Source organism: Hippoglossus hippoglossus, chromosome 16 (genome assembly GCF_009819705.1).
Source record: "Hippoglossus hippoglossus isolate fHipHip1 chromosome 16, fHipHip1.pri, whole genome shotgun sequence".
NCBI classification, from domain to species: Eukaryota; Metazoa; Chordata; class Actinopteri; order Pleuronectiformes; family Pleuronectidae; genus Hippoglossus; species Hippoglossus hippoglossus.
Window position 1 is genome coordinate 18,163 of NC_047166.1, and position 65,000 is coordinate 83,162.

Consider the following 65,000-nt stretch of genomic DNA (forward strand, 5'->3'; position numbering starts at 1 on the left):
AGGGAATAGGGGGAGGCAGAGTATACAGCCCGAACAGGCGGGGGAGAGCTTAGCCCGGACAGGCTTCTCTCCCTGACTCTGCTTTCCTCACGGTATAAATTATATCACCACCAAAAAACAAGAAATGGAACATCTCCAAAACTCATCAGTTAAAGGAGCCGGAGTCCCCTTCAAAACAATTTAAGAGAATATTCTAATAAACACTGTAGATCAACACCTACTATAACAAAATGCTTTAATAATAGATGTAGAAAAATCACTTTCCTCACCTCTCTTCCCTCATAAAAATGAGGGAGTAGGGGGAGGCAGAGTATACAGCCCGAACAGGCGGGGGAGAGCTTAGCCCGGACAGGCTTCTCTCCCTGACTCTGCTTTCCTTACTATAAACTATATCACCACCAAAAAAATCTTTTGTTCAAAAAATAAATGACAAAAATGGAACAACTTCAAATCTCAGCAGTTCAAGGAACCGAAGTCCCCTTCAAAACAATTTAAGAGAATATTCTAATAAACACTGTAGATCAACACCTACTAAAACAAAACGCTTTAATAAAAGATGTAGAAAAATCACTTTCCTCACCTCTCTTCCCTCATAAAAATGAGGGAGTAGGGGGAGGCAGAGTATACAGCCCGAACAGGCGGGGGAGAGCTTAGCCCGGACAGGCTTCTCTCCCTGACTCTGCTTTCCTTACTATAAATTATATCACCACCAAAAAAAACTTTTTGTTCAAAAAATAAATGACAAAAATGGAACAACATTCAAATCTCAGCAGTTCAAGGAACTGGAGTCCCCTTCAAAACAATTTAAGAGAATATTCTAATAAACACTGTAGATCAACACCTACTAAAACAAAACGCTTTAATAATAGATGTAGAAAAATCACTTTCCTCACCTCTCTTCCCTCATAAAAATGAGGGAGTAGGGGGAGGCAGAGTATACAGCCCGAACAGGCGGGGGAGAGCTTAGCCCGGACAGGCTTCTCTCCCTGACTCTGCTTTCCTTACTATAAATTATATCACCACAAAAAAAACTTTTTGTTCAAAAAATAAATGACAAAAATGGAACAACATTCAAATCTCAGCAGTTCAAGGAACTGGAGTCCCCTTCAAAACAATTTAAGAGAATATTCTAATAAACACTGTAGATCAACACCTACTAAAACAAAACGCTTTAATAATAGATGTAGAAAAATCACTTTCCTCACCTCTCTTCCCTCATAAAAATGAGGGAGTAGGGGGAGGCAGAGTATACAGCCCGAACAGGCGGGGGAGAGCTTAGCCCGGACAGGCTTCTCTCCCTGACTCTGCTTTCCTTACTATAAATTATATCACCACCAAAAAAATTTTTTTGTTCAAAAAATAAATGACAAAAATGGAACAACTTCAAATCTCAGCAGTTCAAGGAACTGGAGTCCCCTTCAAAACAATTTAAGAGAATATTCTAATAAACACTGTAGATCAACACCTACTAAAACAAAATGCTTTAATAATAGATGTAGAAAAATCACTTTCCTCACCTCTCTTCCCTCATAAAAATGAGGGAGTAGGGGGAGGCAGAGTATACAGCCCGAACAGGCGGGGGAGAGCTTAGCCCGGACAGGCTTCTCTCCCTGACTCTGCTTTCCTTACTATAAATTATATCACCAAAAAAAGATTTTTTTAATGAATGACAAAAACAACAAAAATGGAACAAATTAAAATAGTTCAAGGACCCGGAGTCCCTTTAAAACAATTTAAGAGATTATTCTAAATAACAAACATGGTAGATCAACACCTACTAAAACAGAAATAAACAATTTAACAATAGATATAGAAAAATCACTTTCCTCACCTCACCAGTAGGGGGAGACAGAATATTAGACAGAGATTAATTTCCCTCTGATAAACCACTCAAAACTGTAAAAACAGTTACACTCACATATAAGGAAGCATCCGGAAACCAATTCCCACCAGAAAAGAAAATAGATTTGTTTTAAAAAAGTGATTTTAAAGAAACACCACAATAAACCTTGACCTTCCCCTGAAAAACATTGGAAAACTAAAAACCTGCTAATAAATTGCATGTAACACAATCGATTGAAATACATTTGTAGAATGATATATTAATCAACCCAAAAGGTTTTAAATAAAGTAAAACAATTAGAAACATGATTTTGAATTTAACAAAGTACTTTAATAAAAACAAATACAATTTAATAAAACATTAAATAGATAGTAGCAAGTCCTTAATCAAATTTCCAACGGAATTAAACTCATTCACATAATACAAAAACATTATCACAAGGGAGAAGTTACAAAACATTTAGATTAAAGAATAAAACTAAAAACCACCATAATGACAAAAAAATACATATATATATATATATATATTCTTTAACAATCAAATAACCTTTTACACAGACATATTACAAGCTACTTGGACTTAATACTTATTTCAGATTAAGAAAGAACTTTGACTATTATCACAAAAGAAATAATTATAAAACACTTAAGGGATAAACAGGAAACTAACCATTTAAGTGGAAACATAGACAAATAAGGCACTAATAAACCAAATAACAACACCAACAGACTCTAATTAAACCTCTACAAAGGTTTAAATTCACCTTAAGTGATTAGAAACATGTTTTTAAACAAACTTATAAGCTTTAACAACTAAAAAAGTAAATCAAACCTCATTCTTTGATGTACCACCTGCAAAGGATTATGGGGGTTCCGCCCACAAATACGTTTCTCCACTAAATAACTATTTAAAAACTTTAAATACATTTTACTCAAGTGGATAGGGACAGTTTAGACATCTTTGCACCCAAATATGTACACAAAAGACTTTGAATTAGTAAATAAATATAAAATTAAAAATCCAACACCACGACGAACAGTGGTGCTGGGAACACAGACCACCCACCCCAAAAGCATGAAAAATCAAGACTGTCTACAAGGCCATTTTCAATGGTGGGTGTCTGCAACCAATAGTTTACTATTGTCTGTTTTGTAGAGAGGCATTCCTGGGGTTGTGCGGTGTATGGAACACAGGAATGTCTCAGAAATTTCTGGAGCTGAGCGTTGTATGGAGCACAGAAATTTCACATAGGATCCATTCATAGATGTTTGGTGAAACCAAGTAGGCAGAGCTCTGGCGCAAAACCTTGGTCTTTCCAGCCTCCAGAATGACTAGGAAGGCCATGCTGTGCATGGCTTATTCTAGTTATCTCTGGAGGTGACATCTTAATGGAAGCTATGGAGAGTCAAGGAGGCGGAGCTCTGGCGAAAAAATCCTTGTTTCCTCCAAACCCTCACAATGACTAGGAAGGCCATGCTTGTCATGGCTTATTCTAGTTATTTTTGTGGGAGCTTCTCAAATGTCTCCCATGCTGTTAAAATGTAAAAACCTTAAAAACTAACCAAACCTCTTTCTAGAAAAAATAACCAAACCATTTCCAGCAAAACAAGCCCGATTCTCAACCCTGACTGGCCAGACTAGGGATACCTTGCGGTGTTAACGAATAGTCTGTGCTGAGCAGGGGGTAAGTATGCGGCCCCCCCGGGTCCGACTCTAGGACAGCACGCGGGGTGTGGTGGTCCAGGGCATCAGGACCTTAAACGTTGCCCAGTCTTCTATGAGGTATAGCCTCACCCATACAACGATCCATTCCTGCACTACACACGCCTAACCAGAATCTACCCCAAAAAAAACTAAAAATTGGACTCCTTCAAATTGTCACTCTCCCCAAAATTTCCATCCCCTGGTCCAGCTTAGGGACCAGGCCGTGGATGCACCGGGACCTAAGAGCTCCTCTCACCACCTCTGGATCCACTGAAGACTTAGTTTTTTATTTTTTTATTTTCTTTAAAATTTTAACTTAATTCTCAACTTTGAATTTTAACTTTTACTTTATTTTTTAATTTTAAATTTAATTCTTAAACTTTGAACTTTAATTAACTTTATTTTTAAATTTAATTCTCAACTTTGAACTTTGACTCTATTTTTTAATTTTAAATTTAATTCTCAACTTTGAACTTTAACTTTAAACTTTATTTTTTAATTTTAAATTTAATTCTCAACTTTGACTCCATTTTTTAATTCTAAAATTTAATTCTTAAACTTTGAACTTTAACTTTAAACTTTATTCTTTATTTTTAAATTTAATTCTCAACTTTGAACTTTGACTCTATTTTTTAATTTTAAATTTAATTCTCAACTTTGAACTTTAACTTTAAACTTTATTTTTTAATTTTAAATTTAATTCTCAACTTTGACTCCATTTTTTAATTTTAAAATTTAATTCTTAAACTTTGAACTTTAACTTTAAACTTTATTCTTTATTTTTAAATTTAATTCTCAACTTTGAACTTTGACTCTATTTTTTAATTTTAAATTTAATTCTCAACTTTGAACTTTAACTTTAAACTTTAATTTTCAAATTTAATTCTCAACTTGGAACTTTAACTTTAAACTTTATTCTTTAATTTTAAATTTAATTCTCAACTTTGACTATTTTTTTAATTTTAAATTTAATTCTCAACTTTGAACTTTAACTTTAAAACTTTTTTTAAATTTTAAATTTAATTCTCAACTTTGAACTTTGACTCTATTTTTTAATTTTAAATTTAATTCTCAACTTTGACTATTTTTTTAATTTTAAATTTAATTCTCAACTTTGAACTTTAACTTTAAACTTTATTCTTTAATTTTAAATTTAATTCTCAACTTTGACTATTTTTTTAATTTTAAATTTAATTCTCAACTTTGAACTTTAACTTTAAAACTTTTTTTAAATTTTAAATTTAATTCTCAACTTTGAACTTTGACTCTATTTTTTAATTTTAAATTTAATTCTCAACTTTGAACTTTAACTCTATTTTTTAATTTTAAGTTTAATTGTCAGCTTTAAAAACTTTAACTTTATTGTTTAAATAATTCTCAACTTTGAACTTTAACTTTAACTTTAAATGTAATTCTCAACTTTTCACTGGAAAAGATATTGAAAGACAACTTACCTTCTGACTCCGAAAAGAACAAACGAGACAGACTTTTTTAGAAACCTGCATTTTATTCCCAACAAAGTAGCTATTTTTACTTACCTTGGACACTTACCGTGTACTCACCTTAAACTCTGTTTGATTAGGTCCTAAAACCTAACAAATCCCACCTCAAACAAGTTCCACTCTATGCCTAATCCTAACCACTACTAGTCAATACTAAACCTAAACCTAACCTGTTTATTAAACCACGACATTTCATCCTAAAACTAATTAACCAAACCTAACCCTAAACAATCTATCCTAATCCTAACCCTGAACCCTGAATCCTAACCCTAACCAGTTTGAATCCAATAAACCTAAACCAATATCCTAAAAACCTAACCCTAACCAATGGACCCTAAACCTAACCAATCGACCCAAAACCTAAACCTAACCCATTAAGACTCAAAACATAACTTGAAACCATGAATCCTAACCCTAACCAATTAAAATCTGAATACCTTAAAATACCTCTAAACCTAACCAATTGACCCTAAACCTAACCAATCGACCCAAACCTAAACCTAACCCATTTAGACTCAAAACATAACCCGAAACCATGCATCCTAACCCTAAACCAATTTAAATCTGAATATCTTAAAATACCTTTAAACCTAAACCTAACCAATCGACCCTAAACCTAACCAATAGACCTTAAATCTAAAACTAACCCATGGAACATCAAAACATAAAATCCTAAATACCTGAACCTTTTAAATAAACAAACCATATCCTAAACCTAACCAATCTTTTAAAAGAATTAAACGTTCACTTCAAGCTCTAAAACCTGAAATAGGAGATCTTAACAAAAAAGGAAAAACCTTGAATCTGTTCTTAAAAAGAATCCTAGAATTACATTATATAAATTACTGTGACACACCCTGGGGCTTGATCAACCCTGGCGGGGCCTTCCTTGGGAGAGGGTGTCTAGTGATGATGGCCGAAACACTCGATGATCCCGAGGTCCACTACTGATGATGTGTCACCTAAAATAGATATAGAATAAAATTAGACTTCAATAAATAGTCCAAACAAACTTTACAAAAAAAACAAATCCAAACAACAATAAAAAACAAAACTACCATTAGACTTCAATATAGGATAGACCAAAATAGAAAACCAAGGCATGCCAAAAATCCTTAGATACTTTGAAAAAACAAAACAATACAATATTACCAAAAGATACCAAAAACCAAACTAACTTTTTTTAAAAAGAATAATAAATAAACTAAATATACAAAAACAAGACTAATAAACAAAGCATCTCAAACCAGTAACTTACCACAAACCAAATGAAAATCGAACAAATCAATTAAAATTAAACCAGAATGAAACAAATGTTATTAAAAAGTATAAAGGATAAACCCGTTCTTAAAACCGATTTACACATACCCCTATCAAAACGATAGGCTCTTCTGTTCTTCTAAACAGGAAGGAAACATACCAAAAACCAAACTAAACCCCTTTTTTTAAAAAATAATAATAATAAATAAACTAAATATACAAAACAAAACTAATAACCAAAGCATCTCAAACCAGTAACTCACCACAAACCAAATGAAAATCGAACAAATCAATTAAAACTAAACCAGAATGAAACAAATGCTATTAAAAAGTATAAAGGATAAACCCGTTCTTAAATCAAAAAACCCAAACCACAGTTAAAAGCCAATCCGGCAAAGGGGATATGTAAGAATGGAGAGTAGTCGATGACGTGCGTGGGCCAGTGCATTGCCTTTGGCTCCCTAGTTCAAACTGCCCAGTCGTCGGACGAAGCAGGGGGAGTCATCGAGATATTTTTTCTAACCCTAACCCTTTTGGAAGAGGACCCAACCCCATTCATTGTCTATGTGGAGCGCCTAACCCTAACCCTAACCCTAACCCTAACCCCCTAACCCCTAACCCCTAACCCTAACCCCTAACCCTAACCCTAACCCCCTAACCCCTAACCCCCTAACCCCCTAACCCTAACCCTAACCCCCTAACCCTAATAAGACTGGCCGTGGCCTATTGCCCTAACACTAACCATTTTTAAACCCATGCCTAAACCTAAGTCTCCTCTACTATTGCCTAAATCTAACTAACCTAACTAGACTAAATAAGACTGGCCGTGGCTTATTGCCCTAACCCTAACCATTTTTAAACCCATGCCTAAACCTAAGTCTCTTCTACTTATGCCCAAAACTAACCCACGTTCTCTCTGCCTAAAACCTAACATATTCTCCAAAGTACATTCATCAAAAATCAGTTTATCTATATACGAAATTCGCTTACAATCAAAAGTCACATTTTTTTATTTTTATTTGTTTAAGAATATTAATAAATAAATAAATACATAAATATATCATTAAGTCCAATAACATATAAGATTCATAGATACACTGGATCAGGAAGGATAAAAGAAATACATTTACTTTTGATTCACAGTGGAATCGACAAGGGGGAGGAGTCTGTGAGAGGCAGCCTATAAATACAGGAGCCCTCAGTCTCCTCACTCACTCTTGCTCTGAACACTGTAGCGGAAGCACCTCACAACTCAGACCTGTAGCCTCAACCTTTACAAAGATTTTACGTGCCCACATGACCTGAAGAAGACCCAAGAGGGTCGAAACGTAGTCAAGAGGCACGCAACACGGTGACAAGGTCACGTGTTTTCTGTTTTTGATTTTATTTTCAGTTTGTTTTTTTAGTTTTCGTGTTTTTGATTTTATTTCATAAATTTGACCTTTTTTATATACAAATATTTCACTCTTTATTATATATATCTAGCTAATAAATACAAAAAATAGTATTATTACATATTTATTACAAATTATATTTCATTGTAGACAAATAAGAAAGGAGACTGTATAAATAATTATAAATCATCTATAAATAAATAAATAAATACTTAAAAAACAATCAGAGATAATGGATTACTCTGACCAAAACAATGGGTGGTGGACTAAAGTTACATATGGGAGGCGACAAGGTCGTCCCCGTCAGCGTAACTGGGACCAGGTAGCCCCCTGGGGGAAGGACCGTGCACCTTCCGCCACCTTTAATAGGAGGCGGGCTCAGTTCCCCTACCCTAACCCTTACAACAATCAATGTACAGAAAGCACATATTGTACATCTTTCTTCTTTTATTTTGTAAATCTTTGAAGCTTTTGGCTATAATCTTGCATGGAGCTATTGGATAGGATAAACAGCACCATCTGGTGCGGAGAACATATACCTGCAGTGAGAAGTGAGATGGGTTACATGAGCCAAATTCCACTATACGATCACTACATCACCATGTCTATTTACTTTCATTCCATTATTATTGAACTCAGAGATATGGAGGAGTGCCATGAGTGAGCATACCACTGCCTGTAATATGATCCTCCTGCTCTTGTTTTTCATAAAAAAATACTTGAACTGCTGAGACTTCTGAAATAAAGAGATTTGACAATAACAGTCTTTTAAGTATACTTTATTCATTGCAAGGAAGGTCAGACAATCATATAGCATGCAAAGAGCATAGAGCATTCAGGGAAGGGCAACTAAACTGTTGCAGGTGTGTGCTTTTTATGCAGATGCAGTGAAGAGATGTGTGTGTGTGTGAAGAGTTGAACTGTGTGTGTGTGTGTGTGTGTGTGTGTGAACAATGTGTGTGAACTGAGTGAATAGTAAAATCCCAGGAGATAAGACACAGGGTGAAGGGCTCTTTGAGGTCTTGATGGGGGAGACGAGCACAGTCTCCGATTGGTGGCCCTGATGTCATCTTGGCAGTTTACTCAAGCTGAAATAGTATGCATAAGCAGAGATAATATATAGTATGGTATAATGGTAAAATGTTCCATTACACTATACACAGCCAATAAACACCTGTTGCCCACAACACTGACCAGTCTCCAGGAAATCTTTGTGGGAGAACACCGGCCACAGAGGTCAAACTGGCTGCTTATTGAAATGTTTCATGTCAATTACTTTTTTTACTGTTGAATAAAACCACTTGAATCCTAATGGTGGAGTGTTATTTCTTCTTTGGAGCATTATTCACTGCATCCCAGCTGTTGGTGTACTTTCAACGCAGCACCATCCACACCGCCTTCATCCCACTTTGCTACGGCAACTGCACACACCAACGAACACCAATCACTGCAGAGGGTGGGGGAAAATGGACCAAGACATCACCAAGAGCACACTCCCAGCAGCCTCCCAGCCACAACCAAGAGGGCTGCCACCAGCTTCTTCCCCTCAGCTGTCAGACTGCTGGCTGACAAACAACTCTGTGCTGTCTCACACTGACTAGCCCACACTGTCACAATTCATTCCTGTTATCATGAAAAAGCAGGTCATAACTTTTCTTATAGTTATTGCCTGTACATATGGACAGTGTGTGTATATACACCTCTATGTGTCCTTTTCCACACCCTAACCCTGCTGCGCTCCACTTCAAGTTTATATTTAAACACTGACTCTGACAACTAAAACACTTTAACATTAATTTATTAATGCCTGTGTGTGTATATGTGTATATATTTCATAGTTTATTTGATTTTAGATGTCTTATAGCTAGAGGCCTGAAATCTCGCAAGCTGCTCCCGCGGTGTCCCCCGATGACCCACGCGTGTTTTGAAAGCTCTGCGAGGTACGGGTCCTGAGATATAGACAATTCTGTTTTTGGGCCTTCTGGTTCCACACTGCACCTCCCTCAGTTCAGGCCCCTAAGCACACAGGGGCCCCACATTTACAGCAGAGGCTCACCTGGGGGTGGCCCTACCTATTTCACATAACGTTTTACACCTCTAAGGGTGTAAAAAAACTTCTCCAAGTAAAATTACATGCACCACCACTATGGACTGTCACTTTAACATTCTCAACTGTGTAATATTCACTATATTCATTTGTAAAAAATTCTGTGCAATTTAAAGTTATGTGCAATCCATTCACTGTACATATTACGACACATAATATATTTATTTACACTGTATATACCGATTTAATAACATTTATATTTATTCTATATATTGTTGTATATTTCTATTTCTTTATATTCCTTCACCCAAGTACTGCATGCTACTTATGTGTTGCCTTCTGCTGCTGTAACATTGCAAATTTCCCCATTGCAGGACTAATAAAGGACTAACCCTAACCCTAATAAATGGTTATCTCATCTTAAAACACAGTCTGAGGCACTTTAAAATTAAACCCTAATTTATTGCTACATCGTCTGCAGACAAGGCTTGAATATGTTTATCTGCAATATATGGAGCAGCTCATTCTATTAATGCGTTAAAAAGATTAACGCTTTAATTCCACAAAGTAATCATCCCGCTGTTGGGCCATGGTTTTGTGTGAAACCACACTTCGGCCTACATGTGCCATCAAAGCCTGAAGCAGCATGTCCCTCCAGGACTCCGTCTCCCAGGGGCCATTAAAAACCAGAGCAAGGAACTCAATGTCCCAGAGGGCATCAACTTCACACAGAGGGGTGGAAACCCCCCCCAGGGACACAGGTTTCAACTCCCATTGGTCACTCTGGACCCAATGACCTGTGAGGTCACCGGGCCAATATAAGCTAGGTTCTCCAGCTTCTTCTGTCTCTTTCTACAGTCCCTCCAAGGAGAGAAGGCTGTCGAGCCTCGTCCTGCCTCTTCCTACAATCCTTCTACAGGAGGGAAGGCTGTCGAGCCTCTTCTCCAGCTCACATCTTCTCTTCCCATCCAACTCTTCGAGAGGAGCACAAAGGTGCAGCTTCCAGCTCATCTCACCAAGGAAACCTCCTCGCCCTCCAAGCTCTACCAACGTCCTAGCAGCGACTCGATGTCCTGCTTGCAAACTTCAGCCAGCAACTGAACTGAACTCAACAGAAACCAGCAAGACGACACAAAACTGAGAACTGCACAGCAACTTCCTTTTTCCCCTTTCCACGGACTGGTAACACAACTGGGCTTAATAATTATACTAGGCTAAGCAAGACTGTTTATTCGATTCTGTGTGAGGTTTATAAGTTTGATTTGTGGTGTTGTGATATTTTGGGGTACAAGTTATTGAGAAAGTAATGTTAGTCTGTTATGCTCTGCACAGTCTTTCGTTGCATCCAATCTAGTAACTTCCTCTAATTTGGCACACACACAGACACACGCATAACTCTTCACCTCATTAGCTCTACAGGTCGTAAACATTCCAATAGGTGGGGAAAGGGTGTTATCTCTTTGGCCAGCGACCATCTTGAAAGCACGCTGACTCACACAGACACACACACATGTATACACACATACCTATCTTTGTTTAACAATTAGACCGTTAGTAATTTGTGTTTTTATACTTTATTATATTCATAATAAATGTTTTTCTTTCACAAATGTTTTTTCATTAATGTTGCATAAGTGAATTTCGCCAACCTCTACACTGTCAAGAACCCCATATCTTTCAACTTAGCTAACTATCTATATGGTAATTTTGGTTATAGTTATTAATTTAATTGTTAATCAGAGTTCCAAATTTGTAGTTAGAACCTTTATGAGACTTAATCAATAAATTGGCTATCTTGTCCCTTCCTTTGAAGGGTGGTGCCCCGAGGTAACTTTAATCAATTAAAGTTATTATTTAATATTAATAATAAAATATTAATATTTAATATTTTTATCTTGATAACCAAATTTATTGAATGCCGAAAGGCACACCATTTTATGGTATCACGTTTGATGCATTATGGCACAACACCGCGTTAACGCGTTTATTTTGACAGCCCTAATATATATATATATTAGGGCTGTCAAAATAAACGCTCATATATATATGTTCATGAAATTCCAACTTCACTGTTTTTATACGTTTGTGTTTTAATTAAGGTTTGAAGCCATGAAACGTCAACAAAAGTAAATGAATCAAAAAACAAACTTTTACCTTCATTTCAAACAATAACAAAATATTATTCACATTATGAAAAATCTACGGCATCGCTGCTCGTCCGAACGACATGAAAATAAAATAATTTTGCATCAAGTAACAAGACAAAACATCAAGATAAAATCGATCGTGAAAACAATCTGACAATGCTGAATTTCTTTTTAAACCTGAGATTTTGAAATCGTCTGAGTCGTGGATCTTTTACTTCTGTCTTCCGTCTGCTGTTAAACTTTATGTCTCCACCACCTCTGGCTCAGAACCAGCGTCTGCACAGTGATACTTTTTGCCGTCGGCTTTCCTCTGGCGCCACAGGTGAACACCCCCGAGTGCCAGGATGAAGATGCAGATCACGAGCAGCAGTGAAACGACCACCAGCTCACTGTAGTAACTTGTCTCTGGGACGTTGACTGTCTCCTTCGAGGACTGGCTGTCCTTCCTGAAGGTCAAGGTGAAGTTCAAACCATCATCCTGAAAGTTGGACGTGACATCGTCTTTAAGGTTGGTTGTGAATTCATCGCCTTTATCCTCTGCGTCTCCTGATGGTCGTATCGTCTGTTGTTCCTCAGGAACAATCACCTCATACGAATCGTCTTCGCTGTCGGACCCGGGGTCCTTTGGATCATTTGGGATGATAGAGCGTGGAGAAACCATTGGTTGGACAGTATAGCTCACGACTACTTCCTTGTACCCGCCCTCCTCTGCCTCACAGCGGTACGTCCCAAAGGTGGCGTCGGCAGCATGGAAGATGAGGCTGCCATCAGCTGATTGGATGAAGAGTTTCTCTGACAGGTTTTTGAACTCAGGGGACGTCCAGGTCAGAGCGGCCATGTTGGATGGTTTGACACACTGGAGTCTGACCACTTCATTCAGACCAACAATGACCTCTGCTGGACAGAAATCATAACGAGTAAAATACATGAGAGAGAAAGAGATTACTGAACGTCTTTATATACAGTCACTTATCTTTATATACAGTTGCTGATCGTCTTTATAAATAGCTAAAACATTTACCTACGTCCTCACTGTTCCTGATTTGTTGTAAACATTCTTTTTCTACGTTTCCGTTTTCCACGTCCTGAACACTGAGGAGGAAGATGACAGCCTGTCAGTCACTGCACAAGGCAAAATATTCTTAAATAAACTGAAACCTGTTGTAGATCTCTGGACATGTTTATGATAATTCTATCGATTCTATATAACAGTTTTGTTCAAGCTGTTTTCATTTGTCAGACGATGATGAATCCTTCACCAACATGTGATCACGATCGTTGTTTAGACTCGTGCACTCCCTCCTGGTCGGACTCCACCCACACAAGGGATCTCTGGCCAGAACACACTGACCGCAGCTTCTGTAAACAGAGCAGTTCGCCACAGGGACTGAGGTGACACCCTCAGATGTTCCCACGTATACCGCCCCCTACAAGAGAGGAAAATACTGTGACATGTATTCTGTAGTCTGAGTGAATGTTCCATTTTCAGGTGTCAGGTTTACCTTGGTGGACGAGAGTACGATGCTTTTCACCAGCTGCGGCTGTGCGAAGACCTGAATCTCCTCAATGAACCGGGCACCCCGATCTAGATAAACCATCTTGTGCAGGAATCCAGACTCTGTACGTAAGAGGAATAATGACTTTTTAATTCAGAACAAAATGTTCTCATCATCGGGTTCGTTCATGCTGTTTAATGTCCTCACCTGTGAGCAGGAAGAGGATGGTGTACTGCTTGCCATTAGCTGCCGTCGTCCTCATCGCCGCCACACGACTGTACTGATGCTCCGAGGAAACAACCACTGGGCCGTCTGTCACAGGTTTGACTCCACCGCTGGTCAGAAAACACCTCTTCACCTCGTCTAGCTCAGAATCGGTGGCTTTGTCCAGTCCGCACTGTCGGGCAGCATCATAACATGACGGCAGCATTTTAAACCGAACAATCTCAGAGTGAAAATGAGTGCAAACAAAGCCGGGCCCACAATCGAACCCTGAGGTACTCCGTTCCTGATAAGTTGTTAAAGAAGAGGCTGTGGTCATGTACATGTTTGTGAGGAAAGGACATGTGTCACCTCCGTGTTAGCGAACATGGAACTGTTCTATTAAAGATATTTATATTTATGTGGTTTAGATGTAAAACCTCCTGAAGCTGGCTGTGTCCACCAAAGGGCAGTAACACTGCAATCAATCAGTTTTTAAAGATAGCTTGAACTTGATTCAAAGGTTCGCTGTGTAGAATTTAGTGACATCTAGTGGTGAAGTGTCATGTTGCAGCTGAACACCCCTCACCTCACCCTCCGCTTCCAAACATAAAAGAGAACCTGTGGTAGCTTCAGTTGTCATAAAAACTCAAAAGGTTTAGTTTGTCCAGTCTGAGCTACTGTAAAAAACATGGCTGCCTCCGTAGAGAGGACCCGCTCCTGATGTAAATATAAAGTATTTCAATATAAAGGGCCTATCATAGGGTAAAGAAAACAACAATTCGTACAATTTAGATGAAAAACACTAGAGAAAACATTACTAGGATTATTTAATATTCAATTACTGCCAGTAGATCCCTTCTATACACACTTGACCTTTAACCTAATTTAATTTGATTTAAACCTGACTTAACTTGACGTTACTGTGGTGGTGCGACTCTTGGGATATCTTTGGTGATTTGTCCTCACCTGTCCCAGGTACGAGTGTTTTCCCAGCAGTAAACTCCACTGGTGCGTCTCCATGTCGAAGGTCCTGTAGCTCCCAGCGAACACCATCCTGACGTCCTGCAGCTTAAAGACACAGACAGCAGACTGAGGACCTGAGGACCTGAAGGAGACCAGAGGACAAACTGTGTTATTATCAGAGTGATATTAATATTCATTACATTCTTCACAGAGTTCACAGGAATGTTTTCCTCTTCTGATCAAACCTTGGTCAAGTCAGAAGAAGTAGAGACTTCCTGTCAACATTTGGACAAAGCTGTTGGAACAAACTGAACTTCATTAACTCTCGACTCGTTTGGTTTATAAAAACTTGGATGAAGAGTTTAGATTGGTTCTGAAAACCAGATGCAGCTGCCCTGATTGGCTGCTGACACTCTTCAGAGATGAAGGATTGTCTTCAGATGCTCATAAACGGCATGTTTTCATGTTTTCTTACCACTGAGAGGTGAAGACGCCGTAGAACAGGGTGTCAGAGGCATTGCCGCCCTCTGGTGGCTGCAGGGTGAACATGTCCTGGAGAATGTTGAAGGGAAGCTGTTTGTGAGATTGACAGAGAAGAGAAGCTTTGGCGAAGGACGTCCACTTCTTCTGCAGTGTCCTCTGTCCACCGCTGTCATCCTGGAAACCATCAGAAAAGACACGACTTCAGAGAAGCTGCATCTGAGCAAAGTTAATAAATATGTATATATAATACATATAATAATATATATAAAGTTGACCAGTGACTGTATATAAAGATGTTTAGTTCCTGTATATAAAGATGTTTAGTGATTGTATATAAAGACCATCAGTGACTGTATATAAAGATGTTTAGTGACTGTATATAAAGATGTTTAGTGACTGTATATAAAGATGATCAGCGACTGTATATAAAGATGTTTAGTGACTGTATATAAAGATGATCAGTGACTGTATATAAAGATGATCAGCGACTGTATATAAAGATGATCAGTGACTGTATATAAAGATGTTTAGTGACTGTATATAAAGATGATCAGTGACTGTATATAAAGACGATCAGCGACTGTATATAAAGATGATCAGCGACTGTATATAAAGATGATCAGCGACTGTATATAAAGATGTTTAGTGACTGTATATAAAGATTCATGGTCACATGATGTTCTCTCGGTGTTTACCCTACAGACTTGTGCAACTCGTGGAATCTGCAGCTTGTCAACGAAGCTGAACTCTTTCCCGACTTCACTGAAAAAGAAGTAGAGCTTCCTCTCCGCCGGGTCCGACGACGAGCCGACGAACGTTGGCTCTAAAATACAGGAAGTGATGACAGAGGTGGAAGGTCATGGTGATGAGCACAGAAAGAGAAACATTCAAATCTGATCGGTTCTTAGGTTTTAAAAATGTCCACCAGACATTTGTGCCGTAATGGAAATCAAAGTTCTGAGTGAAGATATGTTCATGTGGCAATTACACGTGTAAAAAACATGTATGTATGTATGTATGACCTTTGGCAGGAGATAAAGAGAAAATGAGTTAGTGAGGAAATTCAGTTTGTAGCGTTTTGAAACATCACTGCAGTGTGAGGTGAAACAACAATATATGATAATCATGTTTTTATGAGTTTTAAAAAACAGCGTTATCTCTCCTGTCTCTTTAAGACCCCCCTTTCGATAAAGCCCAGCGAGCTCTGATTGGTTAGCTGGCTCGCTGTGTTTTTGATTGATCAACCACTTCCAGCGCTTGTGGGAAAGGTTAACCCTAACCCGGCCTATGCTTTTCCTTTACCTGGCTTTGGTTCAGGGGTGAAAACATAACCTCCATCGTAAAAAAGTTTTTATAAAATGTAACTTTTTGCCCCCTTTGAAAATAAAGAGGGTTAGGGTTAGACTAGCCAATGGGCACGCCTAGTGGCTAATCTGACACAGTGTAAGTATCGTGCGAACACTTAGGCGAGCCTTGCACAATACACGCTGAGCGGCTCGTCTACACAACTGTTCATGGTCTCATCACATCGTCATGTGACATCATGTCAACATTATTTATTCGGGAACTGAACATTATAACCTCCGTGGAGACAAGATGTGGTTCCACTCACCGTCCAGTAAACTGACGGATGTGTCCTGGCTGACGTTAGGACGACTGTCTTTGCTGAAGTGTCGAGAAATCTGCGGTTCGACTCCTCTGAAGTCGCTGGTTGTAGCGGTGAACAGCTCGCCGTCTGCACACGGACAAACATAACAGCTGAGGAAACACGTGACTGTGGGTTCAGTAAAACAACAAGACTCAAAAAGCAGTTTATTACAAGCACTTATAGACCTGTTTCTTGTACAGTCAGTCAATCACAAGAGCAGATTCAGATTCAGAGACCTTCTACTAAAAAATTCAAAGCATCCAGTAGAGTCGCCCTCTGCTGGTCATTACACAGAATAAAGGTTCTAGACACTTCTGCAATGGCTTCACTTTCTGAGTCCACACATTTATAAACAGGCATCTTAAGGCCAGTATCCAACCTCCAATTCATTAGAAAGACACTTGAAAAACTTGTGTTGGTGCAAATAAACTTCCTAAAAGAGAACAACATCCTGGAGGAGTTTCAGGCTTTAGAGCTCGTCACTGAAACGGGACTGAAATAATCACATCAGACTAAGGTCTGATGAAAACAAGGTACGTTAAAAACGTACGTTAAAGGGAGGAAGTTCTAAGTCAGCGTTGGAGAACACGTGTCTGACAAACAGCTGTTTTGAGGTTCCACAGGGCAGCTGCCTTGGACCTTTGTTATTCTCACTGAACATGCTGCCACTGGGTGACATCAGCAGAGCGCACATTGTTTCTGTAGTTACGCAGATGAAACACAACTGTTCATCGCTACTGAGCCAAATGATGTCAAATCTCTGTGCTCCATCACTAAAGGTCTTTCAGAAATAAATACACGGAGGAGAAATAATTTCCTGAAGCTCAATGTGCATAAAACAGAAATCCTTTAGTTGGCCCAAAATCAAAAAGAGAAACACTGTAAAATAATCAGGGTTAGGGTTAGCTGGGTTCTAGCTGCGCTGCACTGGTTGTTCCACACAGGATTGACTTTAAGGTTCTCCTCCTCACATACAAGGTTATGAAGTTACCCAGTTACTCGGCTGCCTCTCTAGTGAAATATGTTCCCTCTAGAACACTGAGAACATCTTAGAGGTTGTAGCCCAAAGAAAATCTGAGACAGGCTGCCGCTAGATATTACATTACATTACATTTCATTTAGCTGATGCTTTTATCCAAAGCGACTTACAATCAGTGCATCAACCATGAGGGAACAAACCCAGAACAACAACAATCAAGAAAGTACTATTTCTTCAAGAAATTCAAGATATTAGAGAAGCTAGTTCAGTGAACATCTTTAAAAGATTTCATTTTACTTCAGCCTTTAACTAGATCTTATCCCTAACGCTAACCCTGTTTGAAAGTATTTATGGAATTTATGGAATTATTTCACCTGTTTCATTATAAATCCTTAGAATAAGATGAGAGGACTGGGCTTGGTGAGCTTGTTGGGCTAGTAGCTGGCTGACCTTATCACCTGAATCGTAAACATTGATTCAAGCTTTTGAAAGCAAGTATGCAGCTTTGTCAGTTGAGAGCAAATTGTATTCTGTCTGTAGCTGTAGTCTTTCTTTAAAGAGTGTTGGAGAAGGTACAGATGAGTAGAGAGTATCAATCTCTGCAATAGATCGTGAGATGTCATTAAGTTTGGATTCTCTTGCCTTTTTTGCCCCGGAGGAGTACTCTATTATTTTCCCACGAAGATAAGCCATAAAGGTCTCCCATAGGGTAGAGTGGGAAATTTCTGGTGAGGCATTGGTTTCAAGAAAGAAATTAATTTGAGAAGAAGCGTGGTCTACACATTTTTTGTCAGCTAGGAGGAGGGGCCTAAGTCTCCAATTGCATGAGGGTCTATGGCAGTTGGGTAATGCTACATGTAACTAATTGGCACTATGATGATATTGTGATGTTGTGATAAGAGCAAGAGCTAACATTTCCCAGTAATCTCTTATCTAAAAGAAGATAATCAATGCGTGTGTATGAATGATTTGTATTGGAGAAGAAAGAAAAGGCTTTTTTATTACTAAATTTAAATCTCCAAATATCAGAAACACCATTCTGAGCCATGACATCATTGACAACTTTGGCAGATTTGGTGAGAGATCGGTCCTTGTTTGATGATCTGTCTAAAACAGTGTTGAGAACACAGTTAAAGTCGCCTCCTATTATCAAATTGTAATTGTTATCATTGGGTATGATAGAGAATAGCTCGGTAAAGAAATTCCTTTTCTTTTAAATATGATTTTAACATGTTCTTATGTTTCTTAAAAATCTGTTCTCTTATTTCTATCTATATTATATATAGTGCACATTAGGCTGCATTTCTTGTATGAAAGATGCTATACAAATAAAGTTTATTATTATCATTATCAACAGTCTGTGGTTTTCATGTTTGAGAGTTTGTTCTCTTTAAACAGCTGTGATGATGTCACTGACTCACCGATGGCGATGGCTGAATTCCTCTGGAAGGGGCTGAACGGACAGCGACCTTTAGCACTGTCGTGTTGGACCACAGAGAAACTCGCAGTGTCCTGTGGAAATGAAAGAAAATCTAAACTGAACTGGAGAGAAAACAAATTTCAATGTTTGAATAAGTGAAACTATGTGTTTGGACTCACGATGAAGGCGTCACGAGGGCTGAAGGCGAAGCTGCCACAGGTGTAAAGGTGGGTGGAGTTTATCTGCTGCAGCACACGGACGAAGTTCGGACAATCGACCTGCAGACAGAGAGAGACAGACAGTGAGACAGACGGACGGACAGACAGAGAGACAGACGGACAGATGGACAGACAGACAGACAGACAGACAGTGAGACAGTGAGACAGACAGATGGACAGACAGACAGTGAGACAGACAGATGGACAGACAGACAGAGAGACAGAGAGATGGACAGACATAGAGACAGATGGACAGATGGACAGACAGACAGATGGACAGTGAGACAGACAGACAGTGAGACAGACAGACAGACAGACAGACAGACAGACAGACAGACAGACATAGAGACAGACAGACAGACAGACAGACAGACAGACAGACAGACAGATGGACAGACAGTGAGACAGACAGACAGTGAGACAGACAGATCGACAGTCAGACAGACAGAAAGACAGAGAGATGGACAGACAGAGAGAGATGGACAGACATAGAGACAGACAGACAGACATAGAGACAGACAGATGGACAGACAGACAGATAGACAGACAGAGAGATGGACAGACAGATGGACAATGAGACAGACAGAGAGACAGACAGGTGGACAGTGAGACAGACAGACAGACAGATGGACAGTGAGACAGACAGACAGACAGACAGACAGAGTCAGTGAGACAGAGATAGAGACAGACAGACAGACAGACAGACAGACAGAGAGAGTCAGTGAGACAGATAGAGAGACAGACAGATGGACATCGGTGTAAGCTATGTTGAGGCCACTTAGCTTAGCTTAGCTTAGCTTAGCAGAGCAGACACAACAGACAGAGGATGGAGCTGCTGTATGTTGATAATTACCTCTGGATTCTTCCCTTTAACTTGACACTCCCTGATGTCACCCTCAGACGGACGCCATGACACCTGGACAGACAGTTTCAGTCCAAAGTTTAAAAGTTCGATCTTTCGAACATTGATTTCAAAAACTGAATCTGAGCCTTGTTTATTCTGAACTTCATCGCGACTGGAGCAGGTTAATCACCTTCCTCCTCAGGCTGATGACATCACTCTGACTAATGTCCAATGAGAGGACAGCATCTCGCGCCCCGACATACAGGGTGGAGCCATCGTCGCTTAACAACAGTGTGGTGGTGTTGTGGACATCATGGAGGCTGAAGTGGACGAGAGGTCGTTCTGTGGAGTCTGAGTGAAAACAGAAGACTTTAAATTGAGCCTGAATCACAGACTGTAAATAAAGATGGATGACATCACAGTTCATAAAGGTGAAGCCAAAGTGTCTCTCTCGCCCCCTGGGCGAGCTGCAGGATAACAATTATTATTATTATTATTACTATTATTACTATTATTTTTAACAATAATACTTTGTATTACTTAATTACTACATGAACTGTTGCTGCTATCACTAATAACAACAGCATATTTACACTGTTAATGTTTTCATTATAATTACTCAGAGCTGATACCTGATGCTGCACAAGTGTTCCTGGTCTCCCTCTCCTCGCTCTCCTCTACTCCCCATTTTTCCCTGCTCACCCCAACCGGTCGAGGCAGACCCCCCCCCCACATTGAGTCTGGTTCTAGAGGTTTCTTCCAGTTAATGAGGGAGTTTTTCCTCCACAGTCACAAATGTGCTGCTCATTGTGGGAACTGCGGTTTCTCTATAAAATAAATTGAAGGTCTTGACCTTCAATGTAAAGTGCCTTGAGATGATGATTTGGCACTATACAAACACAATTTAATTGAATTGGTGTCTGGCTGCAGTATAGGTCATAAACCCTCCATGTAAGCAGATGGGACAGGGAACAAACTAAAAAAACTCAAAGTAGACGTTAAATAAATGTTTCTGTCATTTTAGGTCGTTTTTATCTCACTGAGGTTTGTTCAAGTGTTTCTGATCAGTTTGGTTTGAATCAGTTATTTGATGATGTAAAAACAGGCTGAGACGTCATGGTTGAGAGCTGAGACTGACTCAGGATTGGTCGAGAGTGTGTATGACTGGGGCCTTGATGCCACGGCTCCACTCCACGATCACTACTGCACCGACAGTCATTGATCTGAATTCAGATTCAGCTGATCACACAGTTAATGATCTGGAACATTTGACTCCACATTTAGAAACATGTTAAAGCAGCAGCACAGAGTTTCTCTGTAAACGTAAAAAGGACATTCATAAATAACCAAAAGACGTTCTGTTCAGGCACGATTTCTGTCCAACAGAAATGAGCCGACAGCTAAACAACCTTCTCTTTTTTACTGGTGGCTGGCAAACTACATGTTGGTACATGTACACGGGCGGCTGTGGCTGAGGGGTAGAGCGGTCGTCCTCCAACCTGAAGGTCGATCCCCAGTCTTCCCCATCTGCATGCCGAAGTGTCCTTGGGCAAGATGCTGAACCCTGAATTGCCCCTCATAGAACAAGAACGTGCATCTAATAGATGCACTGTATGAATGTGTGTGTGAATGGGTGAATGTAAAACTGTACTGTAAAGAGCTTTGAGTGGTCATCAAGACTACTAGAAAAGCGCTATATAAATACAAAACCATACAAAACCATTTACATTGTGGGTAAAGACTGTGAACAGTGTGAAAAGGAACTGGTTCTGAAATGATTTCACATTGACTACATCCTGGTGGAAAAGAGGAAACTGTTTCTTCAGTTTCTGTTCTGTGTTTTCACCGTTTCCTTCAAAGAATCAACTTCATCGCTGTTGTTCTTTTTAAACTCACCTGACGAGTTCAATTGTTTTTCTCTGAATTCAGTTCAGAGTTTTCATCCATCACACCTTCACCAACATCTCTCAGACGTCAAAACCTCTTTCAGACCTGAACCTTGTCCTCTGGAGGAGTAAATACCACAAAGTAAAAATACTGTCCAAGTAAAATTCCTGCATTTCATCTAAAATCCTACTTCAATGGGAAAACACACAGCAAAGAGGCACCCGCATCAATAAAAGTAAAATGTCCCAAAATATCTCTACCCAAAAAAATCCTATTTTACTAAAATAAAGTATTATCATTATTAGTATTGTTGTTCTTGTTAATATTATTATATTTCTCGAAAATGAATTTTGAAAAAACATTGACGCTTAAGCAGTATTTTACTGCTTTACTTGACCGCGGGTCACCTGATGAAGGCGACATCACATTAATCATCAGAGTAGTGTAGTAGTTAATGTAGACTTCTTTACTTTCCACCACTGTGTTGTTATACAGCAGGTCCAGTTTCTTTGTCTGTGGTGTCAAGAGCCTTCCCATCATGCACATGTTCTCAGCATGTGGTAACCCGGAGATCGATGAGGCTCTAACAGGAAGTGAGAGAGCAGAACAAACCACCGCGGCACAGACAGAACCTCTTCCTGTTTCCGAGGATGTGGCTCAGAGCTTCAAACGGTTTGTGTCTCATCTGAGGTTTAAATAAGAAGCTGTGAAAAACACGTTCGATTTTGTCTGAGAGATTTTCAACAAACTGATGAAGAGAAATAAAAAATATTAACAAAGATAAAAACCCTTTGTTATTTACAGAAGAGGAAGATACGGACACGTTTGAGTTTTCAAACTAACACAACCTCCTTCCATACAAACGTTTTAGTAATAATATCATAAATAATCTGCTTCCACACTAACACACCTGAAAACACGTCACATGATCATTCACGTACACTGGTCATGTGATGTAAACAGGAAGTAGATTGTCTCTGCAGTTGGTTGCTTAGTAACAGAAACTCCTCTGAAGGAGGAACAGTGAAGGTGAAGAGTCAGAGCAGGAATTTATTTTCTCTGAGCGACGACGAGGTGGAACTGTTACTGACAGGAAGTGTTAGTGACACTTTGTGTTCACCGCTGGTAGTCGAGTCATGTGACTGATGAGAACCAATCAGGAAGAGAACGTCTGCGCCATCGTTTACTAAAGTCTCAGTTTCTGTTTGTCCAGACTAAAGACTAGCAGCATTTCGTAAAGAGAAAACTATTGATACTTAACCATTTTTACCAGAGTAGAACATATTGATTATTTCAGATTGAGGTTATCGAGTCTGTAGTTTTATTTTAATATCACTAATGAAACCAATAAATGAAACCTGTTTGTTTCTGAGTCACATTAAAATGTATCAGAATCTCTTTCTTGTGTTTTTATCTACTGAGTTTTAACATGAAATTAGTATTTGATTTGTTAAATATCAGGTTATGATCAGTATCAGTAACAGAGAAAATGTTTAATATTAAACATATTTTACATTTTCATGTGTCGTCTATTCACATGTGAAGCATTGATACATTTTTTAACTGCGTTCGTATATTTAGTCACATAAGAAAATGATTCTCACTTTGCTTTTATGTTTTTGACACAAAACTGATGTTAACAGTTGAATATTTTACACCAGGAAATAAGACGTCATTCCGTCATTCCACAATAAGATCGCAGCTGTGACACAAACTTCATTATATCACACAACCAGAACCAGACTGATGATCAGAACTGATTGATTATTGATAAGAAATGTTTTTGGACTCACTGAAGAGGAAGGTGATCCGAGGAGGAGGCAGAGAGCCAGCGGAGGTCAGCACGCCGAGAAGGAGGAGGAAGAGGAGGGTGGCTGATGGAGCCATGATGGAGGAGGTGAAGATGGAGGGATGATAATGATAAAGTTGAAATATGTTCGTCCTTGTCTTGAGTCGACGGCAGGCAACTGACTCTGATACTGAGAAGAGACTCAGGAAGAGGTTAACCACAACTTCCTGTTACTGCAGAGATCGGGGGGGGGGGGGAAGATTCTCTGAAACATCATCATCGTCTGATGAGTCAGTGTTCAAGTAACCTCGTACAGACAACTAAGTATATTAAATAGTTATACAATATATATATATATTATATTAAAGTGTAATTCTCCTCTTCAGGTTGATCATTTGAATCAGTGTTATGACTGTAAAAGGTTTTTAATGTTAAGAAAACACCTCACTCAGACTGTCCATTGCTGCAGCTCCTCTTTTAGCCTCTGTCTCAAACACTTGGTTTTAGCTCGTGTATCTTTAAGACCCCCCTCTGAATGAAGCCCACACTGCTTTGATTGGTCAGCTGGTCTTCTCTGTTGCGATTGGTCAATAGCTTCCAGCGCTGTAAGAAATTTCGGCCTCTCACTCTACCTCGCTTTGTTAGGGGGCGTGTCAGACTAACATACACACTAACACTCTTATTAGTCACTTTATTCTTTTGTTTGTGTGTCTCTTTCTGTCACTGTCCTATATTGACTTTGTGGAAATGGCCACGTGTTGTTTTGCAACTTTTTTCCTAATTGTTCTGCTACCTTCCACACTCTTTGTTACAGCGAGCCATGCAGAGGAGCGAGAGCATTGTTTACTCCCCCGACCAGCTGACTGCGTTGAGTAAACCTGTTCTACTGCCCGGCGCGAGACCTGAAATCACAAAGGAGCTGCAGAGGATATATTAGATTCATATTTTAGTCATATTCCTACCACCATTTGTCACTTGTTCGTCATCTCTTGTATTAAGTCTCATGTTTATAGGCTTATTCTTGGTTCCATTATATTTTAGTACTGTGTATTCTTGTACTTTATTGTGTATCATTTACTTAGGGAGTATGTATAGTTTGTAGTACTTTTTATGTTTATTGCATTCTATTTTGAGCTATTTAAATTCTTTGTATCTGTTTTATTGCTTCTTCGCTCTATTTGCAATGCCCTTGACATGCTGCTGTAACACAATCATTTCCCAATTTGGGATCAATAAAGTACATCTATACATCAGTTACCTGAAAAAAACAAGAAAGCAGCAGAGATGATGTAGAAACTGTTTTTATTGAGCAAGAACACCAGCTGATAAATCAATCGATCAATCTGAATGATTTAAGGATCGTTGGGTGAAAACATTCGGTCCTGCAGCGGTTTGATAAATTCTACAATGTACATGTTGCTGTGTGTCTGTGTGTTAACTCAAGCTTAACTCAAGTTAAACTTAACTGAAGTCAAACTGAAGTTAAACTGAAGCTGAACAGAAATAAATTGAAATTAAACTTAAGTTTATCGATCATTCTGCAGCTTTTTGATTTTATAACATGTCGATGTTCGAATTTCGGTTTGTGTATAAAACTAAATAAAGTGTAAATAAAAATATATAATATATATTTACATAACATTAGGACGACAAACTGATGAGTCATCGATTCTGACGGAAGCTACACTGAAAACATTGTTTTATAGAACAAAATCAGTTTGTGTTGGTTTCAAGTCACAAACAGTTTGAAGGAAGTAAAATTCCACACATCCTTTTTCAAAATAATAGTTTTACATCCACACTTTACTCATCTAGCTCATCTTTGGCATGACGTCACGAACAGCTGATGCAGCGTACGTTCTCTTGCAGGATAGAAAAATAAAAACATGATCCAGCTCAGCCAATCAGAGCAAGGGAACCCAGGTAGAACCGGTGACTTCGGTTAAGGCTTCAGTTCATTTTGAGCCAGATCACGTCCAGAAAACATTGTTGGTCAGATGATTCTCTGTCAGATCGGCGAAGGCAGTAAAAGTTGATTCCAGTCGTCAGTGGGTGAGAAGGCAGAGCACAAAAAAGATATTAAAGGTCGAAAGACTTTCGCTGCGACGGAGCATCATGGCCAAGAGTTTAAAGGGGACATAGCATGCCCATTTGACCACAAGTTGATATGGTTCCTTGGGGTCTTAATGAAATGTCTGTAACATACTTTGGTCAAAATACCACAAGGATCATTTCAAACAGCTTTTTACCCTGTATAAAACAGCCCTCCACAGAGTGACCTGTTTTGAGTGCCTGTTCCTTTAAATGCTAATGAGCCAGCTCCCCCCTCCCCCCCCATGATTTTAAACGATATAAATTACATATTTTATATGATGTAAATTATCAAATATGCATCCCATACTTTGTATTCCCCTTCTGTTGTCCTGGAGTTTTAATTTTCCCAATCACATAATTAAATGTCCCCCTCTGCCCCCCCACTACAAGCACACAAGCAGACAGACAGAGAGAGAAAGAGAGGGGGGGGGGGCTATGAAGACCATCATTTACCCCCGAACCCCGACATTCAACGGGTACAACAACAAGCGGAGACCCTAACCCAAGGCCATGTAGGGAGACTTCCAGTTCCTTGTTACGACACAAAACCCAGGAAGCTCAATCGAGTCGCTCAAGCATGACGTTTCTGACTTAGAGGAACTATAACAAAACGCATACCCACATTAACGTGTAGAAGCACTAACAAAGTGGAATTTGCATGCTATGTCCCCTTTAAAAAAAGTCTAAATATAATTGAAATATAAAACAAGAGAAATATTTTATCAAAAAGTTAAAACATTTCAAAAAGACAGTTTTGACATATTGTCAGGTTGTTAGATTCTATCAATAAAGTCTAAAATTGTACTAGTTACTGAAAACTTTTTACTCAAATATTCGTTTGTTCCTTGTCCTTTATTCTGAAAATATTTCAACTTAACTGACAAATAATTTGAACTTTTTTCTCTGAATTTTTCGTTTCTCAAATAATGAAAATTTAAAGATTTTTCTCAGTCTCAGCTTTTTAGTTTTAATTCATCCCCCAATGTTTAAACATCAGTTTGATGAAGGTTTAGTAGAAGAAGACGAACAATGTCGTGTTTGTTGCACTAACAAATAAAATCCTCTACTTTTTGTTATTTAACTAAAAACGTTTTTTGTTTAAAAAAAATATCTGTCATTTTCACAGGAACCTCCTTGGGGTCCTGCAGAGGGCGCTGCACCACAGTTTGGGAACTACTCTGTAAATCAGTCTTTACTCACAGGTTTGATTCCTGGGTCCTCAAGCAAGGCAATCAACCCCCTGAGCCTCCAGGGGACGCTGTTTTCTGACACCAGGACACTTTTGACACACCCACTGTGGGTCAAAGGTCGCAAGATTGATTCCTGAGTGTCCACTGCTGAGGTGGTGTTGAGCAAGGCACTAACATGTACAGACAGTTTCTGTGAGTTCATGAAGGATTTAAATGAGAAATCCAATGATGATGATGGAAAAGTCTTCATCATCATTGTCTTTGTCATCCTCAGGTCCGGAGGAGACGCAACCATCGAGCTCAAAGCGGCGACGAGGACTCGACTTTCTGAGGGATGGTGGGTCGGCTGGGAGGAGCAGGAGGTCGTCTGCACAGAAACAAACATGAATGTCTCAGTTTTACGCTTCACCTTAATTTTTTTTCTTTGTTCTATTGTAATTTGTAAATTTTTCTGTTAGAACCGACATCACCTAACCCGACATCACCCCAACCCTACATCTCACAAATAAAATTAAATATCAAAGAGTCGAACCTTTTGGAAAACCCTGTAGGTGCGACGGTGCTGTGCGGTCGGAGTTTGGTGTTGGAGGTGCAGGCAGCGGGTTGAGGTGGGAGAGGGGGAAGGTGGGGATGGGATGGTGGCGCCAGGGGGCGGGGCTTCTTTGGCACGATAGGTTTGAGTGGAAGAGGAACCTGAAGAGAGAAAATTGACATCATCAGGAAAGAGAAAATGATTTTGATCTTTTTGTAACTTCAACGTTAAAATGTGAAACTACCGAGCTTATTTATTGATCATTTATTTCACCGACGTCATGAACAGCTAATGCATCGTACGTTCTCTGGCGCCTTCGAAAAATAAAAACATGATCCAGCTCAGCCAATCACAGCAAGGGAACCCAGGTAGAACCGGTGACTTCGGTTAAGGCTTCTTTTCATTTTTAGCCAGATCATGTCCAGAAAAAATTGTTGGTCAGATGATTCTCTGTCAGATCGGCAAAGTCAGCAAAAGTTTATTCCAGCCGTCAGTGGGTGAGAAGGCGGAGCACAAAAAAGATTTTAAAGGTCGAAAGACTTTCGCTGCGACAGAATAAAGTCAGAAAATTTCATGAATGAAGTTACTGAAAACTTTTTTCTCAAATATGGGATTGTTCCTCGTCCTTTATTCTCAAAATATTTTCACTTTATTCAGAAAATCTTTCGACCTTAATGACAAATAATTGAAATATAAATTTAGTTTTCTCAAATATTGAAAATTTTCATTTTTTGGGTAATTCATCCCCCAACGTTTAAACGTGAGAATCAAAGTTCTTCTAGACTCGCACTTCCTCCAACTATTTCAAAATCTTTCAAATTAAAACCCTCATGAACTTTTAATGTGAAACATTTGAAGGAAGGGTGTAGTTTACCCCAGACTCTACGATTAATTATTTTCCTTATCGTTTGAACACTGCCAGTTTATTGCTTTCAGTCTGAGAACACTGATTATTGCTTTCAGTCTGAGGTGAAAACTTAAAACATCTAGTTTTGATATAAAAAAGATCTCCGACGTTTCAGAAATATTCCTGATGTTCCCGAACGCCTCACGTCTCAAACCACATCTCGCCACCAGGTCCCAGTAATCACAGTGATTACTTCAGTCAGAGCTACACGTTAACATGATCTTTCTACACACTACACACATGGCAGCTACACGCTAAGAGCCAGCAGGTGGGATGGGGGGTCTACCTGTCCAGGTGTGACGGGGTCAGGGGGGAGTGGCTTGTTGGGTGGAGCTGGTCGACCCACCAGCTGCTGCAGGTTAGTGAGAAGGAGGAAAGAGAAAAGTGAAGCGACAGAAAGACGACGAGTTGAATAATGTTCAAAGGTCAGAGGGGAAAACGATGAATGAAACAAAACGTCTGAATCACAGGATTTAATGAAGCAGTAGAATAAAGGAGAAAAAACCCAAACACACAAACATGAAAAACTTCACGTCGTTTCCGTCTGCAGCATTTCAAACAAGCAAACGGGACAAGCCGCTGACAAGCAAACGGGACAAGCCCCAAATGAAAGCACGTGTCGGTGAAGGCCTCCACTTTCTAATATCAAGGCTGTTTTTTTTCATAAACCTTAGTTTTTCACCTGTGTTGAACGTTTAGTGAGAACGTCGGGTTTCAAAACGAGGCGTCATATTAGACACATGACACACTAGGGCTGCATGATATTAGGAAAACATGCGATAACGTTGAATGTTGTGATGACGATATGATTTGCGATGAATAAACAAATGTATAAAAGTATTCAAAGTATAAAGTGTTAAAGTCTTTCTGCTTCGGTTTCACTGCTATAGACCTCATACAGTCAGTGGTCTATACAGACACTGAAATAAATGAAAATCATTATTTCCATTCCAACAACATGGTTTAATTGAAAAAATTCCACCTGGTTACAGACACCATGGACAGCTCCACAGCCAGAGGGAGAGGACACAGCCCGGCCACAGGCCACCAAGTCTGGGGCAGACACCAGGGAACCGTACACAACTCCACCAGGTCCACTGACTGTGATCAGTCCTTACATACAACTTTGTACCATGAAAAGTTATATTTTTCAGTATTTAGTGGCTCTGTCAGTAATTTACTGCTCCTCTCTGTCTCTATCTTTAACACCATCTCTTCTAGTTCTACATTCATTTACTAAGTTTACAGATGTAACTGTAGCTGAGTCTGAGAGAGAGAGCAGCAGAGTCAGTGTGTGTGTGCGTTACTTTCCCCTCAGTTTCAAGGACTATAATAAAGAAGCTACTCATTCTTTTATACAATCAACTGTGTAAAGGGTAAATTTGCAGGTTGCTGTTTAAACAGTCGAAGAAGAAGAGTTGTCTCGACCTCCGACCAACACGAGTGGAGCGCCGGATCATTTTAACTCCTGTCGACCAACAAGCTGCCGTTCGTTCGCCTCGAACCAGAGAATCGCACCAATCAGACACATTACAGTTTGTCTCCATCATGAACAGTTCAGACAGTTGAACGCATTTGCGTCGTATCAAGTAAATTATTCTATGGTTTTCGTTTATTAATGATGATAATTGATTGTGATGAATTGATTAATATCCTCTAATCTTTCCTGTGTTTTTACTTGACTGAAACGTCCTAAAAATATTTTTCTTTCTGTAAAACACGTTGTTCACACTGTTCCTGATTCAGATGACGACAACAACACAAACTGCTCACACACTCTGACCCGTTAGCAAGAGCAACATGCTAACACGCTGACGTTAACACACATGCAGGGGAGTTCAGGTGAGGTTACCTGCGGCAGGGAGTTTAGGGTGGGGTCAGGGGGGAGTGGCTTAGTGGGAGGAGCAGGTCTGTCATGAACCTGATTGGAGAGAAAACAGGAAGCAGAGTGACAGCTGAAACATGCAGAGCAGATATCAAAGGTCAAACAAGCAGGTGTGTTATTATAAGCAGGAAGAAAAAAACATCTCCACTTCTTGAGTCCACAAAACACTTCTGGAGTTTCAGGGGTAAACAGCATTGCAGCCAAATCCAACACAACTGAAGTAACTGACGGATTCTTCAAATGTAAAAAAACTACAGAAAAAAAACACAACATGCCTCCATTCTGCTCCTGTGGTGTCATCAAGTGTCCGGAAGCCCCGACATTCATATTCAACTAGAAACGGCGTCATTTACCCCAAGTTTTCAGCCTTAATGTCTGTGTAATCCTCCTCAGAGCCACGTTCACGTTTGCACGCACACCAGCTGTCACACAAGGGTACGCACGGGGTGCGCGGTAGCATCACTAGTTCCGGTAGCATAGCTGCAGTTACAGCTGTGTATCGCTGATGTCATCACGTGACCCTTGGGCGAGAGCAAAGAGGTGCGAGCTTGTGCAGTGTGTGCGCGCACAAACATGAACTACAGGCAGGAGGATAACAGCAGACTTTTAGGCTAAAAACTTGGTGTAACTGACCTCGTTTCTAGTTGAATATAAATGTCGGGGCTTCCAGACACTTGATGACACCACAGGAGCAGAATGGAGGCATGTTATGTTTTTTTACATTTGAAGAATCCGTCACCAGTTACTTCAGTTGTGTTGGATTTGGCTGCAATGCTGTTTACCCCTGAAACTCCACACACACACACACACACACACACACACACACACACACACACACACACACACACACACACACACACACACACACACACACACACACACAAAATGTGTTCTTCCTTCATCCAGGGACTGGGTTAGCGTTTGTGAGGTTGCTTTGGTTACCTCTTTGTGGGGCGGCGTCATTGGGATGTCGGCCTGTGGGTTCAGGTGGTATCTCAGCGGTTGGACCTGATCGCCGTCGTCCACTCGCTCCATCGTCTGAGTTCTGGAGAACAATAACAGTCTGGAAATTATTTATAGCTTCGCCCAGAGGCTGGCGTGAGACCTGAGATGAACCTACTGTTGTTACAGTTTAATTTTAGTCGACTGGTTTAGGACGAGGGTTTACAAATTCTGAAGGATCACAGAGCTGTAGGGGGGGTAAATAAATACAAACTAAGCCATCCTGTCCAACAAACACTTAAAGCTGCACCTGAAAACTGTTAAATATTCAGACTTTATAAACCAGAATGCTCTCTGCTGTTTCGGTCCAGAAAGAAACTGTATCATCACTTTAAACCAGGAGAAAAAAACTCAGTGAGACGTGGATCAGTGCAGCTTTAAGTCCTGAAGTGGTGTGATGGGGTCTGAAGGGGCGTCAGTGAGGTGACATTAAAGACAGGGTCGACCACAGACCAGGACCCGACACGTACACAAGTACCTGGAGATGTGGATATGGTCAAACTCCAAGTCCCACATCTCACTGTGAGTAACACTGCATTGTGGGTAAGAAAACACCAGAATCAGACTGAAGACAAGTTTGGAGACGAGTTATCAAGCAAGTCTCTTTTCTCAAGAATAAAGTTGTTATTTTATAACTAGATGGATTTTATTAGACATTTAAAAAATAATGAATAAAGACAGATTATCAAGTAAATATAAACACAATCTTTATGTGATAATAACATGTACACCATGTTTTTAGTCTGAATTACCTCTGATATCCTCCTCCGGACATTTAGGCTAAAAACTTGGTGTAAATGACCTCGTTTCTAGTTGAATATGAAAGTCGGGACTTGTGGACACTTGACACCAAAGGAGCAGATATGGAGACATGTTATTTTTACTTCTGAAGCTTTGGTCACGAGTTACTTCAGTCGTATTGGATTCTGCTGCAACACTGTTTACCCCTGAAACTCCAGAGGTGTTTTGTGGACTCAAACACTTCACCCCCCTCCATCATAGTGATGAGTAGATGATGAGTGAATTTTCATTTCTCAGTGAACTAGCCCTTTAATAATTTATTTTATTCATCATTTTATTTAGAAATACATTCACAATAACAATAATAATATGTTCTCTCCCTCCCTCTAACACACACACACACAAACTGGTGTGTATTACCGGTTGTGTTGTCGAGCTTTGCGAAACGGGCTGTTTGGTCCAACACAGAGAAGACTCCGACGCACACGAGGGAAGCGAAGAGCGAGGAAGAGGAGGAGCACTGGCAGGATGAAGAGGAAGACAACGAGCAGGGCGACTCTGACCGGGTCCGACTCTGAACACACACAAATACACAAAGGGGCGGGGTTAACTGAGTCAGGGATAACATGGTTGTCAGTTTTAAAGGTCCGTATTTTAACCTGCTGCAGCTGAGGCCGGGCCGCTGTCCACGCTGCCGCCATGACCGGAGTGCCTGCAGTCAGGTGGAGCCCAGCCCACATCACAGTGACAGTTATTATTACTGTTACACACCTGAAACACACACATGCAGCAGGTTACACTGACCCACATTCTTTTTACAGGTTCGTCAGGTGAGTGAAGTGTCAAATCTGTCGAGTCGTCCCTCACTCACCCCATGACCGTTACATTTCCTGCGACAGTCGTCAACGCCGAACACGGACACGTCCTGACACTTTTGGTTCAAACAGGCCTGAAAGAAAAAAAACAATACAAACATTTAAATGTCTGAGATGACATTTTTTTATATTAAAATATAATTGTGACTGTGTGTATCTCTGCTGACTCTTACTTTTCCTCTAATTTAAATTATCATTCATTTCACATCACGTGATGTTAGAGAATGTGACAAAAATAGATGTTTTTGTTTTACGTTACCGAGAAAAATGTTTTAATCTTCGTGAAACCTGAACCCCTCTTTTTTATTTCCTGCTGCCTTATCTCATCCAGACCTGCTGGGGGCACTGGCTGACCTTTCCGAGTCCGCAGGCGGTGCCCTGGGCCACAGTGGCGGGGTCGGACACGTCGTCTCCCAGGTGGAAGAAGGTTCCTCTGCAGATGAGGTCACTGACGTTGAAGCGGACAGTGGTGGTGAGGATCTCTGCGTTGGTGCCCAGCAGGGGTCGCTCTCTCCCGCCCTGACACTGAATCCGTCCGCAGTGAACGTCACTGAACATGAGGGGGTGTGTTACTGCAGAACTCTCTGAGTACTCTGAAAACTTTGTGTGTTTACAGTGTGTACTGTGTGCACTCACGAGTTTCCACAGGGGACGTAGGATCTGTTGTTCAGCTGACCACAGTTCCCATGTTTGTTTCCTTGTTTATTGACAGATGAGAAGCAGACGGCCGGAGCACTGGTGGCGTCTGAGGACGGACACACAACAAAACCTGGTTTAACATCACTGTAAACTAACTGAACCAGTATAAACTAGTTTAACATCACTGTAAACTAACTGGACCAGTTTAAACTAGTTTAACATCACTGTAAACTAACTGGACCAGTTTAAACTGGTTTAACATCACTGTAAACAAACTGGATCACTGTAAACATCTATAAACCAATTTGGGATCAGTATAAACTAGTTTAAACTGTGAACAGATTTTGGTACAGACTGGTTTTGAACAGGGTTAGGGTTAGGGGTTAGGACACTATAAACTGGTTTTGTCTTAAGAAGTAAACCAGTTTCTTACTGGGTCCCCACAGCGTCTGACACTGGGTGTTCATGCTGGCACATACTCCTCCGTAGCAGTAGGAGGCGCCGTCCTCGCAGAGCTCTCCGTTCTGCAGGAAGACATTGGGTGGACAGTGGGGGGAGGAGCCGGTGCAGAACTCAGGGAGGTCACATTCTCCAATCGGCTCGCGACACACCGAGCCCGCTGCCCGCAGCTTAGGAGGGAGGGGCTAAGAGTCATGTACTGATGTGAGCGACAAAGATGGCGTCTGTGAGCGAGTGGTCGAATCTTACTTTACAGTTGTGACAACAGATTCCGTCAGAAGAACACTGAGCTCCAGGAAGCAGCTGACACGTGGAGGCGTTACAGCAGGGGTCATCACACTCCTGACCAATCAGAGCATAGCATCAACAGGGAGAAGTCAGACAGACAGGTGAGTAGGCAGACAGGTGAGCAGACAGACAGGTGAGCAGACAGACAGGTGAGTCAGACAGACAGGTGAGCAGGCAGACAGGCAGACAGGTGAGCAGGCAGACAGGTGAGTCAGACAGACAGGTGAGCAGGCAGACAGGTGAGTCAGGCAGACAGGTGAGCAGGCAGACAGGTGAGCAGGCAGACAGGTGAGTCAGACAGACAGGTGAGCAGGCAGACAGGTGAGTCAAACAGACAGGTGAGCAGGCAGACAGGTGAGCAGGCAGACAGGTGAGCAGACAGCCAGGTGAGCAGGCAGACAGGTGAGTCAGAGAGACAGGTGAGTCAGACAGACCGGTGAGCAGGCAGACAGGTGAGGCAGACAGACAGGTGAGTCAAACAGACCGGTGAGCAGGCAGACAGGTGAGGCAGACAGACAGGTGAGGCACACAGACAGGTGAGTCAGAGAGACAGGTGAGTCAGAGAGACAAGTGAGTCAGACAGACAGGTGAGCAGGCAGACAGGTGAGCAGACAGACAGGTGAGTCAGGCAGACAAGTGAGTCAGACAGACAAGTGAGTCAGACAGACAGGTGAGCAGACAGACAGGTGCGCAGACAGACAGGTGAGGCACACAGACAGGTGAGTCAGAGAGACAAGTGAGTCAGACAGACAGGTGAGCAGACAGACAAGTGAGTCAGACAGACAGGTGAGGCAGACAGACAGGTACCTCCAGCAGGCCACAGTCACACTCCTCTCCTCGCTCCAAGTACAGGTTTCCACAGCGAGGTCCTCCCAGCAGGAGGTCGGGCTGCGGCACGTTGAACAGACACATCCCTCCTCCGTGCAGCAGACTGACGGACAGATCTGCGGCGCTGCAGCTGCTGAACTGCTGACCTGGCATGAACCTGACGGGTTGACAACGCAATGACAAGTTCAGAGAGCGGGAAACGGCCGCTCGCCAAACCCACACTGACCCCAGTTAAAATATCTGGTGCTGACCCAGTCGACGGCTCCATGATGCATCCTCCTAGACGCGGCTCATTCTGGCAGGAGCAGCGGCGTTCGGCCGTGTCGTGGCTCATCCCCAAATTGTGACCAAGCTCATGCGCCACAGTGGAGGCCACGCCCAACACGCTGACCAGGTGATCCTGAGACAGATTCAGAGAAAAGTTTTTGTATGTAATCGGACTCTGAGGTGCAGGATCAGTCGGTTACCTGTCGCCATGGTGAACAGCTGAAACTCACCACGTTAACCCCACCAGACCTGTCTCTGGAGCACATGGACGACTGGGACGCCATCCCCACTGTGGTGCCGTCAAATGACCCTCCCCTGCACAATAAAACGAAACGTTACTAGTGATGATTACGACAGGACTGACGCTTATATTTTGGTAACTGTTCCTGTCATACATGACGAGCTGGGCGTTGTCATGGCGAAGGCGTGGCAGCAGCTCTCTGGTTCTCCACTCCAGGAAGTTGTTGAGTGTGTCCGTAGGACTCTTCTCCACCTGGATCTTGTCTCGGTCGCTCCAGATCTCCAGACCGGTCAAAGCCACCCGCACGTTCAGAGGACGGTAGAACTGAAGGAGAAGAGAGAGCGTCTGGTTTCCTCTGGTTCAGTGACGAGCAGGTCAGAGGTCAAAGATCAGAGGTCTTACCCAGTCCACCTGGTTGGCCACGTCCAGCATGCGGTAGATGATGGTGTTGTTGTTCTTCTGATAATTCATGAACTGAGAGGAGCAGATGAGACAATCATGTGACGCATCAGTTTAAACACAGTGATCTACCATCACTGCTGCCACTTAGTGTTGAAAAGATGTTACTGCAGGTAAACAGATTTTCTTATTTTCATTTTTTATTTTTACTCTGATTAATTCAGAGGAAACCAATCAGATTTGTTTACAGAAAACCTTCAGATAACTTTCCTCTGACGTGTCATATATTCATCTCTTAACTGAAGCTACATGACGTCACACTGACACGCTGCCCTCAGAAGTGCATGGGTTCAACGTTAAGGTGTAACGTGTTTGCTGATGTTTTCAGGAAGCTCATTTTGTAATTTTAGTCATATAGATTTTCATCTTCTCTCTCTGTCATTATGTCTTTGTGTTTCCTAAAGTTCAGTAAGTTTGAACAATCACACACACATCCACACACAGACCCACACACACACTCCCACCCAAACTGACCTCCTGGTGATCAGCCACCAGCACAAGCTCGATGTATTTGGTCTCTGACAAGATGTCTCTCTTTTTCTGCAGACAGAGGAAAGAAGATAGAACAAGCTTCAGCAACAGCACGTGAAGCTCTGTGATTGGCTGTTTCTCAGTGAAATGCAGTCTCATTTTTTTATTATTTTGGGGTGTCTATCTCACCCTGTGTGTGTGAGTGAAGCTGTGGATCGGGGGTAAAGCGGTGTGTGACACCACGCAGCCTCCAGCAACATCGCCCTCCAGAGGACTAGTGGAGAACAATAGATGGACTCCTTCTTCACCTCCTTCTCCACCTCCACTTCCTTCACTGCCATCTCCTCCACTCTCCCCTCCTCCCCCCTCCTCCTCCCCCTGCTGGCGGGGGTGATGGTGGTCGTCCTCCTGGGGCTGCAGCTCGAAGCTCAGCGTGGAGTTGATAGCGATGACGCCTCTGCAGGAGGAATCAGGTGATGTGTTCAGGTACCAACATATGTTTGTAAGTCATCTGAAATATTCTGCTCATGGCTGAGACGTGATATAAAATATACATCACATCAGAAACACCTGACTTCACTGTTTGTTTTCACCTTCATCTGAGTTTAACACCTGGACTGTACCTGCAGGTTCATGACATCACAACTAGTCTGCAGCCAATCAGCTACTGATGCAGACAAACATTTAAAATGTCATCTGCCTCTGATTCAACTGTCGTTGTGTGTGTTCGTAAAGTCTAAATCAGCTCCTTTTCTAAGCACTATTGCCTTTTTTTTATATTTACGTGGGTGTGTCCAGGTGAAAAAGAGGTTGTGTCACTTTAAATGTTGCTGTTGCAAAGAATTGTGGGAAGGGATTTTTCCTTTCCTTTCAAAAATGATGGTCTGATGTTTCCTATGCTAAAGGAGACAAGTTAGGAAGCATTGAAGCTCCTTTCCTCAACATTTAGAGAATTCAAACAGGCCCTGAAATACCTGAAAGAGAGAGAGAACTCTACAATTCCTGAGGTGACTCGTTTTAAAGTCAGACGGAATTTCAGCTTTGTCATGCGTCGTCTGTCATGCAGTGTACAGGAGCAATGTGATGTGTCCAGCTCCACAATCACGACCAGCGTAAGATGGCAGCGTTTGTATCTGAGATATTTTTGTTTCATTTCTGGAGGAAGTGGAGAAATGTCGTCCATCTTTATTTACAGTAGTTGATCATCTTTATATTCTCCTCATATCACAAACAGAGAGAAACGTCTACTCATGGTGAACAAACGTTTCTATTGACATAATGAAAGAAAATAAACGTCCACTTCTCCTGTGACAATAACCAGATGGGTCCAGAGGAGCCGATGGGTACGAACAGTGTGAGAACATAAATGGTGGGTTATGTTTTTTTACTCGTTCAGTTTGAGTTCAACAACAACATTTCTAAGATGTTCAGAGTGTGAGCAGCTTTAGATGTGATAAAATAGTTTTTCTTCTTTTTTTAAATCCAGAACACAGTGGTTTGTGTCTCTGAGTCTCTGGAGCTCGACCCTGAAAACCCAAAACTGGACCAGGTCTCTTCACGTGAGCTGTTGGGTAAACCCCACTAATCCTGCTGCAGAGGTCAGAGGTCGCACACATTTATCCAGATCAGTTTAACCTGCAGAGAAACGCTCATGTCGTCACTCACATTTTGTGCTGAGAACGGCCAAGAAACACAAAGAGGTGAAACTCATTAAATCCAGGACAAATCAGATTGAAAGAGATTTATTTTCTTTCATTGTTGTTGGAGAAGAAAATGTTTTTCTCTGGTGTTAAAAGATGTTTTTGACTCACTGAACTGGTTCTGACATTCATCCTCAACACTACAGTGGCAAAGCTGCGTTCTCAAACCCATTCGTGCACAAGGACGCAAGCGTTTCATGTGCTCACAGCTGCTGTGATGAACACTCGTGTGTCCAACAGAAACCAGGAATCCAGCCAGACACAAAGGAAAAGCTGATATTGTGTGTTAGTTCGGCTCGGGACGCATTTTTCTGTCTTAATCCGGGAAAAAACAAATTGGAGTCCGATGCAGTTAATGTAGCTGCAGTTTGTGATCATAAGGTGTCAGCTCAGCCAACATGTCTGACTGATTCCGACATCAACACTTGATGAATAACAGTGACTGACCTGAGTCCGGAGCAGGTGCTCAGAGCCACTCTGGACTGAGGGAATCCTCTGACACTGCCATGGTAATAACAGTGAGTCTGTGGACGACATGACATGTGTCACACAGCTGGAAAACACCACACACACACACACACACACACACACAAGACAGAAGGTGGTGCCTTCACTGACTCACCACAGGGTCAGCTGTCACAGACACACCGGTTCCATTGGGCAGGTAGTAGAAGACGTTGGGTGGTTTAGGCAGCAGGTCGCTGCAAAGACACAAATCTCAGATATTTATTAACTTCAACACAGAGGTTTTTCACGAAAACACGACAACTAGAGAGCAAATTTCAAATCAGAACATGAGTGAAGAGAGAACTCACTAAATGTTGGTGTGGATCTGGATCCAGGATCTATTTTCTTTAACATTTTCACTGATTTCTCAGAGATTAATTGATGATGAAAACAATCAGACTCATATTTATGACAGTTTGTGATTTGGTGCAGATTGATTAAATGGAAGGGACTGATGGTTTTCAGACTGTACAGAAGAAAAAGACCTCGGCATTTTCAGACTCACTGGTTCTTCTCCAGGTCCAACAGGAAGAGTTGTCCTCCCACCTCCAGTCCACACTGCAGCCTGTTGGGGTGACCGTCCTGAAACACAAGAGGAGAACGGTGAAGAGCGTCCAGAGACAAACAGAGATGGTGAAGAGCGTCAAGAGACAATCACAGTTGGTGGAGAACATCCGGACACATACAAAGACGGTTAAGAACGTCCAGAGACAAACAGAGAAGGTGAAGAACGTCCAGAGACAAACAGAGATGGTGGAGAACGTCCAGAGACAAACAGAGACGGTGATGAACGTCCAGAGACAAACAGAGATGGTGAAGAAGTCCAGAGACAAACAGAGATGGTGAAGAAGTCCAGAGACAAACAGAGATGGTGAAGAAGTCCAGAGACAAACAGAGATGGTGAAGAATGTCAAGAGACAAACAGAGAAGCTGAAGAACGTCCAGAGACAAACAGAGATGGTGGAGAACGTCCAGAGACAAACAGAGACGGTGATGAACGTCCAGAGACAAACAGAGATGGTGAAGAAGTCCAGAGACAAACAGAGATGGTGAAGAACGTCCAGAGACAAACAGAGACGGTGAAGAACGTCAAAAGACAAACAGAGATGGTGAAGAAGTCCAGAGACAAACAGAGAAGCTGAAGAACGTCCAGAGACAAACAGAGATGGTGGAGAACGTCCAGAGACAAACAGAGACGGTGATGAACGTCCAGAGACAAACAGAGATGGTGAAGAAGTCCAGAGACAAACAGAGATGGTGAAGAAGTCCAGAGACAAACAGAGATGGTGAAGAATGTCAAGAGACAAACAGAGAAGGTGAAGAACGTCAAGAGACAAACAGAGAAGGTGAAGAACGTCAAAAGACAAACAGAGATGGTGAAGAAGTCCAGAGACAAACAGAGATGGTGAAGAAGTCCAGAGACAAACAGAGACGGTGAAGAATGTCAAGAGACAAACAGAGAAGCTGAAGAACGTCCAGAGACAAACAGAGATGGTGGAGAACGTCCAGAGACAAACAGAGACGGTGATGAACGTCCAGAGACAAACAGAGATGGTGAAGAAGTCCAGAGACAAACAGAGATGGTGAAGAAGTCCAGAGACAAACAGAGATGGTGAAGAATGTCAAGAGACAAACAGAGAAGCTGAAGAACGTCCAGAGACAAACAGAGATGGTGGAGAACGTCAAGAGACAAACAGAGAAGGTGAAGAACGTCCAGAGACAAACAGAGAAGGTGAAGAACGTCCAGAGACAAACAGAGAAGGTGAAGAACGTCCAGAGACAAACAGAGACGGTGAAGAACGTCAAGAGACAAACAGAGAAGGTGAAGAACGTCCAGAGACAAACAGAGAAGGTGAAGAACGTCCAGAGACAAACAGAGACGGTGATGAACGTCAAGAGACAAACAGAGATGGTGAAGAATGTCCAGAGACAAACAGAGACGGTGATGAACGTCCAGAGACAAACAGAGACGGTGATGAACGTCAAGAGACAAACAGAGACGGTGATGAACGTCAAGAGACAAACAGAGATGGTGAAGAACGTCCAGAGACAAACAGAGACGGTGATGAACGTCCAGAGACAAACAGAGACGGTGATGAACGTCAAGAGACAAACAGAGACGGTGATGAACGTCAAGAGACAAACAGAGATGGTGAAGAACGTCCAGAGACAAACAGAGACGGTGATGAACGTCAAGAGACACACAAGGTGTTGGACGTTCAGTGCGTTGCAAAGATAAACAGTTTACAGAATCATATAAAAAAGTAACTATAAATCAAAACATACATTTTATTACCATTGTTTTTATAATGTTTTAGTGGGCGTGTCTGTAGACATCCGTTAACCAATCAGTGTGGTTTCCTGCCTGTTAATGAGTCACTTCCTGTTTGACACCTCCTCGCTTTCTCCTCTCAGATCGACAGGAAGTCGCTGTGCATGCGTGTGTGATGGAGTTTTCAGAGACTGTCTCCTGTCCTCTCTCTGGGGCATAGTGCAGCTCGTGTATGGGGAAGTGCGAGAGCTTGGCGAAGGTCAAAGGCTTCACTCCCTAGACACCACAGATATGAGACTGCGTAAGTGTGACTGCAGGAAAGCAGACTTGAGAATACGAGAGGACATCATGCACAGTTGTTGTATTGATGAATTCTGATTTCCTCCTTGGCCAAGCTTCAATAAGTATTTCAGCATAAGACATCAAAGGGCTCCTGCACACTTTCTTCACTGATGAGTTGACCATTGACCAGCAGATTTTCCACAATATTGACGAGATCATCAGAGGGCGGAGCACCTAGTCATCATGTTTAAAGAACGTTTTTCCACAATTCTCCTCTGAGGTGTATTTGTTTTCTCCACCCTCATCATTGTGCAGCAGGACAGGGGGAGGAAGGGGGTGTTCAGCCGGGTGGAGACTATTCAACAGTCTACCTGAGCTGTCCAATCAGCAACCAGCACACCAGCATGAGAGCGCCCCCCTCAGGATCAGTATCTCAACGTCGCTTACTTGGGTTTTTCAAAGCTTTCCGCCGCATGCTGTGATCTTCTCCAGCTGATGAAGTTGTCATGACGATGGTTTTATTGATATCATGTGACCTAAACACCTAGCATGGCAACGAAACATCAAACGCACGTTCAACCAAACCGGAAATAACCTTTGGCCTTTGGCATGCTTTAGATGAAAACTGATCATCAACTGGTCAATGACGTCAGGACTCAAACTACCAACCGTCCAGTCCAACAGTGTCCACGCCACTGACTCACCAATCAGAAGCATCAAAACAAAACAGATCCCCTCTTTTTCACTCCTCTTTGTTTTCACCTCTCTCTCTCTCTCTCTCTCTCTCTCTCTCTGTCTCTCTCTCTGTCTGTCTCTCTGTCTCTCTCTCTCTCTCCCCCTCTCCGTCTCTCTGTCTCTCTCTCTGTCCGTCTCTCTCTCTCTCTCTCTCTCTGTCTCTCTCTCTGTCCGTCTCTCTCTCTCTCTCTCTCTCTGTCTCTCTCTCTCTCTCTCTCTCTCTCTCTCTCTCTCTCTCTCTCTCTGTCTGTCTCTCTGTCTCTCTCTCTCTCTCTCTCTCTCTCTCTCTCTCTCTCTCTCTCTCTCTCTCTCTCTCTCTCTGGTGAGGTCATGTCTCTCGCCCTATCTCCAGATGACGGCAGAGCAGCAGAAACAGTGGGCGGGGCTCAGAGCTGCCGACCAGATGTAGAGTTGTGGGCAGGGCAGTCTGTCTGAGAACGACTTTTTTTCACTTTGAATTAATGTGGCGAGATCGGGCGTTTACCTCAGCGAGGGAACGCGAGTCTGAACGTTCATCTGGTTTAAATGTGAGGAACTCCATTTCCCTCTTCTTCTCCTTCTTCCTTTAGGTGGACTGCCCCTTTACTTTATTCTTTCTACCTACTCGTTTCCTCTCAGAGTCATGAGGATTTTTGCAGGAAATGATCTCAGAGCTTCTGTCAACTGCACAGGAAGGGTCCGTCCCCTAATAACCCTCCCCCTCTTCATCCTGTGGTCAGATCTCAGGGTTTCAGCAGGAAGTTCCCTCCTGGAGAAAACTGTCAGCGCTCCAACTTCCCTCCTGTCGGACTGAAGCAGGAGGAAACTGTCCGTTAATGAACGAGGGTGTCGACAGAATACGAAGAGATGAATTCTTCTTCCTCCTCCAGACGACATTACGTTCTGTCTGCCCTAATCTCTCACCTATGTTTTAGTTTTAAAACGCATCACTGTTGCTATGGTTACACCTGGCAAAATTTCCCAGCCTCTAAATCAGAGATTTTTGTATACGCTGGTGGTCTCATTTTTGTTTAGGTTGTGTTTTAGTATGGATGAACAGAAACTGTATTTGTAGACCGATTGCGTCACAGTGGCGCGAGTGCAGCCGACAAATGTGTCCTTCCACCCCCGAGCAAGGAAGGCTCCACCGGGTGGGTAATATATCTTTAATATGTAATGTATATATATACATATATATATATACATATGTATATATATATATATATATATATATGTATATATATAAATCACCCTCCTTTGGGGGGTGGTATTGTCTTCCTATATATGCAGAGGATGTAGGATATATATATAGAAAAACTGTGAATGATTCCTAAGATGTTGTAATCAACCTCTTAAAACAAAGAAATGTAACTGAGGTTTGATATTTTCCAGTTGAACATTATCTTTATTATAAATAACTACAATTAAAAATAAAACACAAATTCAAGCAAATATTTAGAACTGGTATTAAGAAAATAAACATATACATATACTAACCCTAAACATATACACATATATATATATATATATATATATATAAACAATGTAGTCATTGTTTATTCTGTAAAATAAAAGTTTGAGTTAAGTAATTATTGATTAACCAGTTATATACTAGTTAAGTTGTAGGGGAACATCAGTAACAGTAAGTAATGTTTTTTTTCTCTGACCTGTAACGCTTCAGCGAGGCTCCGTCTCTGTCCGTCCACCAGTACAAAGGGACGGGTCTTCTCCAGCACGGGGCGCCACCGTCTGTCCACACCTGGGGACACAGACCACACACATAAATAAAGATGGACGACATAACAGCTCCAAAAAATGATGCCAAAGTGTCTCAATCGCTCCCTGGTGGCTGGCTGCAGTACAGGTCATAAACCCCTCCTCCTCTATGTCAGTGGAAGGAAGGGAGGAGAGGTCAAGGTCGTTTACAAACGGTGTCTTAGCCATCAGCTCTTTCATCTTCCTGTCCGCTGTGTTTACGCTGTGACATCATGAGCGGTACGAGATTACTCAGAGTAATAGTAACACTCGTCGACGTGCGCTGCACAGACGGACGGCTCCAGGTGTTTTATTATTTTTTATTGAATTAATTAAAGGCACATGATTAAAATGTGAAGCACAGGCTCTGTGACAGCAGCTGTAGACAGAGATCGAACAATGTTCAGAGGTCACTTGACACCGCACACCGATGTTGCTGCTCGAAAAAGAGCAAAGGTCATATGTCTTAAATCAACAAATCACAGAATCATCTCAGACATAACGCTGTTATGTTGTCTGGAAAATATAACAAATCAATTAAATAAGGTGAGTTTGTTTCTGTGGCGCTGTTCAGATTCACTGCAGCAGGATAACACGAGATAACACGAGATTACACACACACACACACACACACACACACACACACACACACACACACACACACACACACACACACACACACACACACACACACACACACACACCCTGTTCACACCTGGCATTAACCCACCTGCAGAGTAATCTGATTACAGGAGGACAGCTCAGAGTTCAACAGTTCAGTTAGAATCAGGCTCCGGTGTTGTGATAACAGTATTTCATAAAGTGAAATTACGACAGTAACAGGACTTAATGGATCTCTGATCATCTTTATATTCACTCCGATAGTTGAGTCCACAGGTTCACAACATGGAAGATCGGGACCGTTGTTACCAGGCAGTAAAAAGTACAAAGTAAAAAGGCACTAACCCTAACCCAAAGTGCCACAGTAGACCGTACTATATTGATATTATATATCACATATAAAAACATCTTATGTATATATACCTCTTCCATGCTAGTTATAAATACATATATTTTGAGGTGGAAAACCAACACTGCAAGAAAGGGATGAGCCGACTCTATTTCCTAAGCTGAGATCTTTCAACGTGTGCAGCAAGATGTTGGAAATCTTCCATCAGTCTGTTGTAGCCAGTGCACTGTACTTTGCTGTGGTCAGCTGGGGAGCAGCATCGGAGCCGCTGACACCAACAGACTCAACAAGCTGATTAAGAAGGCTGGCTCCGTCATTGGCTGCAAACCGGACTCTTTTGAAGTGGTGGTGGAAAGGAGGGCTTTGAACCAACTGTTATCCATCATGGACCACCACGAGCACCCTCTCCACCACCTAGTGGACAGACAGCGGGTCGTCTTTTGTATTTAGCCTTTTTCTTTGCTCTTTGGGAAATTGCCCTTGACATACTGCTGTAACACAATTTCCCAAATTGGGATCAATAAAGTCCATCTATCTATCTATATCTATATCTGGCTTATTACTACACTATGGCTACTTTATTATTACTGTAATTACTATAATACTAGTATGCTGTGCCATTATTATTATAATATAATAATTATTTTACACAAAATGTAAATTTCATCAGTATGTTACCAGCATTATTCTTTGAAAACAAGTATCACGACTTCCTTTCCACCTTATTTATTTCATCTCTAATTCTGTCGTATCTTAAGTTTGCTGGACTTCCACTGCACTTGTGTATTTTCTTTTCTTGTATGTGTATTTTTACCTCGTATTTTATTGTGTATATATGATTCAATATATATAATATGACATTTTAATTTCCCTCCAGGGATCAATAAAGAAATATTTGTATCTATGTCTGTCTACACACGAGTTTTTATTTCAACCTGAGTAAAGTAGCTGAGTAAAAATACTTTTGCAGCACAGTAATTATCCCGGTATCCGGTAACGTACCTGTGACTGTCGCGGTCAGCCCGTCGGTACCGTCCCGCGGTGCGTTCAGGGACCGGCAGACCGTGAGGGCAGCTCGGCCGCTGAGCAGCAGCAGCAGGAAGGTCGCGGCGGCTCCGCTCATCGTCTCTGCGTCACCGGGAAGCCGCAACAGGTCTCTGCCGGGACGAGGCTCTGTGGGCGCGGCTCGCGTTACCTCACCATGTCCCGGCACTGGGGGAGGCTCCACCGAAACTCCATGGTGTTCCCCTCCCGGTGACCCGCGGGGAGGAGCGGGGAGGAGCGTCCGCTGGACCGGACCACAGCGGGGGGGGTGACCGTGAACTCGGTTACTGTAGCAGGAAGCCCGTCCGGTCCTTCGGTCCGCTATCTGCGTAGTTTTCTGGCGTAAAAAGTTCCGTTAGCACCGGGCGGACTCGCTCGGGTTGTGATTGATTGACACCGGACAGTCCACTAGTTGTTCCCGGGGCCTGAGGGGTCGCAGTACCGGACACACCGCGTTTATACCGGAGAGACTCCGCGAAGCTTACCGGAGCTAGCTGCAGGCATACCGGAAGTACCGCAATCCTGCCTTCAAAATAAAGGTCGATGACCTTCACGCGTTACATTTACATTAGAAAAAAAGATTTATTGTTTAGTGGAGTTCATGATTTAATTAATCATTTTTTTATAATCCATGTTAACCTGCTTTTCACTGTAAATAAAGATATAATTTCCTCAACTGAAGCCAAATCATCTGCATCGCCCCCTGGTGTCTGTCTGCAGTGTAGATCACAAACCTCCTCCATGTTAGCAGATGGGACATGGACCAAAGTAGGTAAATGTCAAAGATGTTTCTGTCATTTCAGGTCGTTCTTATCTCTCTGATGTTTGTTCAAGTGTTTCTGATCAGTTTGGTTTGAATTAGTTATTTGATGATATAAAAACAGGATGAGACGTCATGATTGACAGCTGAGACTGACTCCTGATTGGTTGAGAGTGTGTGTGGGCGGGAGCTCGATACCTCGGCTCCACGGTCACTCCTGCACAGACTCTGAATGTAAATGACATCATCACTACAAGGTGGCAGAGTTGGTATCAAAGATATTTCAGCTTCATTTTATTTACTGTGTGCAGGACTGATGGATTTTATTTTGAAAATATGTTGGATGCAGTATTTACACACCTCAGAGGGTTGACACAGGTATTTGAGGAAACACACACTCAAAAACACACAAACAAACACACACGTTTCATAAATCATCCTTCCTTCAGTAAATTAAATCAGATTCAAACTGAAAAAAACATCACACCAGAGCCGGCCCCACACCACCAGGGGCCCTGACTAAAATTTGTTTAGGGGCCCTTCCAACTTTTGTACATTATTACTACATAAGAAACAAGAATTAGCTTTGAACTATTTAGAATATATATTATTACAGTACAGTATCTCCGATGTTTGTCCAATGTGACGTCAGCTCTTCAGAAGTGAAATAAGTGTGTTTTCAAACTGTGAGAAGGGAGCGAGTGTGACCTGAGCAGTTCTGGGTTCAGCAGGATTACAGCTCAGAAACTGATTCAGCATTAGATTAAAAAGAAGTGTGCGCAGCACGTGCTGGAGATCAGCTGGTTACATAACTCTGCTGAAGGCAGACATTGTGATCATGTGATCATCACACACTCACACTGAAGAAAAATCTTCATCAGGTTGAAACGTGCAGCGCCACCATCAGGCTCTGTCCACACTAGGGATGGGCATTCGATTAAAATGTCTTAATCGATCGTCGGGAGAATTAACGATCGATTTTCGATTAATCATTAATATTTTTATATTAAAATTCACTATTTATAGGCTATATTAAAATGCAGTGAAAATAGAAAAAACACAGCGTGTTTCCTCATTGAGATCTTTATTACAAGATGAACAACTCTTGTGGCAGTTAAACGGGATCCGTTCAATGGTTACACTTGAAAATATGCGCTGCTGTACTCTTAAGCAGCGGAGCCGACAGCTAGAAGCTCCCGTCGTGACGGAATGTGATATGCCGGTTCCAATAAGTTTATCAGTTGTCGAAAACCTTCGCCCTCAACAATACTTAAGGGTAGCATATCCATCTCGATGAACTTGCAGATCCGTTGGGTAATTTTCTCTGCTCGTTGTGCATCGCAGCTCCTCCGTGCTAACACCGAGTTGATGCTAGGTTGAGACCGAGAGCAGGATGCACCGCCACGAACCAGGGTCGGATGTGCGTTGTTCAAGTGGTACATCATTTGAGTCGTGGCCGAGTTGTACTTATACACAGCTTCGCAGTGTTGGCAGTGAACTAAGTCATTTTTTAAATCAAAATGGTCCCACGCTACACTTCGCCGTGACCTCTTCATGTTTACTTTTGAAATACACGGAAACTCGCAGGTAACTGAGTAGGCCTGTGGCGTTTTTTTTCAAACATTGCCCCGTGTGGTAAAATGTTTAATTGCTGCCACATAGCGAAATCCATTGCATTCCTTCAAGACTCACACTACGCAACAGAACATGCATTAGTTTTATCGATGAAAAAATAATGTCATAGACGAAATTCTTAATGATCAATTAATCGATCGTCGATTAATTATGCCCATCCCTAGTCCACACTGACACGTTTTAGGTTTGAAATTCAGCAGTTACTATGGTTATGCCTGGTGTAGTTTTCCAGCCTTTTGAAAACGATGACACAGACGTTCTCTTCCTGATTGGTTCTCATCAGTCACATGACTCGACGACCAGCGGTGAACACAAAGCGTCGCTAACACTTCCTGTCAGTAACACTTCCTGTCAGTAACACTTCCTGTCAGTAACAGTTCCACCTCGTCGTCGCTCAGAGAAAAGAAATCCCTGCTCTGACTCTTCACCTTCACTGCTCCTCCTTCAGAGGATTTTCTGTTACTAAGCAATCAACTACTTCCTGTTTACACCACATGTCCCATGGATGTGAACGGTCATGTGACATTTGTTTTCAGGTGTGTTAGTGTAGGTGGAGCCACTGAGCCTCTTGAGTTTTTATATAAAACAGAAAGTCCGTTTTTTTTATAAATTCACGTTGAAGTGAAACAGGTTTATTTTTTCGTCGGAGGGTCGTAGTGCATCTCCGAGTCTTCCTGTCTGCGACAACAAAGGTGACGCCCACACCTGCTCAGATACTGACACACCTGCAGCACAAATACATCACATGTAAAACAATATGGGGAATTATTGAAGCAAAACTATTAACAAATGTGAGTCTCAATCCGTCAGTGTATTCAGATTTGTGAATGTGTACATGGATCTGCAAATCTGTACTTCAAATGAGTGTGTGTGAAGAAAACATCTTCAAATATATATGTAAAAGTGTATTTATATCTGTAAATGTAGAGACAAATCTGTGAACACATACATGGAGATTAACGGCTGAAAAGTCTAAGTATTTTGCTTCAAGAGCTGAAAATACAGACAAGTCATCAGTTTCTGCTCAGTTGGCCTCTCCGCTGTGTTTTTACACCTGACGTTTGTTTCATGAGGTGATTTGTGTGTTTTCAGGAGCTGCAGCCTTCAGACCTAAAAGTCACTCGGTGCTACCGCCACCTAGTGACTTTTAGTTCTGTGAAAAACAGCCAATTTACAGATATAAATACACTTTCGAATCTGAATACATATTTGAAGATATTTTCTTTACACAATTTAAGGTCGTATTACAAACACACACATACGCACTCTAAATACAGATTTTCAGATCCATGTACACATTCACAAATCTGAATACACTGATGGATTGAGACTCATATTTATAACCATAAACCAACACACCTGAACGACAACAAACACAAAACTCACACAAACATTATTCAACCATCAATCCCACAAACTTTCACAACAGAATGAATTAGAAGAGTGAAACAGTTTTGTCAACATGTAGAATTAATCTGAGGTGGACAAAAGATTAAATTAATAAAATATACATTTTATTTTCTGTTTATCAATATAACAAGTGTATATGGATAAATGCAATAAACCCAAGAGTGAAAGTCAAAAAATTGAAATTCAGTGATTCTGATCCAAAACAATCATTGAATGAAATATTTGATTAGTTTATAAAACATTAAAACACCTGAACATTTCAGCAGTTTCCAGCATTAAAGAGAAACTCACCTCCTCACAGCTGCTGATGTGTTCACTGTTCTGGGAGGAAATCCGACTATGGAGCTGCAGATTGTAGGCGTATAAAACTCGCCTCTTCTCCTTCTGAGACAATATATCACATTTTATATATTAATTATTGGTTCACTATAAAATTAAAATGTTTAAAATATCTAATATGCTTCTTGTGATTGTTAAAGTTGAATCAGTTTTATAAAACTGGAAATTTGTATTTATTAATTTGGGGATTTTCCTTGTATACAGTCACTGATCGTCTTTATATACAGTCCCTGTGTATTAATGAGTGTGTATTGATGGGTGTGTAATAATGAGTGTGTATTAATGGGTGTGTATTGATGGGTGTGTACCTTCGGGTGGTAGAAGGCGGCGATGACCCGTTGAAGGCGGTTGGTGTAAACATGAAGGCAGGTGAAGAGCGCCATCAACAGGACACAACCCACACAGCTCATATACACGCCTGCTGAGAGGGGGGAGGGGGGAGACACACACTCTGAGGGGGAAGAGATGATGTTACTTTCAATTGTTGCCCTCTACTGGATCAGTTTCAAACAACAGGATAAATCAATCAATGTGAAATATAAGAACATAAAATAATATGAATCACATATTAGAAAGACATATTTTACAGAGTTTATTTCATTTGAGATCTTTAAAAACTCAATCACTTGTAAAAAATATATGATTTTATAGTTTGTCTCCACTGTATAGACACACACTCGTTCTGTGTCAGTGTTAAATCATTTTTGTGTCATATTTTTGTCAGTTGTGACCTTTGACCTTTAACCTACTCCGGTTGTCGGTGTGGATGTGAAGGTCGGACGAGCTGTTGAAGGCTGAAACCGTTTTTCTCAGGAGGTGGGCCATCATGGATGCCCCGCCCACTCTGATATCCACCTGGTGACTACCTGGAGAGAGAACTTCATTACCCACTTCTCACTGTCTGATAATCGAACCACAGCAGGTACAGTGTGTCTTTGGCAGAGTCTGTAATACGAAATCTACAGGTCCTGATTGCCTGCCTGCAATCCCCCTAAAGAGCTATGCTTCTGAGCTAACTGCTGCTTGGGTTCCTATGTTCCAACAGTCCCTGAACAGCCACATCCTGAGCTAACAATGACTTAAGACCAGTAGTTCTTACATCTGTGGTTATGAAATGTTTAGAAAAGATCATTGTGACAATGCTCAAGGAGGATGTCGTTTCAAGTTTAGACCCCCTCCAATTTACCTACAGGCAGGGACGGAGCACGGAGGATGCAGTGGCAAGTGTGACGCATCTAATCAGTAAGCATTTAGAGAACCCCAAGACTTACGCTCGGGTCCTATTTGTAGACTTGTCTTCAGCTTTTAACACTATCAAACTTTACCTACTGGTCCAGATGTTAAATAACATGCTTGTTAATCCTCTCATAAGAATTTTTTTTTTCTTTTTTAACCAACAGATCCGAGCATAGCTCATATTCCAACGTCAAATACTGTAGCACAGGTGTACCACAAGGCTGCGTGAGCTCTCCTTACCTATACACCCTGTATACTAACGAATGTAGAGCAGCCGGCCAAATAATCACATTAGCAAAATTGATGATTATACAGTGATTTTATGGGATGACTGCCCTGCAATATACTTGGATGAGATTGACACCTTTAAAGACTGGTGTGGCAGTCATCATCTAATTTTTAACATCAAAAAGACGAAGGAGATGATATTCGACCCCAGAGAGGTGAGAGTCCATGACCCAGTGATAATCAGTGACAAAGTTATTGAGCAGGTGAGCACTTTTAAATATGTGGGCATACAGCTGGACTGTCCCATGTAGACTTGTTGTGTGCTAGCTCAAAAGCTGGACTTCCTACATAGACTTAGACTGTTTGGTGTGAGCATCTACGTCTTGTCCATATTTTATTCTGCTGTGCTTGAAAGCATAATTAGATATGGAATGGCAAGCTCTTGTTCATACCGACGTCCATCATTCTACTCAACAAGGAGATGCGTTGATTCAGTCATGCATCTTATAACCCTCGCACTTGACTAGCACATTTCACACTTTGGTTTTTAAGTTTTAATGCCAGTTACTGTTCTGTTTCTCATCTTGCTATATCGTGTTTTATCATTTTAAGTGTTTAAGGGCAAGTGCAATACTCAACTCACTTTTATTCTGCATTTTTATTCTGGGTCTTGTGTGATATATCTTTGTGTAAATTTTTGTTGTTGTTGTTTGTTCTAATATATACTGTTCCGCAGCTGCACTTTGGCCCAACACAAATTTCCCTATGGAACAATAAATGTATATTTGATATTTGATTTGATGATGTCATGTTGTAAGGTTTGAGTCAGTGTCAAACGAATGTTAGTATTCAGTTTCTCATTCTATTAATTTTTCTACTTTCCATCAAGCCTCAATTACATTTCTTGGTTGATAATGAGTCTTAAAAATCATTTAAAATTTTTAAATATACATCAGCTGAGATGCTTTTTAAAATAAGTTTTTCCCAAAGAATCCAGATCAGCTGAGTTCCGAAACCACACATATTTTCTTATGGATTTAAAATTTCCCCAAAAAAATTGGAAAAGTCTAAAATATGGGACCATGTGTCTTTGTGTGTGTGTGTGTGTGTGTGTGTGTGTGTGTGTGTGTGTGTGTGTGTGTGTGTAAATGTGTATTTATGTATGTGTGTGTGTGTGTGTAAATGTGTATTAATGTATGTGTGTGTGGTGTGTGATTACTGGTCAGGTTGAACTGGGTGGAGGTGTGTCTGCTGACGATGTCCAGAGCGTGAACCACAGAGTAGTCGACAGTCAGCAGGACGATGCACAGCAGAGAGACAGAGAGCAGCTGAAACACACCTGACATCTGACAACACACACACACACACACACACACACACACACATACTGATTTTATTCCTTTCCACTGAGGTTGTGGAGAACTTCAGCCTCTTGTGGTCAAAATCAGTATTACAAATAAAATTTGATTAAACAGATCATATGAAATGTTTCTTCACTTAAATATATCAGTGTGATATAAACTCAGTTATCATGTAACAGACACAGTGTTAAGGATCATTAGAGTTGATGTTAATAATATATAATATTATATATTATTATATTACATACGATTATATTTCACTATCATCCCCTTTACATTAATTCAGCTTAAATGCTGTTGAATTGAAAAGTAAATAAGAGTTAAATTTATTATCTAATGATTTTCACTCATTGTCTGAAAAGTTTGACGAAATATCTCAGGTTTTTTTTGGGACTTTTCTTCTCTCCAGGATGACGAAGATGAGGATGAAGACGACATGAACAGTTGAACTCACCACTTCCTGAAACTCGTCAGGATGAATCCTGAAGCTCAGAGGGTCGATGAACTTCTTCTTCTCTGATTTCCTCAGCGGCAGCAGGAAACGTTTCCCCTGAACACGGGGAACAGGAGAGAAACACGTGAGTTACATCAAACTGTTCTGATGGTGATGAAGGTGATGAAGATGTTACCGCTCTTCTTCTGCGGTCGTCGATCTTTCTGAAGTAGGTGGTGATGTAGACATTGTCAAAGTGAACTTCTCTCCTGTACTGTCTGAGGTACCAGAATGCCCTGAGGAGGAAGAGGAAGAGGAGGAGGAGTACATTCGTTTGCCCTCTGACTCAGCAGACTTATTAAATATATTCATGATATCATGTCCTCACAGGACTCTAACATGTCACCTGATGAAGACGCTGATGATGGTGAGGGACAGCAGCAGCTGCACAATGTCCAGCAGCTGCTTCATCATGGTCGTCAGGCCGTGGAGAGACTTTCTCACAGACTGAGTGAAGTGATCGGTCGCAGCTCCGCCCAGCACAGCCGGCTGCTCCTGCAGGAGGTCAGAGGTCAGAGGTCAGACAGGACGTGAACACAGGTGACCGACTGATGACATCACACAGGTGACAGGCTGATGACATCACTTTCTGACCTGGACAACGAGCTCCGTGCTGAACTCTCTGGACAACATGTCGACGGAAACGTTCAGATGATCAAAGAGACGACCGAAGTTTCCCTCCACAGGAATGTGCTGCTTACACCAGGGACCCATCACTGACGATATATAAACACCATCACTGACGATATATAAACACCATCACTGACGATATATAAACACCATCACTGACGATATATAAACACCATCACTGACGATATATAAACACCATCACTGACGATATATAAACACCATCACTGACGATATATAAACACCATCACTGACTGTATATAAACACCATCAGTGACTGTATATAAACACCATCACTGACGATATATAAACACCATCACTGACGATATATAAACACCATCACTGACGATATATAAACACCATCACTGACGGTATATAAACACCATCAGTGACTGTATATAAACACCATCAGTGACTGTATATAAAGACGATCAGTGACTGTATATAAAGACCATCAGTGACTGTATATAAAGACCATCAGTGACTGTATATAAAGATGATCAGTAACTGTATATAAAGATGATCAGTAACTGTATATAAAGACCATCAGTGACTGTATATAAAGATGATCAGTGACTGTATATAAAGATGACCTCTCACCTCTCACAATGTCACACAGGAAGTGGAATTTCATAGAGACACAGAGGATGTGGCTGATAACAGGGACAGGTATCGCCTCCATACACTCCGCCCACCTAAGCTCGAACCAATCAGAACAGCGCTGTACTCCCTCATTCACGACACCTGAAATCACATAACAGAAATCTTTTAACCCGTCCATGTGTTCCGGCCATAAGTATTTGGACATTTACACATGTAATAAACCTGATGTTGTCTGACTCACTGTCGCACTGCATCATGGTCTTTGTAGTGAACTGTTCCTGTGTGCTCCGATCCAACTCCATGCGCTGTGGTTTGAACTGGTCGTATCCGTACTGAGCGACGACTTCATCTCTGATGATCTGAAACTTCCTGCTGATGCTCAGAGCCTCTGACTCAAACGCTGCTTCATCGTCCTGAACAGGAAACAACAGCCATGTCAAAAACCTTAATCATCAGGTACTGATCACTTCATGCTGAACGTTTTTATGGATTATTGATCATTAGTTTGTTTGATTTGTTTAACTTTTACAAAGTGGTGATCAATCTTCATTATGGTAATAATAAAGCTTTTTAATAGAATAACATGCAGCTGAAATCAAGCGTTAATAACTGTGGACACGCAAGTTAAACTGATGTTATGAACGATGTAACAGCTGGTTTTAAATAGATCCTTGGCTGTGATTGGTTCTCACCACAAGCTGCTGAGTAATGACTGTGAACGGTCTGATGGCGTGTCGCCACAGGAGCTTGCTGTGAAGAACCTGCAGGTCCAGGTTACAGCTGAGAGACAGAGCTGCTGAGTGCACGTTATGCACGATGTTAGAGACCGGTCCTGTAATGACACCATCAGACAGCATCAATGATCACACACTGACTCTGTGTGTGTGTGTGTGTGTGTGTGTGTGTGTGTGTGTGTGTGTGTGTGTGTGTGTGTGTGTGTGTGTGTGTGTGTGTGTGTGTGTATGATAACCTGTGGAGAGCACAGACAGGATGAACACCATCAGGTACATTCGGCCACGGGAGCCGAGCATGCTGGGAAACATCAGGAGAACCGAGCATCTGAAGGAGGAGGACAACACCCCGCAAATGACACACACAACTGAAACATACACAGACACACATACACACGAAAGTCAGATGAGTAGATTTTTTTCATTAGAAAGTAAACATCTGTTAATGTGAAGTCTCCTCACCGACAAACACACTTCCTGCTGCCAGCTTCAGGTCAGAGGTCAGAGGGAGGCCGTGAATGATGCCCAGGAAAAGAACTGAAGTATAGGAACCATGTGGGGGAAAATGAAGAAGGTCAACTTGACAAAGTAATGAGCTAAATACTATTAATAAAGTACTACATATGTATATATTCAAACAATATTTAAATACTAACAGCTATTGTCATGTAAAAAATCTAATTAAATTAAAATTCTAGAAATGATAAAACAAATTTTGCAGAAACTACATAAAAAAAAATTAAAAATAAAATATAAGACCAAAAAACGACATTTTGTCAAGCTAAAAGTAAAAACAATATTGTAACTAAATAGTGATGTTACCTGAACCTGTCACTGCTCCAAACAGAGCTCTGAGCACCAGGTGAGACACCAGAAACTCCTCTGATTGGCTGAAGAGGAAGTGATGGACAGCAGGAGGCAGGAAGCTCAAACTGAGCCTCTTCACAGCTGGAAGACACAATATCTGGTTCATGAGGACTGAAGGTCAGACACATCAACTCCTAAAGTAACTCGGGCTGCGAGCAGCACTGTGCGGGCCGAGCACTTGCGATTGGGACCTGATGCCGCAGGGGAGGGTGAACAGGGACTGGGCGACAGACTAGTAGATCTGTTCAGATCAAAAACACTTGTTTCTCTCCAGATCGTATAAATATTTCACCTTTGCAACAATCTAAGACATCAAAGGAATGTACAACCACTGACACTGTGACATTAAAGCAAACTGACAAGGAATTATTTGCTTAATGAAACCTTTGAAGCAATATTTCAGGTATTCCCCGATTAACTTGTTTTTGATCATCACAAATACTTAATTCAAATTTCCTTTGTTACTTTTTGAATACAAATCATTTTTGTATCACTACCCTTCTAATGCACAACATGGGTCAAAAATGACCCGTATTCATTTACTGTTATATTTCATGAGGGTTTCTTTGCTATATTTTTGAAATAAATGTATTTTATTATTAATAATATAATATATTTAATGAATATATTCATTAAATGTCTTGTTTTTGATCATCACAAATCATTATTTTCCCTTTTCCTTACTTTATAAAAAAATTTTAATTTTGTATTTCTACATCCCTTTTACAAACATGGGTCAAAAACGACCCGTACAGATTGTATTCACTACGGAACACCTGCCATTCATTTCACACAGCTGCATTTGCACATCTGATGCATGTAAGTCTTATTTTACAATCCATTACCAGTGAGAAAGAGAAATATGTACAATACTAACTAGCTCTTAGCTAGCTAGCTTATTTTATAGTTAGCTAACCATAGTTAGATCAACAAAATAAAACTCAAATTATAACAGTATATACTTAATAGACTGATTGATATGCATTTGAAAATATGCTTTTGATTTTCTTTATCCAGAGTGTTAGTTTGGCTGGTCCCAATCATTTCAGACTTACGGTTGGTCATAAAGATGCTGTATGAAGAACAGGATGAGGAAGATGAGGAGGCAATTCTTGGTCTCAATTCCGAGTCTGAAATCTGTGATGCTGCGGACCTAGATAGTCTAGGTTCTACAGGATCAAGCTGGAGTTGTGGGTGTGTCTTGGAATCCAGCTCTCCTAAATGGAGAAGGCTCCTTTGATGACATAGAAGACTTGTCTTCATCAAAGGAGCCTTCTCCTAAATCAGCGGTCGGCAACCTTTACTATCAAAAGAGCAATTTTGTCCACAGTGCTGCTCGTATCCTTAGTTATATATATATATATATTTATGAATATACGTGATAGAACTGAAAGCTTCAAGCTAATAAGGGGTCTGGAGCCGCAAAACATATTTGATAACACAGCTTATAAAGTTTTATATATAGTTATACTATATATATATAAAAACTATAGTTTGTTGCATTTATGAAATTATAGAACGACAATAAAGAAAACTATTTTTACCTGTTACAACAAAGGAAAACACAAAATTCTTATGAAGAGGAGAACAAAGTACACTGGCATGTAGGCCTACTTTGAAATAAATTAAACACAGAACTATGCTTTTCCACTCATCTCCAGCTGGGTACCTTTCAGCAAATGCTGTGTGCTTGTTCTGGAAATGTCTTTCAACATTACACTTTTTGTTGTTTGCTAATTCCTTGCCACATATTAAGCATACAGGTAAGCCAGCATCGTTGGCAGTGAAAGCAAATGAATCTGTCCACGCATAATTAAACTCTCTATTTTCCTCCGAGAATTTTCTTTTTTGGGATTTATCCATGGTTAGTTTACCGAGGCCGGGGGGTTAGGGTTAGGGGTTAGGGTTAACCCTAACCCGGGGGTCGGAAACTCTAGATTAGCCACCTGCAGGGAAAAGCGCCGGGCCGTAGACGTAATAGGATGTGACGCATATTTTAGTTGACGAAATATTAAAACAAAAAGTGAGAGCAGGTCAGACTGGAGGCGGACACAGAAACTGAAGCTCAGTACAAACCAACTGCAGCTTCTGCTCTGATCAAGAAGCTGCAGCGCTGATCTCAGAGCAGCTGTGACCATAGAAACTCTGTGTTTTCACTATTTCCACTGTTAAGAAGCAGCCGGTAAGTCACTGACCGGCTGCTTCACGTGAACGAGCTCTGATCTCACTGTGTCTCTCTGAGCGAGTGAGTGGGGGCGGAGCCCCGGGGCCTGTGTGTGTGCGCTGTCTGGGAGCGTGCGCACACACACGCGCGCACGCAGGATGTTTGATAATTTGCTCCGCCAGATTAGCTCGCTGATGATACACCACACATTCCCTAATACTACCGCTACACTGCCCCTACAGGTCAAGTGCATATTGCATCTGGCACACGTAGTGTTAATTTAACAGCAAGTATATCTCCGGCCTTACTCTTCACAGGAACTGATAATCACATGGATTTAGTTATTAATCGATGATGTCGGATCATGACTCCGGATCTTTCTGTTCACTTTAATACTAAAGTCCTGACTTTGTGCGTCACATTACGTTACATGTGTCTCATAAACTCTAAAGTGAATCAGACAAACACAAACTATAACGGTCCACTCCATCAAGTGCAGACCACTAGGTGAACATTTAATGTAAATCTAATAAAAGTTGTAAAACGAGGATTACTTCCTGTTGCCAGTAGGTGGCGCTATCACTACATACATATATGCACCGAGTTTCATGAAGACCGGTGAAAGCAGACTGAGGGGCTGCATTTTAGGTGGCGCCAAATTTCAGGGGCATGTCAGGCCTGGTGAAAATGTACGTATTCTGGAGTAATTGGAAATGGGCATGGCAAAATGGCTCAACATCGCCACCTAAAACCTGGCAGTTCTGTCTGGTTTTACCGATCTTCACGAAATTTGGTACACACGTCTATCATTACCAGACAAAAAAAAGTCCCATTAATGCACCAGGAAGTCAGCCATTTTGGATTTCGTGGCCATTATGGCCATTTTACAAGTTGTGTATTGTAACGAACTCCTCCTAGTGCTTTCATCTGATCACCTTCAAAATCAGTAAGTGTGAAATTAAAACTACCTATTTTTTGAGTTTTTGTCACAAGGTGTGACCGTGGCGTGGCGTCATATTTCAACAAGTCGCAATGACACACGAAATTACTCTAACTTCAGTGTAGATTGTTCAATCTCCCTCAAACTACATCTGTGTAACAACACCCCCCCCCCCGCCCCCCCAAGGCATTCATATGGTTTTAAGGGAGACATGTACAAAAATCAGTAGGGACATGTGTCTTTTCATAACAAACAAAAAACTCTCTTGGATCGATATGCTAGACCAAACAGGAAGTCGGCTATTTACATATGTTGTATTTGAAAGAACTTTCATCAGATCAACTTTAAATTCAGTGAGTGTCATCTTAACAACATGGAGATTAAAACGATCTCGTTTTTTTAGTGTACGTCACACGGTGTGACCGTGGTGTAGCGTCAAAGTTTGATGATTCGCCAAAAAAGAGGGATTTATTATAACTCCTCTGTGCATTGTTCAATCTGCCTCAAACCGCTATCACACGATCACAGTCTCGCCCTGAACAGATCCATATGTCAATAATGACTCATCGTCACAGCGCCACCTGCTGGCGACAGGAAGTGATATGTTTTATACTTTGATGCTCTGCTGCTGGCTGCTTTACAATATACAGCTCAAATGAGCTCAGACAAGTCATAGGGATATGGTCAGAATTGTGAAATTTCCTCAAACCGTGTAAACATTAAGGTGCGGCGAAGGTTGATCCTTCGCCAAAGGAGACAAAGTTTTCATAACTCCACTGTGCATTGTCCAATCAGCCCCAAAATTCTGTCACATGATCATAGTCCCAGCCTAGACTGATCTATTAGTCTGTATGTAGTGAAAGTAATAGCGCCACCTACTGGTAACAGGAAGTAAGCCACGTTTTACAACTTTAATACGATTTACCTACAATTTTCACCCTGTGGTCTGCACTTGATGGCGTGGACCGTAATGCATGATTAGTGGGCGTGGTTTGGTGTTGCGTGATGGACACAGGAAGTGAGCGTTCATCCTTCTAGCGGTGCACAAAACGCAGACAACACAGAGCCGTTTCGCCCATTGAATGCCCAAAGGCACACCATTTAATGGTGCCACGCTCAAGGTATAATAATCCTAACATTGTAAACTGGTTTGCTCTATTTTCTTGAGTAATAGTAATGAACACTGTAAAAGTAATTCACCCAGAAAGTATTAGTAGCAAATGACATTATGCCCATCGGTAAGCTATGTCTGCAATGACTGTTCTTCTTCCTTACATGTATGATAATATATAAGTCAAAAGCTATTACACAGCCAAGATCATAGGTACGTCATTAATCTTAATTTGGCATTGATCCTGCCTTTGATCATTATTTTACGAGTGAATGGCATCCACTGCCGAACTTCAAAGTAAAAAACTTGCAGCTTACAGCTTATTACTGTAAGAACAGTACAAACCCTGGGCACAGTTACTAAATCACTATAATCAATCACTTTATGACATGGTCCATTTAATGGTCATTTTAAGAATAATATAAATCACCAGAAGAAAAAAAGAGTCTCCAGGACACAATCTCATTGAATCTCCTGGACCTTCAAGGCAACTGTGCTGGATGGACTCACGAATACAGAGCTGGGGACAGAGCAATTTTCCCTTGGTGGCAGAGAGAACCTGCTACTCAATGTAAGAGAAAATGCACCACACCATTGGTACAATCAGTCAGGCAACCGCTTGAGGCATGTGACCACTCTTCTTTTGAGGAGTATTAAGGCACTGTTCTACACATGTAGAGCAACAAAGTCCGTGGTTGTAGGTAACGCTAAAAGAAATAACCAATATTGCATTAAAACATGCCAGAAAACGTCTAACAATTTAAAAAGAGGTTGTGCAATTGAAAAGGGAAGTAGAGCTTTTGAGGGTAAGAAATAATGAGTTAATATAGGAAAATAAAAAATGCTTTTTGTAAGATTAACTTAAGATCTGTGTTGAGCAATTAACTTGTGTCTGATATCGATGATATTAGGACCCGAGCACCGACAGTGCAAAGGCCCTATTGCTTTACGTTTGTGAAAAGGATGTTTTTTTTAACTCCACTGTGCATTGTCCAGTCAACACCAAAATATGAATTTTGGTCCCACCTTTGATCAGAGTCCCAGCCTGAACAGCTCCATATGTCAATGTTAACTCAGGGTCATAGCGCCACCTACTGATCAGCATGAAAATGAAGTTGTTGTAACTCCGCTGTACATTATCCAATCAGCCCCAAAAATTGACGCGTTTATCTTTCCTGCGGAGCGCAAAACGCATGCAATGTGGAGCCACTTCGCCTGGTCCCTGTCCAACCTCCCCGCGGCCTCATCAGATCCAGAGTTCGCAAGTGCTTGGGCCCGCACAGTGCTGCTCGTATCCTTAGTTATATATATATATATATATATATATTTATAAATATATGTGATAGAACTGCTAACTGAAAGCTAACTGACTTAAGGCTAACTGACTTAAAGCTAACTGAAAGTTACTGACTTAAAGCTAACTGACTTAAAGCTAACTGAAAGTTACTGACTGAAGGCTAACTGAAAATTGCTAACTAAAAGCTAACTGACTAAAAGCTAATCTTTTTGCGGCCGCTTTACAGTGCTGACCCAGCCCAAGATGCAGCCTGCAGGCGTCCCTCTAACACTACTGGGCTGGCTCGCCAAATGTTGTAGAAGATTTCTCATTAAGTATTCACAGAAGCATATACAGAGGCAGACTTGCAGTGGAAGAGTCCGTTTACTACACATCAGCTTTTATACACTTTGACAACAATATCGTTGCCAGTAATGACGTGTGGGCGACCATATTTCCTTTCCTGGAAGTCCTTACTTGAAGTGTATTTGTAGTGCTATCTCGTCCTGGTAATGTGTGTGTGTGTGTGTGTGTGTGTGTGTGTGTGTGTGTGTGTGTGTGTGTGTGTGTGTGTGTGTGTGTGTGTGTGTGTGTGTCTCAATTATGTTTGTGCTTAGACATCTTCTTTGGCCAGATAAAGATACAAGTGGGAATTGGTATTTCCCATATTGCAGCCAAGTTCAGTCAAAACAAGTTATATAACATTTCTCTTTCAGAGGTGGAGCTGACCCAGATAAAAACTGCAACTTCAAGCTGAAGCTGGTTCGTCTGAGTCATTGTCCTGAGAAACAAGAAACAGACAAAGAAGGTGATGATGATGATGATGATGATGATGATGATGAAGGTAGTGATGATGATGATGATGAAGGTAGTGATGATGATGATGATGATGATGAAGGTAGTGATGATGATGATGATGAAGGTAGTGATGATGATGATGATGATGATGATGATGATGAAGGTAGTGATGATGATGATGATGATGATGAAGGTAGTGATGATGATGATGATGAAGGTAGTGATGATGATGATGATGATGATGATGATGATGACGATGATGATGATGATGATGATGATGATGATGATGATGATGATGAAGGTAGTGATGATGATGATGATGATGATGATGAAGGTAGTGATGATGATGATGATGATGATGATGATGATGATGATGATGGTGGTGATGATGATGATGATGATGATGATGATGATGATGATGATGAAGGTAGTGATGATGATGATGATGATGATGATGATGATGAAGGTAGTGATGATGATGATGATGATGACGATGGTGGTGATGGTGGTGGTGATGATGATGATGATGATGATGATGAAGGTAGTGATGGTGATGATGATGACGATGGTGGTGATGGTGGTGGTGATGATGATGATGATGATGATGATGATGATGATGATGATGATGGTTTGTCAGTTGACAGTTGGACTTTCTGGAAGTTTGTGACATCATGTTTAAGTTTGTGACATCATGTTTAAGTTTGTGACATCATGTTTTTGGTCTCCTGGCTACAGGATAAAAGATGAAGACTGAAGAGAGGAAACGACGCCTGATGAAAACTGACATCACAGTCCATGTGGCAGGAGGCGGAGTCATGCACACTGTCAGAGGAGTCCTGAGCAGGTTACTGTTCATTCTGCTTTAAAGTCATCATGTGTTAAAAACATGGAGGCTCTTCACATGTGTTCAGAGTTTAAACAAGACACTGACTCCTCCAATCAAACTAGTGATGTAATTCAACTGAGGTCTCAGTTTATTGTTCATGGTTCCCTCCACAGGTTAGCTGGACGGTCCCGCCTCTGCAGCTGGAGGAAGGTTAAAGGTCACCTGCTGGAGGGGGAGTGGAGCCTTGCAGGGTTCGTCTGTGGGCTGGTTTTGGGGTCTGTGTTCGGAGCCACGGCTTTGTTTCTGCAGAAGCAGCCTCTGTGGTTCTGTGTCTATACCATGGTGGCAGTTGCCTTCACAGCAGCGTTCGGTATGGGTCTGTCAGCTGGAGTCCGGGCCAACATCATGGTGATGCTGCCTTCTCTCTGCTCAGGTCAGTAAGTGGCTTTTGAACGCCATCAGGGTTACCTCACATGTCTGTGGCTCTAATGAAACACACTGTCCAGGTGCATTATAGGAAATGTTGGCTCCAGTGCTTGTAGACTTGTCTTCACTCTGCCAATTATGAAATCATATTCTCACTTCACTGAGGCTGTGTTGGCCAAGTTGTCTCTGGATCATGTTCAGAGATGTCTTGTTTAATCAACAACAGATCCAGAGACCAGAGACCTGGTCCACATCCAGATCCACATCATCTTCCTCTGTGTTTCAGCTCGCGGGAGGCACTTCCTCCTCTTCCTGTTTGTGTCTGTGCTGTTGTCTGGTCCGATTGCCAACATTTTTGAAAACACAGAGCGAGCTGCTGCCAGTCTGATGTGTGGAGCCGAGCTGGCAGCCAATCAGACGCAAGAACTGATGCAGAGAGCAACCACGCCCCTTTCCTGTAAGACCTGCCCACAGTCTCCTGCTGAAAAACCTGCTACAATTACTAATTACACACTAATGTGTGTGTGTGTTTGTGTGTGTGTGTGTGTGTGTGTGTGTGTGTGTCTGCAGCTGCGTTGGACAAAATCAGAGAAATCAGCACCAACGCATATTCAGTCACAGAAAGAGTCACCAATTTCATCCACGCTCTGACTGACGGCGTCCAACACATTGGTGGGTGACTCAACACATTCGTCAAACACGTTCATTAAGTTAACTGTTGACAACTCAACTGTCCCACTATTACTACGGACACATGAACTCACCACAGATGCTCAGCTCATCTCTTCTGTGGATCCCTGATGTTTACTCTCTACTGGTCTGTGGGTTGATGGGAAATGAAGTTTGAGAAAAAGCTGCTAAAAAATCTGAAATATTAAATATGATAAATATATAAGAGCAAAACAGCCATCTTCTTTTAACAATAATAATAATAATAATAATAATAATAATAATAACTGATGTTGAACACCAGTAACTGAATTAAAGGCTGATTCATGCTTCTGCATCAAAGCTATGTCGTAGATACGCACGTAGCCTACTTACGGTGTCGAGTATTCATATATTTTATTCATACACAGTATTCATAGTTGTGCGTTGGTGTGTGTGAGTTGCGCAGCTTTTGTGGTCTGCGTCGCCTCTACGCGTGATTATATTTTTGTACACGTCACAGCCATATGGATCTGCGTAGGGTACACGTCTAACCCTTCCCCCACTCTCT

At 41.4% G+C, this 65,000-nt stretch overlaps 4 protein-coding genes and 1 long non-coding RNA gene across 11 annotated transcripts in view; 2 read left to right on the plus strand and 3 right to left on the minus strand.

Moving 5' to 3' along the window:
• Positions 1-11,913: 11,913 nt before the first annotated feature.
• LOC117777266 (semaphorin-4A-like) lies at positions 11,914-24,228 on the minus strand. Of its 2 annotated transcripts, none has more exons than XM_034611930.1 (14): positions 23,833-24,228; positions 20,343-20,503; positions 20,162-20,224; positions 19,270-19,368; positions 19,092-19,182; positions 16,656-16,778; positions 15,739-15,866; positions 15,036-15,217; positions 14,564-14,702; positions 13,601-13,790; positions 13,400-13,515; positions 13,161-13,324; positions 12,919-12,989; positions 11,914-12,794 (listed from the first exon to the last, which is right to left on the minus strand). In XM_034611930.1, the coding sequence occupies exons 1-14, from the start codon at positions 23,924-23,926 to the stop codon at positions 12,139-12,141; spliced, it is 2,277 nt and encodes a 758-aa protein (XP_034467821.1). In that variant the 5' UTR covers positions 23,927-24,228; the 3' UTR covers positions 11,914-12,138. The 2 variants fall into 2 exon arrangements, with proteins under 2 accessions (XP_034467821.1, XP_034467822.1); XM_034611931.1 differs by having other exon boundaries at positions 11,914-12,791; positions 23,833-24,226.
• Positions 24,229-25,105: 877 nt separating this feature from the next.
• Positions 25,106-51,352, plus strand: LOC117777042. The gene is made up of 3 exons (XR_004616543.1): positions 25,106-25,489; positions 44,822-44,825; positions 51,342-51,352. It is a non-coding gene; the product is annotated as an uncharacterized LOC117777042 (long non-coding RNA).
• Positions 27,098-46,442, minus strand: adam15 (ADAM metallopeptidase domain 15). Of its 6 annotated transcripts, XM_034611508.1 has the most exons (25): positions 45,909-46,442; positions 43,849-43,940; positions 39,419-39,495; positions 39,029-39,107; positions 38,854-38,930; positions 36,896-37,163; positions 36,710-36,775; positions 36,179-36,250; positions 35,931-36,100; positions 35,766-35,850; positions 35,520-35,668; positions 35,248-35,425; positions 34,402-34,494; positions 34,127-34,322; positions 33,691-33,799; positions 33,409-33,604; positions 33,051-33,128; positions 32,839-32,950; positions 32,600-32,753; positions 31,917-31,970; positions 31,379-31,481; positions 30,404-30,472; positions 28,838-28,903; positions 27,645-27,805; positions 27,098-27,479 (listed from the first exon to the last, which is right to left on the minus strand). In XM_034611508.1, the coding sequence occupies exons 1-25, from the start codon at positions 46,027-46,029 to the stop codon at positions 27,413-27,415; spliced, it is 2,892 nt and encodes a 963-aa protein (XP_034467399.1). In that variant the 5' UTR covers positions 46,030-46,442; the 3' UTR covers positions 27,098-27,412. The 6 variants fall into 6 exon arrangements, 5 of the variants coding, with proteins under 5 accessions (XP_034467399.1, XP_034467402.1, XP_034467398.1 ...); XM_034611511.1 differs by lacking the exon at positions 31,917-31,970; XR_004616542.1 differs by lacking the exon at positions 27,098-27,479 and having other exon boundaries at positions 27,731-27,805; positions 31,311-31,481.
• Positions 48,968-56,764, minus strand: dcst1 (DC-STAMP domain containing 1). The gene is made up of 16 exons (XM_034611512.1): positions 56,448-56,764; positions 56,196-56,412; positions 55,836-55,910; positions 55,613-55,741; positions 55,335-55,474; positions 54,884-55,055; positions 54,640-54,783; positions 54,007-54,128; positions 53,759-53,907; positions 53,549-53,648; positions 53,374-53,469; positions 52,778-52,904; positions 50,844-50,960; positions 50,403-50,545; positions 50,047-50,139; positions 48,968-49,070 (listed from the first exon to the last, which is right to left on the minus strand). The coding sequence occupies exons 2-16, from the start codon at positions 56,344-56,346 to the stop codon at positions 48,978-48,980; spliced, it is 1,851 nt and encodes a 616-aa protein (XP_034467403.1). The 5' UTR covers positions 56,347-56,412; positions 56,448-56,764; the 3' UTR covers positions 48,968-48,977.
• Positions 56,765-62,447: 5,683 nt separating this feature from the next.
• dcst2 (DC-STAMP domain containing 2) overlaps positions 62,448-65,000 on the plus strand; it is a 20,474-nt gene continuing 17,921 nt past the window's right edge. Inside the window, exons 1-5 of the mRNA XM_034610616.1 lie at positions 62,448-62,539; positions 63,265-63,373; positions 63,529-63,788; positions 64,068-64,238; positions 64,352-64,453. Of these exons, the coding sequence (XP_034466507.1) occupies positions 63,273-63,373; positions 63,529-63,788; positions 64,068-64,238; positions 64,352-64,453 (634 nt within the window). The 5' untranslated portion in view covers positions 62,448-62,539; positions 63,265-63,272. The remainder of the gene's footprint in view (positions 62,540-63,264; positions 63,374-63,528; positions 63,789-64,067; positions 64,239-64,351; positions 64,454-65,000) is intronic.

Coding starts and splice junctions, on each gene's coding strand:
- LOC117777266 (XM_034611930.1), bottom strand. CDS start 23,926: ATGGCTCCATCAGCCACCCTCCTCTTCCTCCTCCTTCTCGGCGTGCTG. Junction 19,183..19,269: donor GCCCTCGTGACGCCTTCATC/GTGAGTCCAAAC, acceptor TCATTTCCACAG/GACACTGCGAGTTTCTCTGT. Junction 16,779..19,091: donor GAATTCAGCCATCGCCATCG/GTGAGTCAGTGA, acceptor GTCCGTGTGCAG/ACGGCGAGCTGTTCACCGCT.
- adam15 (XM_034611507.1), bottom strand. CDS start 46,029: ATGAGCGGAGCCGCCGCGACCTTCCTGCTGCTGCTGCTCAGCGGCCGA. Junction 38,931..39,028: donor CTGTGACAGCTGACCCTGTG/GTGAGTCAGTGA, acceptor TGTCGTCCACAG/ACTCACTGTTATTACCATGG. Junction 35,426..35,519: donor ATCATGGAGCCGTCGACTGG/GTCAGCACCAGA, acceptor TCAACCCGTCAG/GTTCATGCCAGGTCAGCAGT.
- dcst1 (XM_034611512.1), bottom strand. CDS start 56,346: ATGAACCAGATATTGTGTCTTCCAGCTGTGAAGAGGCTCAGTTTGAGC. Junction 55,475..55,612: donor CCTGTCTGTGCTCTCCACAG/GTTATCATACAC, acceptor GTGTCATTACAG/GACCGGTCTCTAACATCGTG. Junction 55,056..55,334: donor TCATTACTCAGCAGCTTGTG/GTGAGAACCAAT, acceptor TTTCCTGTTCAG/GACGATGAAGCAGCGTTTGA.